Here is a 72089-nt window from a genome sequence, read left to right as displayed (position 1 = left end):
TCTGCAGGGCAGGCTACGAGTGTGTGCTGCTGTGTGGCTTTGAATGTAGCTATGAAATAATGGCAAGCCCAAGACACCCGCGTGACATTCCTTCAAAGGCCTCATCACAGCGTCTTGCTACAAAGGAGAATGCAGCTCAAGGCCTAAAGGGATTAGGTGGGACTCGGTCATTAGGCCTCACCCAAATAGCCCTGAGGAGAAGCTGCTGGATCCATAGCATGAAACACATACAACACCAGCACAGCCGTATGGTGGGTCCAGCTCATGAATATCATTACATAGTAATGGAGAGGAACTACTAGGGAATAAAGCACACTTATCCCACAATATGTTTGGCCATGCAGTCAAGGTGCAATTGAAGGCATGGAAAAAGTGTCTTCAATATTTCATTGAGCCAAATGCTCAAAGATGCCATACGGTATATGGGTCATTCCAGGATCAAACACATTTTGGCTTTAAAAGTCTTGAAAGATATGCCTTTACTTTTAAGAGATTCTCCTACATATTCTTTAATATTATGCAATAATGTAACAATGGCATACTGAGCTCATATTACAGATCAATGTTAATTTTTTTATTACAATTTGCGGCTGGGGGTCAAGTTTTTTGGCAAAGAAGCAGGACACGGGCTAGATGTGGTGCTACACATTATTTTGTGTAGCCCGTGAAAGCAAATCATGTTAACTTCATGTTTTCTCACAAAATTCAAATGAAGATTGTAAATGTAAGAGAACAAAATAAATACAAATTTTTCAATCCAAACAATATCATGTTGGATTTTTTTGTATGTTTTTTAGTCAACAAAGCATTTTTAAAATCCTGAAATATATATAAACATTATTGAATTGAATTTTATAATGAGATTTAAAGCTTCACCACAAAGTGCACAAATAACAACAACTTTCTGATTACCACTTTTATTTTTATAACGGGAATAAAAAATATACATGCCGTATTTTCACACCTATAAAACGCACCGTGTGATAGGGCGCAGTCTCATTTGCGGGTATATTTTCTGTTTTTTGTCAATACATTGGACTGCTCGTCCGATAAGGCGCTAACATGACACTAGACTAGCGTATGTTATGCTAGCCGCTAGCGTATGTTATGCTAGCCGCTAGCGTATGTTATGCTAGCCGCTAGCGTATGTTATGCTAGCCGCTAGCGTATGTTATGCTAGCCGCTAGCGTATGTTATGCTAGCCGCTAGCGTATGTTATGCTAGCCGCTAGCGTATGTTAGGCTTGGCACTAGCGTGTTCTTTTTAAAGACAGCACGATCAAAACTAAGTAAGCACTTCATTCCTTCATTCATTCACACTACTATACTATCCTTGTGAGGATAAGCGGTACAGGACATGAATGAATTAATAATAAATAATGAAATACAAAATTAATTTTCATGGGAAGAAAGTGTAAAGTGAGTGGAAATGTATACTGCTGTAACTGTGAGCACAGTAGTGTTACTAGCATTCCAGCTCGTGTCGCAAGATGACCAACATTACTTTCTTTCAATACTCCAATTCCTTCAAAAGGCTATGATGATGGGTACGGTGCAATGAAATCTGATCAGTTGTGAAAAAAAACATCGGTATATCACAGTGTTGACATTTGACTATGATGATGCCAATTATGCATCTATTTGTTTTCCATTGATGGAAAGCAGTCAGGATTGGCAGCAGTGATAACATAGTTCATAAGCGACAACACCATTATTGCATACATTTGACTTTTACCATTTAGAAAGGCTAATGATGCAAAAGAGCTGGGATTTATTTGAGTATTTTTCTTCATGAAAACATTCACCTATTTATTTCAACTATCACACTTCTGCCTCCAAATAGTGTAACTGATAGACTTTCACATTCAGTAAGTGATTTCTTGTGCCCATTATATAAGGACCTTATGAGTACGTAAAATGATTTTTGTCTTGGTTTGAAAAGTTTGTAGGAACACAACAGTTTTTCAGACTACTTCCTCACTCCCACTAGGACATGCCCTCATGTTCCCCTTTACAGTCAGTGATGAATTATTTAGATTGTATATGGATCTACAAGCTTTCAGGGTGATGCAGTTGCTGAGCCACAATGCCCATGGGTGGAGGAAGGAGTGGGTGAAGCTGTTGTGGGGGAGGCGGCGTTTTACAAAAAAGCAGGCAAGCGAAGCAAATAAGTAGCTCTCACCAAAGGTCACTGCAACCCAAAGGGTCTCTTGTGATATTTTCATTACTGGAGTAAAACACCCACTCGACTTCACTCAGTTTACTGGGTTTATGCACTATCTTTCAGGAAGATAAATATTTAAAGATAATGTAATGTCTTTTTTAATGATTTTCTTGTAAATAGTACATGAAATATGTTTAAAAATAGGTGCTAAAAACATGTGCACAAGTTAAGAACAAATGAATGAGTTATAGGCAGAGACTATTGGTCGTTTTTTTAAATTGTGTTGTTTCAGGTGAGGTTTAAAACACCAGCTGAAACCACTTGAAATGCAGTGTTGTCACTGCTTGCTGGCCCACCCCTAATAATATAAACAATTTCGCGGAAAATATAGACCAGACATGGCTGCAATAATTGATAAACCGCGAAGTAGGATCACTCCGATTATTACTACCATACTATATATTTTCACGCCTATATAAAAGACCAGAACACAAGTGCAATTATTAAGGACTGTATTTATTAAATGTAACAGTTATAGGCATATGAAAAGACTAATGTATATCAAAATATAGTAATCTATATAAAAAAAACAAAATGCAAATACTTTAAATACTATACTCACAGTGAAAATAGTTCCGATCTGCTAAATTTAAATTTAAAAAAAGGTATTGGGAGTTTTAGTCCGTTTCGTGAGGATCATCGATGGAATCTTTAGGAGGTGCCGTAGGGGGGCTTTTCAAGAGAATACAAATGTGCTTTTGTACAAAGACATGACAGTGTCAAGGCGATTGCCATATTCAATGGCTATGACCATGTTGTAATCAATCTCTGTGACACAGTTTCAAACTGTGAGCCATATTGAAAGTTTCTTGGCGATTTGTCAAAGTACTAAGACCACATTCTTCATCTTTATTGCCATCATTGTTTAGGGGGGAATTAAACTTCCACTTTGTTCCTTTGCGGTGTTCAGCCACCTTACCTGCCCAGAGAGCTCTGTTTTAGGATAAGAGCAACGGCGTCTGCCCGCTGCCTGGACTTAAACGGAAACTCAAATTCCACTTTACTCCTCCGTGGCGTCCAGCCATCTTAGCCGCCCAGAGAGCTCTATTATCAGATAAAGGGAATGCCGATCGCCATAATATTGCCCTTGAGCTTGCATTTTGAAACCTTTCTGGGAAATTCCACCATCAGCTCCGCTACCCCGAGACTTCCGGAAGTCCAGTCCGCTGAAATAGTTCTATGTTCAGATAAAGACAATGGCGTCCGCCGTAAGGTTGCCCAGGGCTCACATTTCTGAAAAAAATCCACCCTCACCAAGGCTCCCTGTCGTCCAGTTCATTGAGCCAGCTATATTTTTGGTTAAGGGCGACGGCGTCCACCATAAGGTCGCCAGGACTCGGATTTCTGAAAAAAATTCACGACCACCAAGGCTCCCGGCCGTCCAGTCTGCTCAGAAAGCTCTATTTCTTGATAAAGGAGATGGCCACCGCCCGCTGCTTGCCATTTTTCTTCTTCGGAGCTGAGTTGAGTGACAGTTTTGACATTTTTTCGGGGGGGGGGGATACTGAAAAAACGGGATGTACTGAAGCCGCTAATGTTGACGCTGCGAAGTTGTGAAGGATGACATCAAGTCAGTTGGTTTTGCATTTTAGCAAGGACCAAGACGACAATGTCTTTAATATGTGCATTTCATGGATCCCAGATTGCAGAAAACAAAATTGTGATGCCCCCGCACTCATTGGAATAGTTGGTGTGCTCCGTTAGCGGAAGAGAGACGCCGCCGTAATCCTCTACAACTGTCTAAACAACATAGTGTCCAAAGTCAGATGGAGACATGTTGGTAACTGCAAAAAAACGAACGTGACAAGGTTTTAATTTTCCCTCTTCTCAAATTTGGCAATGCTGCTGGATATCGACGGGTCCCATGAGTCTTTACTTTCACCCAACAATTTATTCATTTTTACTTTGGGTTCACGGCACAATTAAATATTGATGTGATTCATAAGAAGATAAGAAGAAAGACAAAGTAGAATGACTATTAGAAAGAAAAGGAGAACATCACATTTAAGCGCTGAAAAGATGACAATTTAAACAAAGAAGAGGAAGCACTAGTGACTTCATTACAGAGCTGTGACCTGGAAAAGGAATCAGATAGGCTCTGATTGTTTTTTTTCTTCGATACCCTTATCTCACTGATCTGGAGGCAGTGCTGTAATTGGATTCCTCCGGGAAAGATCAGGAAAAAAAGTTCTATTAGCTGCTGTCCTTTTGTCCCCAAAACAACAGGGTCATTATGGAATAATAGCGCAAAAAAAAAAAAAAAAACAAGCAGGATCTGATTTTAGTCAGTATTGTTGATCCAAACAAATAAATAATCCAAAATTTGTGTTTTCACTCCTATGTTAATGAAAAAAAAACACAATTGTCACAGAAATTACTTAAATAACAAACAAACAATCACACAACCACATGCCAGTCATTTCTCTCTCTCTCTCTTCATATATATCTCCTCTCATCTCATTTTATGAACCGCTTTATCCTCATTAGGGTTGCGGGGGGTGCTGGAGCCAATCCCAGCTGTCTCTGGGCCAGAGGCGGGGGACACCCTGAATCGGTGCCCAGCCGATCGTAGAGCACAAGGAGACGGACAACCATGCACACTCACCCATACCTAAGGACAATTTAGAGTGTCCAATCAGCCTACCATGCATGTTTTTTGGAAAGTGGGAGGAAACCCATGCAGGCATGCAAACTCCACACAGTTGGACGTGACCTGGATTTTAACCCAGGACCCCAGAGGTGTGAGGCCAACGTGCTAACCACTCACACACCTGGGCCGCCCTAGATATATATATGGAGAGTATAGCTCACGTAAGCATTGGAGTCCTCAGGCAGAACTAAGGATTCACCCGAAGCACTCCCCAGCACCCCTTCCAAGGACTCCAAAAACAGTGGGTACTCTGAACTGTTTGTTTCATACGCAAAAACAACAGTCAGGTCCTGTCCCCCCCACTCGAAGACGGAGGGATTCTAACCTCTCGTCTACCGGGGTAAACCCCAACAAAGCGCATTTCTTCTTGAATTTCTTTGGATCGTGGGATGATGCTCTGATGTTGCAGCCTACTTCACTTTGTCTTAGACATTCTATTAAAGCGTTTTCTTGATTCAACACGTGGTGGTAATCAGGTGTGGCTGTGGCCTGTGAAATTCAACACAGCTTTCCTACAATTGTGATTAGTCACAGCTATTTTGTGATTTAGTGAAGGGAGCAATTTCTTTTTCACAGGGGGGCAGACAAGTTTGTAATTTTTCTGCCTTGGTTAATAAAATCATCATTTCAAAACTGCCTTTTCTCTTTCCTTGGGTTGTCTCTTTGTCATACAAAAAATTACACAGAACTCAGGAAGGAGGCAAATACTTTTTCACGGCACTGTATAGTATGTATATAAGCTTTAATAAAATGCAACATTGCTGGCAACTGACAGACATTGTTGCATGCTTGAATATAAAATAGGAGGATTTTTCATAACTCTGAAGCAATTACTGTCATAGGAGGTGTGTGAAATTGTTGAAAATTAAAAAAACTAAAGCATGACTGCAAATTAATTCTCCCTTTGAAACGGCATTAAAAGAAAACTCTGAAATATATATCCTTAATTGCTTGCGTAAACTCTTTACACGCGTGGTAAGGAAGATATAAACTAGGCCGGAAAAACAATTTTGCTGGAACAATTTCTTTTGGATCATCCATCATCTGCTTTGGGGCAGAGAAGCAAATCAGTGAAATGAATTATGTCGCCTGCATAACTCTTTTTTTTTAGTAGTCTTGAATGTTTTTTTTTCTTTGCAACAAAAAGCTATGCTGGTTTCTTTCATGTTTTGATCCTTTTGAACTGGGCCCCTATCTCTCGCCAATTGGACCACAACCACAGTTTTTTCCACAACTCGCTCGCAAATTTCTACTTCTGTTAGACTCACATTTCACTGGCTGGTTCTTTGTTGGTTCGTTGGCGTTCACTTTTCTTCTTCCACAGGTATCAGGACAATAATGTGTCGTACATCTCTGTGCAGAATTGTGGAAGGGATTTTTGTAGGGGTTTTCTTTGCTTGATCAGATTTGGTAGTAGAGACGAGGTAGCTCGGGAAGGTCTTGATGTGTACATCTCTGACGATGCCTTTTTTGTCAGGGATGATAGTATTGACTCGTCCAAGTTTATACTGGCCCCTCAGAGCATTTTGGTCGGCCAGCCAGACGATATCTCCTGTGGCTACGTTTCTGTTTGTTGAGTGCCACTTGCTTCGGATGAACAAGTTGGGTCCCGCCAGCTGACTCCACTTCTTCCAGAATCGGTCAACTTCGGTCTGGGTGGAGTCTTTTGTATGGGTATCCTTGAAAGTCGAAGCTTCCTATATCTCTCTTGGGTCCTGTTCTTCCCGGCAGAAGAGAGTCTGGGCTGATGTAGTCTACACACTCCTCGCGACTTTGAGTTCTGGTGTCAATGGGTCTTTCGTTGGCCAGGTTAGCAGCCACGTAGAGGAAGGTTTGGAATTCACTCCATGTGAAGCATGTGTCTCGCCCCAGGTTGTGCAGGGCGCGTTTTACTGTGCGCACGGCAGCCTCGGCAGCCCCATCTCGGTGTGGGGAGTCAGCAGGGTGGAGTTTCTAGTTCCATTCTGTTCCATGTGTGGAGGCTTCACCCTCAACTTTGGATGCTTCCAGCTTCCTCAGGCATGCAGTTCTTTGAAGGCGGGCCTGGCACCCACAAAGTTTTTTCCTGGGTCTGACCATATCTTCCTCGGGTGTCCCCTCAACGCTGTGAATCTCTTGTAGGCCAACAGGAAGTCCTCAGATGACAGGTCATTTACAACATCTGTGTGTAGGGCTCGGGATGCCATGCAGCAGAAGACTAGTCCCCATACTTTGAGTCTTCATTTCTTCTTCACCTCATCCTCCACTTCATAAGGGCCAAACAGGTCCACTGTTGCGTATTGAAATGGCCTGGCTGGTGTTATTCGCTCGGATGGAAGTTCCCTTATGATTTGTTGGCATCTTTTGGCTTTGGTCTTTCTGCATGTTACATAATCATTTACGATCTTCTGAACCAATCTTCGGCCTTTTATATACCACGCATTCTTCCTCATGCGCAGGAGTGTACCTGCTGTTTCTTCATGGTTTGCGTTGTGGGCTTTTGTGCCAGAAGAGAGGATATCCATGCATCATAGGGTAAAATTGGTACGGCAATTTTGTCATTGTCGAAGATTTGAAATCTTCCTCCACAGACCTAGAGTTCAGTCTCCGCCTCTTTGTATACAGCCAACCTGTTGAGTGTGGTGTCACGAAAGGATGCACCCTCTTGGGCCGCGAGGAAGAGGTCTCTCTTTGAATCTTCATACTCACTCGGTGTAAGTACAGCTTGCTTGGCTCTGGACTTTATCTGATCTGAGGAAAGTCTCTTTCACTTTGGTTTACTGGTAGTAGTTGGTTTTTTTCCAATACTCTTTTCCATTTTGTTGCAGCTCTCCATACCCAAGCTATGACCCTGATCAACTTGGTTAGGCTGCTGAATTTCCTTACATCGATCAGTTCTTTCACAGCAGATCCAGCTGATCCAGCTGGAGGTCTTCGGGCTCGGGGCTCATCTCCGCTTGCAGCGTCTCGTGGGACATTCTGATCTCTGCTGTTTGTGGCATGGGTCGGGTTACTTGTTCCGGCAGATGGCGCATCGCTTGTACTTCTCTTCATCTGTGATCTTGTCTGTACTGATGTGAAGGATTTTCTTTGGAGTTTGTTAACTCCTTCCCTAGCTTAGGCAGTGACTTCTTCTTTGGCCGACTTCTTTGGCCACTCTTCTATGGGCAGCCTTAAGAATTGAGGTCCATCCTGCCACGCGGAGCCCTCTCTGAGGTCCTCCGGGGCGGCTCCTCTTGTTAGGATGTCCGCTACATTGATGTCTCCCTGGATCCACCACCGCCAACTCTGTTCGCGAAGAAAGTTTGATATCCGTAACTGTCTCTTTGGATTGCTCCTAAAACAGTTTGACTGTCTAGTAGGTGGAACCATTTTTCAATCTCCATTCGACTGCTTTTTGATGTATCTTCTGAGGCGAGCCGCATAGACACCGCCACATATTTCAAGCTTTTACTGGTTCTCCCTTCTGGTCAAGTGGTGTGAGTTTTGCCTTGGACTCGACGAGTCTGACTTCGATGCCTGTCGCGGTCTCCCATCTGAAGTACACCACGGCTCCATAACTCTGGTCACTTCCATCAGAGAATGTCACTCCCCACGGTTTTCGGGTCCAGTTCCGTGGTGTGAGGCACCTGTGGAAGGTAACTTGGCTGAGACGGACGTATTCTTGAAAAAAATGGATTGCTTCTTCCCTCAACTTTTCTGATAGTGGTTTGTCCCACGTGTCTTGGGTTCTGCTGGTTCCCGCTTCTTGGAAAGCTATCCTGACCAGAAAGGCACCCTTCTGTTTGGCGGGGGTGACAAGGCATATCGGATCATAGAGGCCAGCTACCTGGCTTAGAAATTGTCTCCTAGTCAGTGGTTTGGGAGTTTTTTCTCTCACCTCTTCGTGCAAGAGGTTTTGACCCACTCTCATTTTCTTTCTTCTCTTTGAGAAGTTAACTGAGGTCATTGGGTACAGTTTGTCACTTTCAACAAGGTAGCCGACTCCAACAGCCTTGTCATCTTCTCCTCTTCTTTGATTCGGTAGAATGAGTACGTTACTGGATGATACTCCTGATGTGAGTATCTCCCTCCCACTTTGACCTGACCGGAGCCAGGGTTTGAGGAAGAAACCGCCTGCTTTCAGGATCTCTTTGACTCTTCTGGTGCATTCATCCAGTTTCTCCAAGTCGTTATGGGAGGTAAGCACATCGTCAACATAAGAATCTTCCTCCAGGATTCTACACTCCTCTTTTAGGTGAGTAAACATGGGTAGCTTTGCAGTCTCTCTCATGGCCAGCTGTGCAATGCATCCTGCTGGACGATCGCTAATGTTGACTCAGGTGATGGCATACTCTTCAAGTTCACTGTCTTCGGTGTCTCTCCAAAGGAATCTGTGTAGGTGCATTTCTAGTTCTTCCAACTACACTGAGTTGTACATCTTCCTGATGTCTCCAACTGTTGCATACAGTCCTCTTCTGAATGTGAGTAGCACTGCTCGGATTGGGTTGAGGACATCTGATCCTTTCAGCAGGATATCGTTCATGCTAAGTCCCTTGAACTTCTGGCTGCTGTTCCAGACTAGACACACGGGTGTAGTGACGGAGTGGGGGTTTGGCGCTACCAAGTGCGTAACGTACCACACCAGTCCCCTCCAATTGGTTATCATTTCACCATTTCATGGACTTGGGATGTGTATGCCACTTTATACTTGGGTTCTTTCTTGAGTTGTTTTTCTATTCTCAGAAAGGTGGCTTCTACTCCGCTTCTGTTGTTGGGTAGGGAAATGGGGTCTTCAATCCATGGGTATTTTGTATCCCAGTGAGGTTCGTTGACGTGATCATCAGTGGTGACATAGGTGAGGCCTTTTCTGATTATTTCCAGCTCTCTCTTGCTCAGTGTCATCTCTTTGCCTCCTGGCTCGCAGTTGCCACATCTGCATCCTCCGCACTTTGGTTCGCAAGCTGCCCCAATACTGTCCCATTTCCACCAGTTGAGGAATTATTTGTCTGTGACAATGCTTCTGGTTTCAGCTTTGAATTCCTCTGATGCTCTGAGTTCTTGGTATTTCACAGCTGTGGCCCTCATGGACCGTGCAAAGTGCATTTTGGATGTGCGAGCTGCCACACTCTCCTCCTCTCTGGTCTTCTCTAAGTTCAACTGTTGCTGCTTATCCAATATCACATCTCTATCTTTCTCATCAATTGCTATTAATGCAATTTATCTCTTGTGCAAGTGCATAGAGTATATAGTATTCCTTCAGCAACTTTGATTTTACCAGGTTTCTAGCCTCTTTGCCTAGGTAAGTGGGTTGATTGGTGAAGGCTCTTTTTGCTGAGGCCCTCTCTTGCTTCAGCAGCTCAATTGTCTTACCAGTGGCTTCTTCCGCCATGGTTGCAGTTGTTCTTTTCGATGACTGCGTTAGCTTTGACTCAAGGCCTTTAATCCTTTGTCTTTGATGCCACTGTGGTTTTCAACTGTCAAGTTGTTGTGTAATTCCCTCAATTTTTGGCCCAACTTGAAAAAGGCCCCGGTCTTCTCAACGCATGAACAACTCAAATTCTTCCTCCATTTTTACAATTTTATTGAAGTTTATGGAGATAGGAAGTGATTAGCTTGAAAACCTTAAAGAAGGGGGAAAGAAGGAAGCATGTGACATCATTCAAGTTTCAAGTTACTATGTTGATCAAAGTGTTGCTCTTGAGTTTATTAGTCACATCTTGAATTTACTACAGAAATATAGAAGAGTGTTCAAATGATAGAGTGGAAGTGAAAGTGAATGGGTACATTAACTGATTGAGTAAATCAAACACGGATATTCACTTTACATAGATTGATAGTAAGAGTAATCCAAGTTAAAGGAAATCACAAATAATGCAACCTATACAACTTATGGTTGTGAGAAACAAACTGAGCATTAATCAGGTGGAGTCCAAGTAGTACTCAAATTTGATCCTACGAGTTGCGTATGATCGGGAACTGAAGGGTGTCTTTGGTTCCTTGGTTGCCTGTCTTGTCTTGTACTTTTCTGGGCTGGACTACTGAGCTTATATACTGGCTATGACCTCAAGGAGGAAGCGAGGAGAGTTTGGTCTGATTGGGTTTTTTTCTGCCTCCTGTTGGTCTGGAGGGGGGCAGACGTATCTTCTGCTTAGTTGACTTGACAATCACAAAACAAATATTTCCAGGTACTATTTGTAAACACTGCACAGGGTGCTCTCAGATTCCTTGTAACTTGACTGACATGTTTTGGTCCTCTTTTAAAATAAAGGCATGTTTCCTCAACAAGTTGTTGATCCTTCAATCGTTTATTAAATGAAGAGATCTGTATATCGCTCTAGAAAGGCTTTTTAGGGGAGAAATGGAAACAGTTTTTGAATCTCAGGCGGGGAAGAGAAGAATGTTGTGTAAGACTTATATTGAATGTTTATGGATGGTATTCCTTTTGACTCACCAAGATTTCAACAGCAGCAGCCAAGGTTATTTGGCTAATGCCACAATGCATAGTTGTTTGTGGGCATCTAATGGACTCAATAAGAGTATTTTGAATTGGTGTAAAATACAGCTAACAGAGTCTATCTTTCCCTTCACTTACTTTTTCAACTAAACTGGAAGCTCCAAATGGCACTAAATGCGATTTGCAACATTCATTCATTCATTCATTCATTCACGGGGGTGCTGGAGCCTATCCCAGCTGACTTCGGGCCAGAGGCGGGGGACACCCTAAATCGGTGGCCAGCCGATCGCAGGGCACGGGGAGACAGACAACCAGTCACACACACACTCATACCTAGGGACAATGTAGAGTGTCCAATCACCCTACCATGCATATTTTTGGGAATGTGGGAGGAAACCGGACTACCCGAAGAAAAAACACAGGCTTGGGGAGAACATGCAAACCCATCATGGTGGACTGACTTGGATTCGAACCCTTGACCCTAGAGCTGCGAGGCCCTAATCTCTAATCCCCGTGAAGATTGAATGTCAACTGTGTATGCCACGGGTGTCCAAATGAGTCCTCAAGGTCCGCAGTGGGTGCAGATTTTCATTCCAACTGGAGAAGAAGATACATTTTCACCAATCTGCTGTTTTAAAAGTACGATCGGTTGATTCCCATCAAGTGCTTCTAGTTTCAGAAGAAACCTCATTGGTTAAACTGTCTGTGCCTGATCAGTTGGAACAAAAACCTGCATCCACTGTAGCTCAAGTCACCATTCTAAAATTTAAAATAAAAGACCTGCAGGGATTTATAGAAATATGCCACATATATATATATAAATATGCCACATTTATATATATATATATATACTGTATTTTCACGACTATATGGCGCACCGCATTTAAAGGCGCAGTGTCAGTAACGAGTGCTATTTCTGTATTTGACACACAAGACGCACCGCATTTAAAGGCGCAGCCAGGCATGGCAAAACAAACACCAGCTTAAACATACATCAGCTTAAACATACATCAGCTTAAACATACACCAGCTTAAACATACGGACACATGCTAAAAACACGTTTTTAAAAAGGCAACGGAAGCAAAACTGAGTTTGGTTGTACTTTTTTAGCCATTTTACAATGTACTTTTTTGATCAATCATCACCCACAAATCCATCAAAGTCCTCATTTTCTGTGTCCAAATTGAACAATTGTCCAAATCATTCATCAAAAACGCCGGGTTCCCTCTCTTCGTTGTGGCTACACAGAAATGATGCCGGCTTTGGCAAAAGCTCAAACAACAGTGCAAGCAGACACGTTAGGCCAAGCGGCCACAATCCATTCAAAAATAGTGGCGTAACTAGCCCGGCGCTGCCTCCTACTCTTCGTAAAGCTGTGTCGGCTTTGGCAAAAGCTCAAACAACAGTGCAAGCAGACACGTTAGGCCAAGCGGCCACAATCCATTCAAAAATAGTGGCGTAACTAGCCCGGCGCTGCCTCCTACTCTTCGTAAAGCTGTGTCGGCTTTGGCAAAAGCTCGAACAACAGTGCAAGCAGACATGTTAGTCAAGCGGCCACAATCCATACAAAAATAGTGGCGTAACTAGCCCGGCGCTGCCTGCCACCCTTTGTAAAGCTGTGTTTGCCACCTATCATCCATTGTTCCCTTTATTTTTTTTATCATCCTAATCTAAATTAACCTAGCGACTTGTAAAGAAAATTTCTATATCCTTGGTTTTCGCCGGTACACGGTCGATTGGTCGCCAGTCTTTTGGTCGCCGATCTTTTGGTCGCCGGTCTTTTGGTCGCCCGGAAAGTGATTGATAATTACCATTTAAACCGTTGCTCAAATTCTCTAAATACAAACTGCGAATTACTATTTAGTCATACTTAATGTCCTATTAACTATTAGGCTAAAGAAAAGCTCCAAATTTCCCGGACTTGTATTGTTTTTTGTTGGAGAACTTGTTAAGACCCTGACTGACGTACCTTCCTAAGGGGGACAACTCATGTACATACAAACTCTTATACCCTCACACGTCGGCTCAGTGAAACTGCTCATGGCCATTGTTGGCTTTTATTGATGCATAGACCGTGTTGTTTTACCTTGTTTTGTCGTCAGTCTTTTGGTCTTCGGTCTTTTGGTCGCTGGTCTTTTGGTCGCCCGTTGTCGCGGTCTGGGCGACCAAAAGACCGCGACCAAAAGACCGCGACCAAAAGACCGCGACCAAAAGACCGCGACCGAAAGACCGGCGACCAAAAGACCGGCGACCAATCGATCACACACGGTTTTCGCCACCCCCATCCCAGACTTCCTGCAGTTAGTTCAGTATCACCGTCCCTCCAACGTATTTCATGGCTGGTCTTATAATGGCTTAATTTCCTGGACATCAAGGCTGAGTCTGAAGGCTGTGGGGGGATGACTTTGACACGACAAAAGATAGAAGAATTCTGACCGCCTTTCAAAGAAGTACCTACACACTATGAAAGGGAAATGAAAGACGGTTGAAAATGTTCAATTTAAATTGAATTAAATTTTTAACGCTGGGCAGGGAATTGTTTAAGCTATCAGAGAAGGCTTTGAAGTTCTTCGCACCAATGGGTCCCACTATCAGCCAGTCCTTGATAGATCTTCCTACCTCTACAATATGTATTTAGGAGTTTGTTAATGAGAACTGTTTGACCATTATTCCAGAAGCAATTTGGGAGGTTACACACTAATGTTGGATGAGAAGCCCTTCCAGGTTGAAATCTGAATTCTTCAAACTAGTTAAGTTCAATCACAGCGGAATATGTTTCCCATTTCTATATGGACATTGCTTGAAGCACTGGTGTCCAGTTATGTTGGAATAGCAACAGGTCATCCCCAAACTGTTGGGATTCTATTTCTCATGACCCTCCCACTGGAATATTTGCTTTCTCATATTAACCAACTGGGACATAAAATTGCTTGCTAAATTGGGGAACATTGCTATTTTGTGTAGGGATAGTTCATTTTGGTGCTCTGCGGCATAGTAATTGAATTTAAAAAATGATACCATACATATAATACAGAGATTCACTTTCCAAAGCCAGTACCCAGTTCTTTCACAAAAAGTGAAACACGATTATTGGGTGCCTGGGGCTAAAACCTCCCTTTAGTGCAGAGTGTACTTGTGTGCAATTTACAGTCTATGGGTAAAGACTCACAGCTTAGACATGGAAATGTCATGTATTTTAGTTAACAATAGATGAGTTATTTACTGTCATTCTGAACAAATTTAAATAAATAAAAAGGTGATGTCTCACTAAACTAGCTGCCCTAAGTGTACTATGTTACAATACTGAACGCTTAAAACTTTTACAGTAAATTGGAAAAATAATTAAATAAAAAATTCTAACGATTGTCGGCCCGGCGGCTTGAGTGGTTAGCATGTCGGACTCACAAGCCTGGGGTCCTGGTTTCAAATCCAGGTCGGTCCACCTGTGTGGAGTTTGCATGTTCTCCCCGGGCCTGCATGGGTTTTCTCCAGGTACTCCGGTTTCCTCCCACATTCCAAAGACAAGCATGGTAGGCTGATTGGACACTCTAAATTGCCCCTAGGTATGGGTGTGAGTGTGAATGGTTGTTTGTCTCCTTGTGCCCTGCGATTGGCTGGCCACCAATTCAGGGTGTTCCCCGCCTATGGCCTGAAGTCAGCTGCTATAGGCTCCAGCACCCCTGTGACCTTAGTGAGGATAAAACGGTTCAGAAAACGAATGAAAAAAATGATTGCTTGCCGTTATCACTAAGAAGGGGGTGTGCTAGTTTTGAATCCATGGCGCACTGCCTTTTCACCACATTCCTGTTTTTGTCTTGCATCTAACAACAAGCTCATTAGACTGCCTGAAAAGTGACATTTCAACCTGACTTCTCCCTCTCGCTCTTGTTTCTCATCATTAAGTAGCATCATTAAATTCAAAGGTAAGCAGGCTCACTCTTTGAGGGTGATTCTACGCCTGCCAGGCGAGTGTTTTGATGAGCCTGTCACTACTTCACCCCAAACATGCCTCATTAGTAGTTCATTCGAATCACCTACCTGCACCCCACCACCCTCCCACACCTCCATCACACACATTCAGGGTCTTTCTCATTATATTTGTCCCTCCCTCTTATCTCACATCTCCCGATCCCCCCACCTCCCTCTGTTTTCCAGCATTAATTAGCTGCCTTCTCCTTATTCTAGGCTTCTTCGGTCACATCTCTAAGGGGGATGGATATTATTTTTCCTTAACCCAAAGGCCAACTTAATCAGCTGAATTAATTTCATTAATTTTCCTTTATTACTAGTTAGGCTCCAGGCCATGCAATGTCTTTCTCTCTTGTGCCCACTGCTCCTCCCTTAGTCTCTCACCCATTCCTTCCTTTACCCCCTGCAGGAATTTCCAATCACAAACTAGACAGTGAATAGTATGCTTCCTTGCGGGTGGCAGGAAGATAGGAAGAAATATAATAACGGATCTGACATAGAGCTACAGGTATAGCCTAATTATTACTTTGACAATTAGTTCCAAGTGGTACATGGCTTGTGGGGGTGTTTCCTAAGAAAAGGTGATAATTGATTTTAATAATCATGAAGTCACACAATCTGGAGGTAATATTCTGAGTATATCTTTACAGTAGTAATTGAGCATCACTCAATCAGGTGGTTTTAAACAAAGTGCATATAAGTATCATCGACATCTAAAGTCAACTAGAGCGGAAGGTATTGTCAACTCAAATTATCAAGAGGTCAGTACATTCATTAAAATGCTTTATTTAAAAATCTGTGTTTGTAAAATAAGACAGCAAATTCTAACACAAGACCTTTTGTTGGTATGCAAAATTGTTGCCTCTGTCCATAAAGTGGCCTGAAGTGATTTATCGTTGATTTAGAGTGCAGAAGCTCGTTTAGACAGTGGTTGAAGATTGTTAGTTCTAGCTAAAGTCTCATGAGTTAAACATAACTTAATACTGTAATGATAAGGACCAGTAATTAGTCTTTTGTCAAAAATAATAATAATAATAATGAGGTATTCTAGCAACTTGGAGAAACCCGTTTCAAACTAGAATTTTATCACCCCAGGTTAAAAAAATTTATGGCAGATGTATAGGGGGAAAAAAGATAATTGTCAAGAATAAGTATGCCTGATTTTTTAAAGTGGAGTTTATATATAAGAAATCATTTGAGTCTGAATTGTTCAATGTGACTATTGTTTTTGTGTGAGTAGTTTTAATGTGAGTACAAATCCAAAAGGGGACAAAGTCTTGTGAACAGTGTGCTAATTTGATTGACTTCACATTTATGCCTTGGTGTTAATTGACTAAAATCCGAGTCAAAAAGACTTCTGCATGACTAGCCACTTATATTAAACCGTCAATACCTGAGTATGAGGAATATATTTTAATACGATTTTATTTTACTTGGGAGTATGAATAATATTATGAAATCAGAATATACCAGAGTACATAAGACCCAAGATGCAGAGTCTACACAGATGCCTCAGAGACAGTCATCACTTACGGGCAGGATGCATTATGCCACCTGGGTCAGTGCACTTGGAGAGGCACAACCAAGTGCATACCTGTCAACTTGTACGTTTTATACGTATTTTATACGTTTTTTACACCGACTTTTGTACGGGGAATTTATTTATTTATTTTTTAAATCGCCAATATTTATGAAAACCGATCTCAACAAGACCGTTTGGGCTAAAATCCAGATAGTCTCGTAGGCTGGTAGCCAACGACGCTACTGTCATCGATCGTTACTATTGTCACGGTATACCAGCAAAAATGATCCTCAATCGTATGTATTTTTTTAGCGGTGCGTACGGCAATATCGATAAAGGATGACATGCGCATGCGTATATATACATAGAGTAAATATCGTGGAAGCAAGCATGGAGGAGCCACCTAGTAAGAAACGAAGAACTCAAGGATCGGGTCGACACCAGAAAGAATGGGAGTTACTTCAAGGTGAATATGCTGGCTGGATTAAAGCATTGTTAAGAGGCACTCAATTCTCATTCTGTGTCCCTTACTCCCTGGTTACCGCATAAACATGCGTCGTACAGTGTTTGTAAGGTTTTTTTGGGGTTTGTAAGGGGAATCATAATCATTTATAAGGGCAGTTATCGGCAGAGGTTGACAGGTATGCAAGTGGCTGGAATAGTGTTTAGAACCATTTGTGGCCAGTATGAAATAGAAATACCCAAGGTCAAATATGGCGTACGACACAAGGTAATAGTAAAAAATAACCCTAAATTTCTGTGAGACTTCAGATTCTGACGAACAAACCAGTAATGGTCTTGCCAACCAGACATGAGCCAGAAGGCAGTGATTATAGATGTGGTGCCAGTGGTGTGCCGTCAGGGCCTTCAAGGCCTTCTCTGCTGGCCTGAGAAATATCTGAATCACAGACTGATGTTGATTATATTTTGTCCATGAATACTTATTAAATAATTCCAAATTGTCTGTCATCTTATTTTCATTGCTTTTCCCCCTGGTTGCACTGCTTCCAGATGTGTGTTTTCATATTGAAGCATTTAACCAATCACATTTCAGCTATTATTTGTTGACAGGGTCAGAAATCTGCCTTGAGGCCTTCACAATCAGTTCTGCAGGCTCTGCTGCATTAAACAAACGTCGATAAGACTGTTGCTTTAACCAATCAGATTTCGAGTTGGCAACACCACAATGCCTTCTCGCAGGCTTAGGGATACGTCATTGCCTTGTCACAGGCATAGGGATACGTCTGCCTCAAGGCCTTCACAATCAGTTCTGCAGGCTCTGCTGCATTAAACAAACATCGATAAGACTGTTGCTTTAACCAATCAGATTTCGAGTTGGCAACACCACAATGCCTTCTCGCAGGCGTAGGGATACGTCATTGCCTTGTCACAGGCGTAGGGATACGTCATCGCTTTCACCAACTATGATTGGCTAGTGATAGAGTGGACTAGCCATAGCTACCAAACTGTATCTGGAGTGAGCTGCACAAGCAAATATATTGTTGTGTTGATTTAAAGCCATTTTCAAGACGGACTTTTCCAGAAAAAAATGGACATCATTAAGAAAGGTCGGACAACTCCAAAGCAAGCAAGCCTGTCACAACCGGGAACGAACATTTTCAGCACTAAATAGAATACAAACGTATGCCAGAAATACGACAGGACAGGCTTGACTTTCAGCATTAGCTTTGATGGCGATAGAAAAGAAGGAAGAAAGAAAAGAGGATGCATATTGTGTACAGTTAAAAACAGCTAGAACAGATGATGAAGGTTAAAGCGCCCAGATGTTGTTCATTTTCTTTTCATATTGTCTTTCTGTCCTTTTTTTAGGTCTTTGTTGATGTCATGCCCATATTCCTGTCTCATCCTGCCCTATGATGTTCAACTCTTAAGTGAATTCAACCACTGTAGTTTTAGTTTGTGACCTCGTGTTTTGCATTTTTTTTTTGCACTTCAGTATTTTTGTAACATCCCTATTTTTGGGGGGAGTACACCCGTGGGCCAGCCTTACCTCTTTGTTTCTCTGCATTTGGATCCATAGAAAAGACTATACCACTTTGCATGGTGTATGTGCGTAAGCATTTTTTGTTATCCAAAAAATAAATGGTTTCTGACTACCCATAACAGGAGACAAAATAAAAATGTGATCGAACTCAGATTGTCAAGTCAACTCTGGAGAAGATATGTCTGCCCCTCCTCCAGGCCAGCAGAGGGCAGAAAAGAAAACCCAGGCCACCCACCCACCTCGCCTCATTTCCTGCCTAAGATCATAGGGCATGAGCCAGGATATAACCATTCAGATTCAAGCCTTGAAAGTAGACAGGCGAGAAAGGAGCAAGGAATACCAAGGAATACCCTTCAGACCCGATCACACGCAACTGGTAGGATAAAATAAGTACCACCTAAATGCCAGCTGATTGATGCTTAATTTGCTTCTCGCAACCTTAAGTTGCATTCTTTGTATTTTCCCTTAACTTGGATTACTCATATGACCTATCTCTGTAAAGTGAATATTTGTGTTTGATTTACTCAATCAGTTAATGTACCCATGCATTTCCACTCTATCATTTCAACACTCTCCTGCTTTTCTGTAGTAAATTCAAGATGCTAGTAGTAAACTCAAGAGCAACACTTTGATCACCATAGTAACGTGAAACTTGAATGACGTCACATGCTCCCTCCTTTCCCCTTTCTTTAAGGTTTTCAACCTAACCACTTCCTATCACCATAAACTTCAATAAAAGTGTAAACTGGAAGGATTTGAGTTGTTCCTGTGTTGATAAGATCGGGGCCCCTTTTCAAGTTTGGGGCAAAATTTGAAGAAAAGTAGAGATAACTTGACAGTTGAAAACCAGCGTGGCATCATAGACAAAGGATTAAAGGCCTTGAGTCAAAGCCAACGCAGTCGTCGGAAGGGCCTCAAGAGGAGCGAGGCCTCAAGCCATGGCGGAAGAAGCCACTGGGAAAAAAATTGAGCAGCTAAGGCTCGAAAGGGCCAAAGCAGAAAGAGCCTTCTTCAATCAAGCCAGGTACCTAAGCAAAGAGGCAAGAAAACTGGAGAAATCAAAGTTGCTGAGGGAATACAATAGGTTCTATGCACAAGCACGAGAGGTAGATAACACCAATAGCGATTACGAACTCGGCCTCCTTGCCGAACGGGGAGGTTCTGAGGAAGATATCGGAGGAATATTGGAGAAAATAAAGAAGACCCAAGAAGACTGTGATACCAAGCTGACAGAAGTAAGGGAGCTAGTACAATTAAGTCTCTGGGAGAGATGCGGCAGGACTGAGCTCACGTCTGCAATGGCGGAAGCAGAAAAATACTGCGGACACGCCCTTAGGACCCCAGTGACTGCGGCGTGTAATGATGCCTATGAACAGCAAGTAACCCATGCTAGAAGAAGCATACTTGAGCTCATGACAGCGTTCAAGGAATGGGAAGAATGGATCCCAAATGAAGAAAGACCCACCTGGGAGAAAAGACTACAAGACCTAAAAGAAAAGAGGGTCACCATCAATACAAGGAAGGCAGAACACCTACAAATGTCCAAGGAGGAGGGAGCAGAACAAGAAGGAACCCTCCGAACAAAGCCTGCAGAACAGGCACCCGGTCTCAAAATTAAGGCCACCAGTCTGCCCAAATTTGATGGCTCCAGAAGAGATTTCTACCCGTGGAAGAGGACCTGGGAAAGCCTTCAGAAACAAGGCGAGCCAACTGGTTCGAAGGAAGCCCGAAGGCTCCAACTCCTTGAAAGTGTGGACGGGAGGATCTGCAGAGACCTAAGCCTGTCCACCTGTCAGACCGCCGAAGACATGTTCAGGGTACTGGAAAACCGATTTGGAAACAAAGCAACAATAGCCGTGGAAATTCTTGAAGGCCTGGAAAGATTCCCGATCCTGACATCAGACCAACCCCGGAAAGTGATTGACATGATCCAGGCAATCGAAAAGGCCCTCAACGATCTAATAGAACTCGACCACGCTGGAGCCATCAAAAATCTGCTTGTAATCAGATCAATAGAGAGGAAATTACCAGAAAGAATAAAGATGAACTGGTTAGACTTCATGACCAACCAAGCTAATGGAGTCACCCCAGACAACCACTTTGACAGCCTCCTAAGGTACCTGAAGGGCCAAGAGGAGGTCTTGGAGAGGGCCGAGCAGCTTAATACACCTCTGAAGCCCGAGAGAAGATCAGGGGAACCGAGGCAAAGCGAACCCAGAAGGTACGCCTCAACCAAGTCCACGAGCAAAGGGGGATGTGTCGTCTGCGGGGAAGAGGGGCACGGAGAGAAGCTGTTCTTCTGCAAGGCGTTCAAAAACCTGAAACCGAAAGACAAGTTGAGTGCAGTTGAAAGGTTGGGAGCCTGCAAAAAGTGCCTAGGGTGTCACAAGGATGAAAGCGAATGCAGGGACACTTACTTGTGCAGGAAGCAGAGCTGCAAGAGAGACCATCACTTTTTCCTGTGTCAAAAAGGAAACGCAATACCAAGACCAAGTGCGGGGAGGCACGGATTGACAGAAGAACAACAGCGATTTGTGTCTAGAATGTCCCCCGAAGCGGCAGAAGAATTCAAGAGAGTCTTCACCAATGTTTCGGCAAGTTCGCTCTGCACCGACAAGTCTGCAGCCATGGGGCATAGTGAAGGGGAGGAACTCCCAGTGATGCTTATGCTCCTCGAAGTAACAACCAATGCAGGTCAGAAAATTGGAACACTGATTGACTTGGCGTCTGATACAAACTACATTACCCACAGCGCAGCCAAAAGGCTCAACCTCAGAAGTGAGAAGGTCACCCTACTGGTCCACGGTGTTGGGGGGATGGTTTTGAAAGTAAAAACAAAAAAGTATCAGCTCCGAGTGAGAGTTAAGACACCCACAGGGACGCAAAGACCCCATGAACTTACCTGTTATGGTTTGAAAGAAATAGCCAAGATAAGTAGGACTATCAAACCTGAAGAACTGAAAGGGTTCTTCCCAGAAGTGAGCTTAGAGGACCTGCACAGACCAGAGCAGGTCGAGCTCCTCATCGGTCACCGGGAAGGACGCCTCGCACCGCAGAGGGTGAAAGTGATCGGCGACCTCGTCTTATGGGACGGACCATTGGGGAAGACCGTTGGTGGAACGCACCCAGACCTCTTTGAGGAAGAGAGTGTGGCAGCTCGCACATCCAAAACACACTTTGCACGGTCCATGAGGGCCACGGCTGTGAAATACCAAGAACTCAGAGAATCAAAGGAATTCAAGGCTGAAACTAGAAGCACTGTCACAGACAAAGAATTCCTCAACTGGTGGAAATGGGACAGTATTGGGGCAGCCTGCGAACCAAAGTGTGGAGGATGCAGATGTGGAAACTGCCAGCCAGGAGGCAAGGAGATGACACTGAGCGAGGAGAGAGAGCTGGAAGTCATCAGAAGAGGCCTCACCTATGTCACCACCGATGATCACGTCGACCAACCTCACTGGGACACGAAATACCCATGGATCGAAGACCCCATGTCTCTACCCTACAACAGAAGTGGAGTAGAAGCAACCTTTCTGAGGACAGAAAAACAACTCAAGAAAGAACCCAAGTGGAAAGTGGCATACGCATCCCAAGTCCATGAAATGGTGGAAAGAAGAGCAGCAAAGAAACTCAGCAAAGAAATGATCACCAATTGGAGAGGACCGGTGTGGTACGTTAGCCACTTGGTAGCGCCAAACCCTCACTCCGTCACCACACCAGTGCGCCTAGTCTGGAACAGCAGCCAGAAGTTCAAGGGACTCAGCATGAACGATATCCTGTTGAAAGGACCAGACGTCCTCAACCCAATCCGAGCAGTTTTACTCAGATTCAGAAGAGGAGTGCATGCAGCCCTTGGAGACATCAAGAAGATGTACAACTCAGTGTGGTTGGAAGAACCAGAAATGCACCTACACAGATTTCTTTGGAGAGACACCGAAGAAAGTGAAATTGAGGAGTATGCCATCACCCGAGTCAACATTGGCGATCGTCCAGCAGGATGCATTGCACAGCTGGCGATGAGAGAGACTGCAAAGCTACCCATGTTTGCTCACCTAAAAGAGGAGTGCAGAATCCTGGAGGAAGACTCTTACGTTGACGATGTGCTGACCTCTCATAACGACTTGGAAAAACTGGATGGATACACCAAAAGGGTTGAGAAGATCCTGAAAGCAGGTGGCTTCATCCTCAAACCCTGGCTCCGGTCAGGCCAAAGTGGGAGGGAGATACTCACAGCAGGAGCATCTTCCAGCAATATACTCATTCTACCAAATCAAAGAAGAGGAGAAGACGACAAAGCCCTTGGAGTCGGCTACATTGTCGAAAGCGACAAACTGTACCCCATGACCTCAGTTAACTTCTCTAAGAGAAGAAAGAAAATGAGAGTGGGTCAAAACCTCCTGGGAGAGGAGGTGAGAGAAAACACTCCCAAACCACTGACTAGGAGACAATTACTAAGCCAGGTAGCTGGCCTCTATGATCCGATAGGCCTTGTCACCCCCGCCAAACAGAAGGGTGCCATTCTGGTCAGGAAAGCTTTCCAAGAAGCTGGAACCAGCAGAACCCAAGACACGTGGGACAAACCTCTATCTGAAAAGTTAAGGGAAGAAGCAATCCAGTTATTTGAAGAATACGTCCGTCTCAGCCAAGTTACCTTCCACAGGAGCCTCACGCCACGGAACTGGACCCGAAGACCGTGGGGAGTGACATTCTCTGACGGAAGTGACCAGAGTTACGGGGCCGTGGTGTACCTCAGATGGGAGACAGCGACGGGCATCGAAGTCAGACTCGTCGAGTCCAAGGCGAAACTATCACCACTTGACCAAAAGGGAGAACCAGTGAAAGCTGAGATATGTGGCGCTGTCTATGCAGCTCGCCTCAGGAGATACATCGAAAAGCACAGTCGAATGGAGATTGAAAAATGGCTCCACCTAGTGGACAGTCAAACTGTGTTAGGAGCAATCCAAAGAGACAGTTACGGATATCAAACCTTCTTCGCGAACAGAGTTGGAGAAATTCAGAAGACCACGTCCGTTGACGACTGGTGGTGGATCCAGGGAGAACTCAATGTAGCGGACATGCTAACAAGAGGAGTTGCCCCGGAGGACCTCAGAGAGGGCTCCGCGTGGCAAGACGGACCCGAATTCCTAAGGCTGCCCATAGAGGAGTGGCCAAAGAAGTCGGCCAAAGAAGTCGCTGCCCATGCAAGGGAAGGAATCAATAAACTCCAAAGGAAGTCCTTCACTGCCGTACAGACCAGGTCACAGACGAGAGGAAGGACGAGCGATGCACCATCTGCCGAAACAAGTAATCCGACCCATGCCACGAATGGGGGAGATCGGAGTATCCCACGAGGGGCTGCAAACGGAGATGATCCCCGAGCCCGAAGACCTCCAGCCGGATCTGCTGTGAAAGAACTGATCGATGTAAGGAGATTCAGCAGCCTAACCAAATTGATCAGGGTCATAGCCTGGGTATGGAGAGCTGCAACAAAATGGAAAAGTGTATTGGAACAAGACCCAACTTCAAGTAAACCAAAGAGCCAGAGACTTTCATCAGACCAGATAAAGTCCAGAGCCAAGCAAGCTGTACTTACACTGAGTGAGTACGAAGATTCAAAGAGAGACCTCTTCCAGGCAGCCCAAGAGGGCGCGTCCTTCCAAGACACCACCCTCAACAGGTTGGCGGTATACAAAGAAGCGGAGACCGAACTCTTGGTCTGCGGAGGAAGATTCCAAATCTTCGACAACGACAAAACAGCCGTACCAATTCTACCCCATGATGCATGGATATCTTCTCTTCTAGCACAAGAAGCCCACAATGCAAACCATGAAGAAACAGCAGGTACACTCCTGCGCATGAGAAAGAAAGCGTGGGTTATAAGAGGCCGAAGATTGGCTCAGAAGGTCGTAAATAATTGTGTAACCTGCAGAAAAAACAGAGCCAAAAGATGCCAACAAATCATGAGCGACCTCCCATCCGAGCGAACGACACCAGCCAGACCATTTCAATACGCAACTGTGGACCTGTTCGGCCCTTACGAAGTGAAGGATGAGGTGAAGAAAAGATCAGGACTCAAAGTATGGGGACTAGTTTTCTGCTGCATGGCATCCCGAGCCCTACACACAGACGTAGTAAATGACCTGTCATCTGAAGGCTTTCTGTTGGCCTACAAGAGATTTGCAGCATTACGGGGACACCCGAGAAAGATATGGTCAGACCCAGGAAAAAACTTTGTGGGCGCCAGGCCAGCCCTCAAAGAACTGCATGCCTTCCGGAGGAAGCTGGAAGCATCCAGAGTCGAGGATGAAGCCTCCACGCATGGAACCGAATGGAACTGGAAACTCCACCCTGCGGACTCCCCACACCGAAATGGAGCTGCCGAGGCCGCAGTACGCGCTGTAAAACGTGCCCTGCACAACCTGGCAGGAGACAGATGCTTCACGTGGAGTGAGTTCCAAACCTTCCTCTACATGGCTGCCAATCTGGCCAACGAAAGACCCATTGACGCCAGGACGCAAAGTCGTGAGGAATGTATAGACTACATCAGCCCAAACACTCTTCTGCTGGGAAGGACAGGACCTGAGGGAGATGTAGGAAGCTTCGACTTTCAAGGATACCCCTACAAGAGACAAAGAGCCATCCAGACCGAAGTCGACCGATTCTGGAAGAAGTGGAGCCAGCTGGCGGGACCCAACTTGTTCATCCGAAGTAAGTGGCACACAACGAACAGAAATGTAGCCACGGGAGATATCGTCTGGCTGGCCGACCAAAATGCTCTAAGGGGCCAGTACAAGCTTGGACGAGTTGATAGTGTCGTCCCCGACACAAGAGGCATCGTCAGAGATGTACACGTCAAGACCTTCCCAAGCTACCCCGTCTCTACTACCAAATCTGATCACGCGAAGAAACCCCCCACAAAAATCCCTTCAACGATTCTGCATAGAGATGTACGACGCATCATTGTCCTGATACCTGTGGAAGAACAGAAATAGACCAACAAAGAAACGAACGAGAGCAACCAGGAACTGTGTGACCTCTCTGGGTTCAAGAACCGAGATGCCAAGTGGGAGGTGTCAAGTCAACTCTGGAGAAGATATGTCTGCCCCTCCTCCAGGCCAGCAGAGGGCAGAAAAGAAAACCCAGGCCACCCACCCACCTCGCCTCATTTCCTGCCTAAGATCATAGGGCATGAGCCAGGATATAACCATTCAGATTCAAGCCTTGAAAGTAGACAGGCGAGAAAGGAGCAAGGAATACCAAGGAATACCCTTCAGACCCGATCACACGCAACTGGTAGGATAAAATAAGTACCACCTAAATGCCAGCTGATTGATGCTTAATTTGCTTCTCGCAACCTTAAGTTGCATTCTTTGTATTTTCCCTTAACTTGGATTACTCATATGACCTATCTCTGTAAAGTGAATATTTGTGTTTGATTTACTCAATCAGTTAATGTACCCATGCATTTCCACTCTATCATTTCAACACTCTCCTGCTTTTCTGTAGTAAATTCAAGATGCTAGTAGTAAACTCAAGAGCAACACTTTGATCACCATAGTAACGTGAAACTTGAATGACGTCACATGCTCCCTCCTTTCCCCTTTCTTTAAGGTTTTCAACCTAACCACTTCCTATCACCATAAACTTCAATAAAAGTGTAAACTGGAAGGATTTGAGTTGTTCCTGCGTTGATAAGATCGGGGCCCCTTTTCAAGTTTGGGGCAAAATTTGAAGAAAAGTAGAGATAACTTGACACAGATGTTTCCATGAAAGAATGTGTAGTTTTTACAGTGTTGCGGTAATCAGCAGAAGTCACTTGTCTGTTGTAAACGCGACAATGTAAATGTAGAGCAGACATTTTAGATGTAGTATATAGTATGAGTGTCACCACCTGATGCCTGACTTCGGTAGGGGCAGACGTGGGCTCGATTCCCACTGGTGGAGGTATGATTATGAGTGTGTATGGTTGTTTCTCTCTCTGTGTACCCAAACAGGAAATTTACATGACTGAAGTGGTTTGGAGATTTAGCATCACTCAGAGCATGTGTACCAAACTATACACATTATTTTGTTACCATGAAAATTAATTCCTAATGGTTAATAGAATTAAAGAACTTTTAAAATGTTGGGTGTCATATAAGCAAAAATATATTAGCATCAAAGTCTCTGGGAGTCTGCGACTAATGGCATTTGAATTAAACACTGCCACAACATGAACTTCATTTAAAAGTAAAAAAATACAATGAATACACTGCGCATGAGTTATAGCCTTATTGTAGTGGTGGGGTTTGTGTGTCCTAATCATCTTAGGCGCTATGCTGTCTGGGGCTTTGTGGCCCTTGTAGGGTCAACTTGTCCAAGGTGAGGGACCAGACAATGAATGACTCAAACGACCTCTTGTGACGAATAATTCAATTCAATGATGTTTTCCCTCAGCCGGACGTGGGTCTCCGGGGCCCCACTCTGAAGCTCACCAGGCGGTTTGGTGCGGCGTCTCCAGTGAAGCGTACTCTGCATCAGTCCGTTGTGGTGAAGAAACTGAGTCGAAAGGCAAAGGCCTCTATTTACCCTTCGATCTACGTTCCTAGCCTCATTTAAAGTTACGAGGTGTGGATCATGACCGAATATACCAGTGGCTACAACAATAGAAGCGGCTGAAATGAGTTTCCTCCAAAGAATGCTCAGTCATCCAGGAAAAGAGCTGATGCTACTCCGCATCGAGAGGATCCAGATGAGTTGGCTCGGGCATCTGATTAGGTTGCCTCTGAGACGCCTCCCTGGTGAGGTGCTTCAGGCACGTCCTACTGGGAGGAGCCCATGGGGGCGGATCCAGGACACACAGGGGAGACTATGTCTCCCAGCTGGCCCAGGAACGCCTTGGGATCTTCCCAGAAGACCTTGATGAAGTAGCTGGGGAAAGAGAAGTCTGGGTTTCCTTGCTGAAGCTGCTGTCCCCGCGACCCAACCTCAGATAAGCGGAAGATGCGATGAGATTATACTTCCTAGTGAAATTTGATTACTACTATAATTTGAAAAGAGGACAGTATCTTATTTGACGGCAAGTGGGTGGCAACAAATCACATTAGCAGTACTACATCCTTATATGGATTGAAAATTTGAGAGATTGCAGATGCTCATCTCAGATGACAATGGAGGCAGTGAATACCCAGAACTAGTCGGCAACTGACAAAATACTTTGGACTAAATTACAGTGGTTGCCTGTCTGTTCTTTCTATGGGTACTCCGATTCTGTTACGATCGTGGGCGGAGGACCCCGAATCAGCCAAATCCACACAAGCTGGAAGTGGACTTTTTTTATTTATTGAGAATGTTCCGGTGGCGGGCGAAGGTACAAAGGTTGGTAGCCGAGGGGTCCATAGAGAGGTCCAAAGCAAAGGTACAAGATGTGTGGTCGAAGTCGAGATTGTGATCGTGGTCTGTGATCCGTGGTCGTGAGCGTGAACGTGAGCGAGCGTGGTCAGTAAACTGATTAAGACGATCCAGCGACATGGTCATGCTCTGGTCGCCTTTAAATACTCCTTACTGATTGATGAGCCACACCAGGCACTGCTTCAGCCATGCCACACAGATATCCCTCCCACATCTAAAAAATGTCCATGGTAGGCTAAAAATTGGACCCTTCAAATTACCCATAGTGAAATGTTGTAGTATGTCTGTAAATGCCTTGTGATTGGCTGGCAACAACAATTCATGGTTCATCTTATTTTCTGAACCACTTTATCCTCATTAGGGTTGTGAGGGGTGCTGGAGCCTATCCCAGCTGACTCGGGGCCAGAGGCGGGGGACACCCTGAATTGGTGGCCACCCAATCACAGGGCACAAGGAGACGGACAACCATGCACACTCACACCCATACCTAAGGGCAATTTAGAGTGTCCAATCAGACTACCATGCGTGTTTTTTGGAATGTGGGAGGAAACCGGCGTACCTGGAGGAAACCCCGCAGGCCCGGGGAGAACATGCAAACTCCACACAGGTGGACGTGGCCTTGATTAGAACCCAGGACCCCATAACTGCGAGGCCGACGCGACCACTCACGCCACTGGACCACCTTAGCTGAAATAAGCTCCAGCGCTCTTGTGGGGAAAAGTGCAAGATTCATGGATGGACGGAGGAATGGACGGACGATTGGATGGGCGGATAAATTCATGACATTAGGATGTTCCACCATTCAATTTGAGAAATTGGAGCTTCTAAAGTTTTAACCTACTGTCCCAGGAAAATGGCATCATAACTAATGTGTATCAGAATTAAAGGTGGTTTTAATACAAAGTCATCTCACAGGAATGCAAATGCTGCATGCCAGTAGCGCTGTTGGAATGCAAGGTGTGAGTGATGCCTATGACAGGAATCTGCATTTCCTACACTTCCAATTTTAGCTGCTATCCCACAGGCCCCATTAGTCACTTACACCTCAGCACGGTTGATTTATACATGCTGAAAACAAACCTGCGGTCCCAGCATCAAACACTTCCGGAGATATATTTTCTTCCTTTGGAAGGTGTGTTCGTGACTAATTCAAGAGAAGTCGAATTATTAATTAGCTCTCTTTTTCTCTCTTCTCTGCTCCCAACTCATGCATGTGTTTAAACAACAATGTAGATTTGCACATTTGAAAATAGAAATGGGAAAATAGATGGCAACCCTGAAAGAACTGCTCATGAAAGTTTGATCTAGCTAGCTCCCCACCACAAACAAATGTACATATGTTGTAGAAGATGTTATTTTTGTGTGTGTGCTGCAATGAACAGCTAGGCCGGCGTCTCCTACTCGCAATTTTTTTAATTCTCTCAAGTGGACAGTAGAACGTACAAACTTGATTCCAAGACAATAAAACATAGTGAAAACAGAACATAGAACAAAAACACAAATTAAAATACACAAAGACAGAACATTTAGACCAGGAGTGGCCAAATCCGGTCCACAAGAGCCCCCATCCAATTTGTTTTCCACATCTCCCTCCTCTACCACACCTGAATCAAATGATCAACTCATCAGCAAGCTGTGCAGGAGCTTCAAACCGATTCCGGTTATCTGATTGAGGTGTGTTGGTGGAGGGAGACATGGAAAACAGACTAGATAGGGGCTCTAGAGGACCGGACTTGGCACCCCTGATTTAGACAATACAGACAAGTCCGGGCCCCCTCTTTGTCCACCCTTCAGTGGCTTCCGGGTTGGAGGGAGGCTTTTAAGACTATATGCAAATGAGTAAGTGGGCGTAACTCAAGTCATGTCCTGTCGCAAGGGGATGAGTTGAGAACAAAAAGTGTTATCTTCCCTTGCCCATCTCAACAGCCGGGAACAAAGCAACCATTCTGTCTCATTTTGGGGCCTACTGCATAGGTATCTGAATGACTTATGTAAAAGACTTGTTTCACCTACACAGGACTTGTTTTACCTACTTAAAGAATCGTAAATTCCACAGACGTAATGACTCCAAACTAAAAGATAGCTAAAAACCTACATATAGATACACATTATTTGAAAGCAATGAAAAAATACATGTGATTATAAGAAATATTTATCTTCAATGTGTGTATGGAATAAACAGAAAAAGGATGATAAAAGAATCATTTTATTAAATCTTTAAAAAGAATAAGAAATGAAAACACATTTTCCAATGCAGTGGAGTTCCGAGTGGCAGCTCAGTAAACATAGGCAAAGAAGTCAGTAACTTTGTCAGGTTTTTCCTATTTTTTTTCCCCCTAATTTTGGAACTCGAAGAACGGCTACTGTCCACCGTAGCTGACACCAACAACAACACAGCCAAAAAAACCGAAAGTATTACGTCCAACTCTTCTGCACGTATCACTCCGTCTCTTTCCCATACATGGAGTCAATTACAACTTCAACAAGGGAGGGCTAGGGTTGGAGGAAACGGGAATACCTGGAAAAAAAACCAAAAAGTCCTGACCTGGGATCGAACCATCCATCTCAGAACTGTGGGGGCGATGTGCTAACCATTTCCATATGTAAACCAGTAAATAAAGTTTTTGATTGAATGTCAGATTTGGTTTAAAACAAAACCACCCAATAGTAACTGCAAATTTGCGAATTTGTTTCTTTTATACTGAAGCGAGAACTTCAAGTTTATTCAACAAAAGTGTAGTTTAATAAATGTGCTAACCTTTTTGAGTAAATAACTTCCCACTTTTCTATTTGTTTTCAAGGTGAATGCATGCTAAAAAGATTTACCCTATTACAAATTTGCATGATTGGTTAGCTTTGACATGATTTATAACCAGTCATATCAAATTCAAATATCTATAACATTGACATTCATCTTCCTAACCGGTTTTCCTCACAAGGGTCATGGGTGATGTTGGAGCCTATCCCAGCCAGCCACGGGCAACAGCGGGGAATACTCTGAATTGGTGGCCAGCCAATCACAGGGTAAATGAAACAGACAATCACTCACGCTCTCAATCACAACACCACCGAGTGGGAGTCGAACCCAGACTGCCCCCATCGAAGTCAGGCGGAAGAACCAACATCAAGTGTCAACATTGATTTGCAACTTTTAAGTACTATGCATGAAAAAGAGAATACCGTAAAAAACAGTTTATGAAGTAAAGAATAATACACTTTTCAATTGAAGAGATGTGGAAGGTGGGAATAGCATAGGTAAACCAATTAGATACTGATCTATACAATAGAATTTTGGTGTATGCCATTCTCTGATGATTTGTCTAAGTGCGTACGTAGTTACATACAATACTCAGTGATTCTTAGTCCGCGAGTGCCATCTATTGGGCGGCAATATATTGCAGTTTTGCAAATGAGGACCGTGGGAGGGATAATGCACGTCAAGGCTGTTTTGCCCCACCCAAAAGAACTCTCGTACAATACCGTATGTATATGACAGTGGTGGACCGTCAGGGCCTGCAAGGCCTTCTCTGTTGGCCTAAAAAAATATCTGAATCACAGACTGATGTTAATTATGTTTTGTCCATGAATACTTATTAAATAATTCCAAATTGTCTGTCAGCTTCTTTTCATTGCTTTTCCCCTGGTTGCGCTGCTTCCAGGTGTGTCTTTTCATATTTAACCATGTAACCAATCACATTTCAGCTATTATTAGTTGCCAGGGTCAGAAATCTGCCTTGAGGCCTTCACAATCAGTTCTGCAGGCTCTGCTGCATACAACAAGCGTCAATAAAATGGGTTAGGGTTAGGGTTGATAAAACTGTTGCTTTAACCGATCAGATTTTGAGTTGGCGACACCAATGCTTTATCGCAGGCGTAGGGATACGTCGGTGCCTTCTCGCAGGCGTAGGGATACGTAATCGCTTTCACCAACTATGATTGGCTAGTGATAGAGTGGACTAGCCAGAGCTACCAAACTGTATCTGGAGCGAGCTGCGCAAGCAAATATATTGTTGTGTTGATTTAATCGCGGTTTTGTCAACCCATAATGGCTGGAGGAGAAGAAATTAATTTGTTTGCAGATTTACTGTCAAATCCATTTTCAAGACGGACCTTTCAAGAAAAAAAGCTGGACATCATTAAAAAAGGTCGGACAACTCCAAAGCAAGCAAGCCTGTCACAACCAGGAACGAACATTTTCAACACTAAATCGAATAAAAACGTATGCCAGAAATACGACAGGACAGGCTCGACTTTCAGCATTAGCTTCGATGGCGATAGAAAAGGAAGAAAGAAAGGAGGATGGATATTGTGTACAGTTAAAAAAGACTTTTGGTGAGTAAAATATGGCTATATTCCTAAATAATATTTCAATTTTATGAGGTTATTATTAATGCTTTTTTATGTGTCGCAGCTGTAGTTGAAGTAGAGGTTTTATAGCCATAAAATAGTTTTTGAGGGTTGGATAATTCAGACATAGCTGAAGGCGTTGGTAGGAAATTCACGGCCTACCACTGGTATATGACAAATGTTTCCATCAATAGCTCATTCTGCAGCATTTTGGATTTGCTGGCATGCATAATTTTGAACACAGTTTGCAAAAAGAAACCAACCAATCAAAATGCTCAGAATCTTTCACTTCAGGTCCAATACATTTCGGCATTTACATGCGCAGGTACTTTTGATCCACAGACCTAGAAAGACAGCTATATAATGATAATGTGTACAGTGCACTTAGTATATTTTATAACAAAACTGTAGTATAGCATTTGGTTCATTTTTTTTGCGAGCAAGAGAGACTGAGATATTTTTTTTCTAAAGTGGTTATGAATATTGTGTTTGTAGGCATATGTAATGTATTTTCTCGTATATAAGCCGTATTTGTAACTAAAAAATGATGACTGAATCAATGTACGGCTTATATCCGCACAAGACTTTCTATACTCTTTTTCACCAGTAGATGTCAGCATAGTAACATTTACTATTTGTTGGTTATTTTCTGTTTTGCACTAACAAAACAACCATTACTGGATGAATTAATTCTTTATGATATTGACCCTAATAATGTGCTATTTTTCTGTATCTCAGAAATACCACGTGGGATGATTTTTCTTTCAAACACATTTGTACTCCCTATTAAAACCTAGGATATGGAGGTGAAAATTATTAATCGGGGTGCGGCTTATACACGAGAAATTGTAAAACTCTACGATCTTAAGGCAATTTTTAAATACGGTAAGTAATGACTAACAATATTAAAACTTTTTATTTTATTTTTAGCGTCAATGTACTCAGCGCAGGACGTTATGCTTGCACCGCACTTCAATATCTTATCCACAGGTACATCATTCATTCATTTTGTCCCACAAAAAAAAAAGGTTCACAGGGGTGCAGTAACCCATATAGAATTATATTTAAATATTATTTATATTATTATTATGCTTTCAAGGTAGAATAGCATGATTTGATTAAGAATGTTGGGCATTTTACCTTACGTGACAACTGTCACTATCAAATAACAGTACCATCTAGTGCATTAGTTGTGTTACAAATAGACAAAAGGGAAAACTGTAATTTCCCCGTTTACTCAGTCGTCAAACCTTAAGAATTGATTTAAATAAAGTCCACCACCACCATCACCACCAGTGAGCATAAATCACACAACAAAAAAATCACTCTACATGCTGCACATTATTTTCCTCATTAAATCAATGACTGCATGGTAATCATCTGTCTAGTGTTCATTTTAAATTATAACAATGCAACAGGACATAAGTCTGTTTGTATTTAAGATGCAGTAGATGTTTTAATATACTAATAATTTTGCAACAAACCAAGAGCAATGTGTGTACATTTTCTTTGAACAAATATAATAAACTATAACAGATGGTATGTTTAATATGACATATACAAAGATTTCACACAAATTCATTGGACTTTAAAAGATTTATTTACAATAAAGGTATATATCTAAAACGTGCAAGTCTCATGGTCTTCAGTATAACAAAATAATTAAAAGCAGACATAAAAACCTGACCAGATGATGATAAAAAACACTAATGTACCTGTAATTTTGTTCCTCATAATACAGTATTGTATATCTAAAAATCCTGTCAGAGCACAGAGCGATATTTACAAGCAAACATGAACCAAACGGCACAAACATTCTCTGGATAAATAAAGACCCGAACACGAAGGGCCATCCTCACATGGTCACCACGGCAACACACTATCTCCTCACAGAATCGCGACCTGCACAGCAATATAAAGAACAGAAATGATTAGGAGGTAATAGTACAGATTAAAGACTAGACAGAAATGATTTTGACTAAATATTGTGATTCAATTGTGCAATTTTCACATTGTTAAAATAAAAAAAAAATGCTTGTGCCCTGCGATTGGCTGGCCACCAATTCAGGGTATTCCATGTCCCCCACCTGGTGACCATAGTTGGCTGGGATAGCCTTCAGCACCCCCCACGACCCTTGTGAGGATAAGCTGTATGGAAAATGAATGAATAAATTCTCCATTAAAGAGGTTAGCGCAGTGTTTCTCATTTATTTTATGTTGCAACAGGAAGAATTATAAGTTTTGCGCCTCCCACTCCCCCAAACTCTCTGCCACTAGAAATAGTACCTTTTTTAAAAATTAATTACAAGTAAACTTCTGCATAAGATTGGAACCTTGTTAAAATTAAAAACACTGACAGTGAGAGACACTGCCACCCACTGGGTGAATGTGCAATTACACTTTATTCTAGTAAAATCGTTTTTTCTTGTTTTTCTTTTTTAAGTCAGATCCTCCCAGGCATTGTTTCTGTTGGATTTGTTGTTGTTGTTCGCGTAGGCTACAGCGGACAGTAGCCGTGTTGTGTTTCGAATTCCAAATAAATGATTAAAAACTTGACAAAGCGGTCAACTTCATTGTTGATGTTACAATACCATTGTGCTGCAAACTGAGAGCAATGTTAGAGATTCTCATTTGCGTCTGTATCTTCTGGTTCAGAATCGAAGCAGTACAACCACCCTCCCCCCCTTTAAAAAAAAATCATTCACATTTGTCAGGGTTGTTAAAACAGTCTTTACTTTCGCCCAATGCGGCAATGTATTCATTATTACTGTGGCTTCACAGTACCCTTATGAATTAATCTATTCACTTTCCATATCACTTATCCCAAGTGGTTGTTAACCTGGGTTCGATCGAACCCTAGGGGTTCGGTGGGTCGGTCTTAGGGGCTCGGTAACATTCCCCACATGACCGTCACTGGCTGCAGATGATCACGTGACATTGCTTGGCCAATCAGTGCTCCAAGGAATTTATATACAATCATACCTCTACTTACGAATGCCTCTAGGTACAAAAGTTTCAGGTTACGAATTTTTTTACATGCAAATGAGTGACTCGAGAAACAAAAAAGAACCAAGTTACGAAATCACAAAAGGTAAATGCATTTCCTTCTCCGTTATTTTCTTTTTTAAATCCCCTTATCAAGCAATTAAAAACTACAAATGCAACGTGGCGCATATTTTCACACACACAAATTGGGCACACGGCCGCTGAAGGAACTATTTCAGCGGTGCAGGGCACATTTTCATACGCTTTATTTATTAGAGATGAATAAATCATTTCCTTATAATTATCTCTCATTTTTGTGTTTCCTCACATCTTTCATACAAAATTGGGACACTTTGACCAATTCTAAAGGGTTTAGTTCAGGGGTGGGCAAACTTTTTGATTCGCGGGCCACAATGGGTTCTAACATTTGACAAAGGGGCCGGACCAGGAGCAGATGGATGGATCTCTTAACCCCCTCACCTCAGTGGAGAAAAACAAATACACATCTTGACATATGTCATCCGTGTGCTTTAATTTCATATGAAAATGAAGAAAAGCATTAGAACAAAATATCTGACTTTGGAATGAGTCTTAAAACACTGAAAATCAAATGAATAAAATGTGCATTTTTTAAAATTACTAACCATTTATATTTTAAAGCACGGAAAGTTCTGTTATCCTTCAGGATATCACCATCCCTCTTCTCCTGCCTGTCTTTTTTTTCCAAAAACCATAGGAGATGCAGATGTACTTGTCCTGCTTCTTCTATTCAATTTGTGTCTCCGGTGCGAAAACACAACAACGACGAGTGCAAGGATGAAACAAGGGCACCAAATCACTCTGTGGAGTGGAATTATATTTGATCAGCGCACACTATTTAATTTATTTGGAGAACAACTTATCACAGAGACACTTTCAATTTTATTGGAAAGTGTTGTTGGTCTCCTTTTTTAGCCAGCGCATCAAAGTCTGGATTTAGTTTTGTTGTGGCGATTCTCAGAATGGATCTGAGGTGTTGTCTGTTAACTTGGATCTGTGGCTGACTTTGTTGATGTTCATGATGCTGAAGGTCTGTTCACACACGTAGGTCGAGCCGAACAACACCAGCACCGTTGAAAACGCTGCTTCATTGAGTGAAGCATAGAAGTCATTTACTTTCAGAGAGTTGAACTTCTCTTTTAAGACAGGGTCGGAGTGAAGGTCGATCAGTTCGAGCTGCAACTCCACTGGAGCAGTTTGGGGGTCTTGTGACAGAGGACAGGCCACCAAATGAAGTGACTTGTCAATTTTGTCGAAATCCGAGCTTCACATTTTTGATGACAGCAGACACCCGGTCAAACAATTCCTCTCCCCGTGTTTGTCCTTTCAGAGACTCCATTGTCAAAAACTCCTCCGTTATTTCAAGTGTCGATAATACCTCGGATAAAAATGAAGAGCTGAACAGTGTCTTAAGAGTACAATGTGAATGACTCTGTCTTTTTGTTTAAGATGCTCTCGATATCTTCATTTATTAGTTCCACACGCAGAGTCACTGTCCGCCGTGATAAACTGATAATCTCAAATTTGTCTTTGGTCTCCGGGCACAAAATACATGCTGTCTCTACCATACATTCTTTAAAAACTCACCGTCAGACAGTGTTTTGCTGGCCTTTGCTATTTTGAACGAAAGCATAAAACTGACCTTGGTACTTGACTGTTGAATCGCTGTTTGACTTTGTTGAGCCTTTAAATTAGCTGCCAACTTCGGAGAAGCACCTTTCTTTTGTTGGTAGCTTGCTAGCATAGTTAGCATGCTTTGTGGCAAAGTATTTGTGGCTGCTCCGAAGTTGGCAGCTAATTTAAAGGCTCACCAAAGTCAAACTGCCATTAAACAGTCAAGTACCAAGGTCAGTTTTATGCTAATATAATACTCTGTAAAAAACGCCAGTTTCTTGGCATATTAGGCAAACAGCAGATGATCGGTGTTCAGTGAAAAAATATTTAGTTGTTCACTCCGCATTGAACACTTGACATTTTATGTCCACTTTCCTTTTCTTATGTCGGCTCATCTTTAAAGAGGGGCTGATGGTCGAGAAGGGTCAAAGGGTAAAGTACGCCTCACCTAAAAAAAAGCCAATGTATCTACAGTGCCATCTAGTGGAAGACATTAGAATTGCAGGGGCAATAAAAAAATAACAAGATTAGTAATTAATTTAATATCATCAAGTTCGCCGGGCCGGATTAAAACGTTTAACAGGCCGCATGTGGCCCCCTGGCCGTAGTTTGCCCATGCCTGGTTTAGTTGGTAGTTGTGTGAGGACCGTGGAACGAATTAGAGAATTTACATATAAAGTACACCTCTACTTAGGAAATTTTTAAGTTACGAAAAAAGTCTTGGAACCAATTAATTTCGTGAGCAGAGGTACGACTGTATCTTGAATTTAAAAAAATATATTTTTACGCTTAAGTATGGTTTGGTGAATGCGCATATGAATCTGGTGTTGTTCGGTAGCTCGAACAAGCTTAAGAACCACAGACTTATCCTCACAAGGGTTGTGTGAGTGCTAGAACCTATCCTAGCCCACTCTGGGCAGATGACAATCCAATTTATATCCATATACTTCTGAAACCTCATTCAGCACTAAAGAGATGTAAAGGTTTTTTAGTTTTTATACATTTGCTACAATGTACATACGTACATGCTTTTGCCAGGTATGAAGAATGCTATTTGGAAGCATATCTTTTGTATAAGTGGATGACCTGCAAAGGAGTAAAAGCCGCATCGACCAAGGAGCCTGCATGGCTGGAAAGCCCCAGAAGCCAGAATTGTTTATGGAACTGAACGGATGACCAAGATATTGCGAAATGTTCTTTGATGACGGCCAAGCACAATTGTGCTTGTGGGAACTGGACTTGTTGTCGACATATCTGAACAGTGACTGTTCTGATCGAAACCAGCTCTATTGATGAAACCAAGTAATCGTGCGTGCTTTTTCTGCTGCATGTAATACACACACAGATGAACCACTACACCATCAGTGACTCAATACATTAAATATCATTTTCATATCATTTTCTGAACCGCTTTATCCTCATTAGGGTCGAGGGGGGTGCTGGAGCCAATCCCAGCTATCTCCGGGCCAAAGGCGGGGGACACCCTGAATCGGTGGCCAGCCGATCGCTGGGCACAAAGAGACGGACAACCATGCACACTCACACCCATACCTAGGGGTAATTTAGAGTGTACAATCAGCCACATAATTTTGGAATGTGGGAGGAAAACAGAGTACCCAGAGGAAACCCACGCAGGCCCGGGGAGAACATGCAAACTCCACACAGGTGGACGTGACCTGGATTTGAACCCAGGATCCCAGAGCTGTGAGGCCGACGCGCTAACCACTCGCACCACCGGGCCGCCCATACAGTAAATATATAATAACATTTATTCTAGAGCAGGGGTAGGGAACCTATGGCTCGGGAGCCACATGTGGCTCTTTTGATAGTTGCATATGGCTCTGAGCTAAAATATGGAAACCGGTGGTGAGAGAGCAGAGTCCCGAACGCACCAATAGGAACGTCACGGCGGCAGTGGCATTGACTTGTTTTTTTTTCATTAGTCTTCTGCATCTATTCTCTCATTGATACTCATTGATATTCATTGATTAGCAACAGCATAACAATGTTGTCAAAAGAATTCAAAGACTTTTTGTACTTTAAAAGTGGTAAAATGACTAAAAAATTGGCACATTTTCATGTATTTTGACTTTTAAATCTTGAGTATAGCTCTCAAGGAATAACATTTGAAAATAGGAATTGTTTATGGCTCTCTCTTTCAAAAAGGTTCCCGACCCCTGTTCTAGAGTGATAAATGAAGGCTGTCCTTAAAAGAGTTGTAAGCTTACTTGAGGCATGTGGTAAAAGCTCTCCGGGCATTGCGGTGCAGGAAGTGGATGGGGAAGCCTTTAAATGTATGACCGTCTGGCACAGCCCTTCTTACTGCATCTTGAAATTCCTCATTTCCACACGAGACCCCGGTGCAGCGCTCTATCTCATAAGCTGACAACGCAGAGGACAGCAGGTAGGACAAATGGTCATCCCAGAGTGTTGTGAAGTTCATGTCCTGCAGGGGAGATGAAATAGTAAACGTTACACATAGCGTTTGTGTTTGGTTAATATTAACTTGGATACATGAACGATGGTAAACATAGGCAGTGTGGGTGGTGCAGCTTTTAGGGAGATTTTAATTTGCACTTCAGTCCAGAAAACTGAAATTAAAAAAAAAAAAAAGTTCAGCTCTGTCCACTGCAGGTTTATGTCGTACCTTCCTGTGTTCTGAGATCAAGTGCTTCATCTCAAGCTCCAGCTGATTGCTGACTGCAACTGCATCAAGAGATGATGAGCTTAGAGGAGGGAGAGGGGGCAGAGAGCTTGCGGAACCAGAGACAGACACTGACATCAGAGCCTCTTCACTCATTGCTTTCCAACGAGATTGATTCTAAAAGGGGGATAATGATACATGTCTTCAACATTAAACAGCAGTTGTCTTCTGTTTTTTATTTTCCAACCTGATAATCAGTTTCATTAAAGGTCAAATGGTTTTTAAAAATTAACCTTCTCTTTTTACCTGTAGGTCAAAAACACACAGCTCCACAGCGTCAGAAGGCTGACAGTTTGCAAAGAAGCTCCGGTGGTTAAAGACACAGCCCACGGTGCGGTAAGGGTGGGAGGATTTGGGCTGGGGGATGAGAGGTGAAGCATCTGGGTCTACGGCTTGATGAATGTATCTGACCAAAGCAAAAAGCATGCTCACATACCTGTCAATTTATACGTTTTTCCCGTATTTAATACGTTTTTTATCATTTCAAATTGTGTAGGCCCTATAACAACTTTTGTACAGGATTTTAAGTACGTTTTTTTGTAAACCTGATCTCAATTTACCCATTTCGGCTCTAATCCCGATCGTCTCGATCGCCGATAACAGATGAAAACATCATCGTCGACTGCAAATAGTCATGCTTTGAGCATGATATGCGCACGCGCATTCCCCTTTCACATGTCCGACCTTTTCACCGTCAGAAAGCAATGTACCCAGATAGTCAAGCTATCAGCGTCATATAGCGACATCTACAGAATCTTGAATTTAGTGCATACTGATTGCGCAACCCGTCTACTTTGGAGAACATTTTAGACTGATAAGTGCGCCCTATGTGCCACGTTGCATTTGTACTTTTTTTTAATCGCTTAAGGGGGCTTAAGCCATTAATAAGGGGAGCAATTGGCCAAGGTTGACAGGTATGTGCTCAGTTTGGTTACAATGTAACAATGAAGCATTTTTGGAAACAAATTTGATGAGAAACATGGATCTCTTTCTCTGTATTTTTCACTTTTCCTTTGAATGAGTAGGATTTGTTCAACTAAGTTTTTCCTCTCATAAATTAGGGGCACAAGAAATGATCACTACACTAAAGCCACCTTAAGGTGGGGGCGCAGGAATATGATGTGGGACCAAGAGGCATTCTGCTAGTATGCAGGAGAAACAAACCTGTGCGCAGTCTGGCTCTCCCAGAAAGTGATACTTCCATCAGTTCCTCGAGTCATAACCCAGGTGTGAGGTATCCCCTTTGCTTTGGTGCCCACACACACATATGCGTCAAGCCCGAAGCCCAAAAGAAGGCTGCACAACAGGGTCGAGTGATCTTCACAGTCCCCCTGTGGATGAGGTTAAAATTATAAATGATAAAATCATACTAACATTTATTCCGTTATTGCAGTACCAACAATATATGTATTTTTTTTCAGGCGGGCAGGTTAACCAGTTAACACACATTTTCTCAGCGGATGTTAATATCAGATCCACCCTACAAAAAATTAAGTAATTTATCTACTTCATTTGTGTGTGCCTCATTATATAATCAGAGCAGATTCATGCAAAATCAATATAAAATGTAAAAGAAAATAACGTAGGACAACTTAAATCAAACTGTTATTATCTTGTTTTGACATTAATTGAAATATTGTGTTTTTGCAAATTATTGAAAAAGTTCAGCATAATGAAAATAAGTATAAAAAGTGAACAAAGTATAATTTGTTGATCATTTATTGGGAAATTCAAATTTTCACAAGTTTTTCAGCTGGTCTCTTAACCGCACCTGCATGTTGTGCAATGTGCAAATGTCTGTCCTTTTGGAGACAGGTTCAACATGGGATATTTCGCAGAATACGAACCAATAAACTTCTGCAAGTGTCTGGGTTTCTTATTAGAAGTTTCCTCCAAATTGCCATCCATTTTGTGCTTATCCCGAGCACGCATGCAAGTAGACTTAACAGTACTCGGACTTTTCGTCTAAAGACGTTTGGTCGACCGAACGTTTGGTCGACCGGACGTTTGGTCGACCGGACATTTGGTAGAACGGACGTTTGGTAGAACGGACGTTTGATAGAACGGACATTTGGTAGAACGTTTGGTCGCCGGGTTGTTACTGTTGAAACCAGCTCTCAAAATTATAATCATGAGAGAGAGAGTTTAATATCTAAATATCTAATATCAACAGTAAACTCTGTCATAATTTGACAGCGAGCGAACCCGGCGACCAAACGTCCGGGGACCAAACGTCTTTCGAGGAAACGTCCGGTCACAAGACTTAACAGCACTGTGTAGTACTCCTACTTCCTTTAGAACAACCCCGGAAATGATAGGATTTGTTTCAAAACAAAAGACTGGTGGTTTAGTTGGCCTTAATAGTACTTCCCTTATGGAAAAAACAAAACAAAAACGGAAATGTTAAAGCGATAGAGGCTACCTATGCAATTGATTCCGAATCGACTGCCATGCTGAAGTCGCGCAAGACGAATCATTTGTCAGTACCTGTAACTCGGATGATTCACAATGCACTTGTGTTACTGAATTCTTCTGGTTTACAGTGCAGTTGAATCACATGCGGAAGTAAGATGCAGAAGCCATAGTGATGGTGTAAATTTCGAGGCATGGAAAATTGGTAAATTTGGTACTTTTCCGAAATGGTTGCTTCAAAAAATATTTAAGTGACAATTTTGGGGGATTTCTGGAGTTTAGGGAGGTTGTCAGGAGTCGCAGACTTTGCGTTGCTTGTCCGGGTAAACTCCGGAAATTCCGGAGAAGTTGGCGGCTCTGTATATAAAATTACAGTTGTACCTTTACTTACGAAATTAATTGGTTCCAGAACCTTTTCTGTAACTTGAACATTTCACAAGTAGGTGTATAAATTAACTAATTCGCTCCACGGTCCTCACAACAACTACCAACTAAACCCTTTAAAATTGGCCAAAGTGTCCCAATTTTGTATGAAAGATGTGAGGAAACACACAAAAATGAGTGAATGGGAGACATAATACCCGTGTTTGTCCGCCAGATGGCGACAAGAGCCCGTTCTACCAGGGCCGAAAGCCGTCCACTTTGTACTACATTTTAGACTTTTACCTGTGCCCTAAGTGTGCGTGTGAAAATATGTGCCGAGTTGCATTTGTGCGGTTTTTAATCGCTTAATAAGGGGAGTTGCAATCATCATCATTTAGTCGGTGGACAGGTATGTAAGAGAGAATCTTGAAACATGGATAGTGGTTGTTGTGAGATAGCCAATTGAATTGAATTGAATGCTTTTATTGTCATTATATGAGATAGGAGAGCGATGAAATGAGAACCCAGTAGAGGGTAGCAATGTACTAAAATAAGAATCAATGCATCTGCGACAATATTTTCAAAATAAAATAACAGCTAAGGAAATGCATTTATTTTTTGAGAGATTTCATAACTTGGATCTTTTTCGTATCTCGAGTCACTCATTTGCATGTAAAAAAAATTGTAACCTGAAAATTTTTTACCTAGAGGCATTCGTAAGTAGATGTTGGACTGTATTGGATATACTACTAACTATGCTAGCTACACGGATATATTAGATATTACTTGGCTGAACCGGTGTGTAAGTGGTTTCTGCATAGGCCTCATAGTTCTGAGATTGAGGGTTCAGTCCCAAGCGGGTTCCAATGTTCCTCTGTGGAGTTTGCATGTTCTCCCCAGGCACGCGCAAGTTTTCTCCACAAACTCCAATTTCCTTGGGCATTTTTTTATGACAGGTGATTTGGCATATATAGATGGTGATATTGCACGCCTCACTTTTCAGGTATTTATTTGTTTAAAAAGTTTTTTTAATCCAATAAATTTCGTCGCTTGACAAAAAAAATTATATCTTTGTTTGTCTGTAATGTGGTGAAAGGTTGAAAAGTTCAAGGGGGCCAAATACTTTCACAAGGCACTGTTTGTCGGCTTCACATTTCTTTTCCACTGTTAGTTTTAAATATGTGCCTGCTGCATTTTAGTGTGATTAATATACTATGTGACAAACCCAACAAGAAACTCTCTTAATCCTGTAACATTCTTTCCAGTAAAGGTGTCTAGATTTGACTGCAACTTTCATTTGGTGGCTTGAGCTGAGGACAACTCAGAATGATTGATGTTCCCCAGTAGTGATAATATGGACAGAAACATCTGAACAGGCTGGGGACAGACGGGGCTAAATTAATTTTCCTTGGAATAAAACTCATAAATCACTGCTGACAAGGACCACTTTGTGCGAGCTGTGTTGCGTCTGCCTTGCCATGTACAAACAGCAGAGTAGTGGGGAACAGTTATCCTGTGGTGATTTGGGAAATGCAAGATGCATAACTGCACAAAATTGTCTCCAAAATTCTATCAAATGTTGCTTGTAGTTACCTAAATCCTCTCAAATATTTTTACATTTCTGTTGTCTTCCCTGGAAACACACTGAACAGTTACAAACATGTAATTATTCAAAGTAGAGTAATCCCTTGATTATCGCGGTTAATATAGACCAGATATGGCCGCGATAAATGAAAAACCGCGAAGTAGGGTCGCCCCTATTTAAAAAAAATATATATATATTTTTACTTCAGTGCTGAGTCCTAGTAGCAAGCAGAGGAAAGGGGAATGGCTTCCACTTGCGAATTTCAGCGTGGATTTTCACATTTTTATGAACTTTAAAAAAATATTTTTACTTCAGTGCTAAGTCCTAGTAGCAAGCGGAGGAAAGGGGAGTGGCTTCCACTTGCGAATTTCAGCGTGGATTTTCACATTTTTTGAACTTTAAAAATAATAATATTTTTACTTCAGTGCTGAGTTCTAGTAGCAAGTGGAGGACAGGGGAGTGGCTTCCGCTTGGGAGTTTCAGCGTGGATTTTTTTTTTTAGGAATTTACAAAAAAATTCCCCAGATTACTGTAACATATTCACAAATAGTGGTACCTCTACATACCAATGCCGCTAAATACAAAATTGCCAGGTTACAAAAGACGTTGATATGCAAATGACAGTCCCAAAATATGGAAACAAGATCGGGTTACGAAATCCGCCAAAAGGTAAATACATTTCCTGTATCCGTTATTTTATTTTATAATTTCCCTGCGTCTTGCTTGACACTCCTATTGGCTTCCTATTGGGTCCCCACAACAACAACTGTCTTTTGAAGGCCATTTGTCATCACAGGGTTCTTTATTTAAAATAATAGGTGCCAATGAAATGAAAAAGTGGGCCCTGTTCTTCATCAAGGAAAAACAGAAGACAAGAAAGTGGCGTGCGTGTAACCCACCAACTACCATCGCTGCGATATTGAAGCAGAAGCAAGCATCAAAGCGACGACTACTTGGCCTTTTCTCTATGTACTAAAAGACGAGATGCAGAGACTTTGGTGTTTTAATTAATGCTAAGCTGTTTTGAATTCATAATTTGAAATCATCTAAGTATGAAGTAGATGTGTTTTGATGCACATGTTTTTTGTGCTAACGTTAGCTGCCTCCACTGTACTCCTGCCAAATAGAAAATGATTTTGCTGCGATGAATTGGCAAAATGTCACTATGCCCCGCCCATAAAGAGTTGACCTCTCGGTGGACCCTCATCTCCAGTGGCCCAGAATAGACCTTCCCGGGGAGGCTGAGGAGTGGGATTCCCCAATAACTGGAACACACCGTTTGTTCCTACTTTTTAAGAAGGGGAACCACCAACCCAATCTGCCAAACCAGAGGCACTGTCCCCGATGTCCAGGCAATGTTGGAAAAGCATGTCAACCAAGACAACCCCACATCATCCAGAGCCTTGAAAAACTCCGGGCGGATCTCATCCACTCCCGGGGCCTTACCACAGAGGAGCTTTATTAACCACCTCAGTGACTTCAACCCCGGAATCCCCCGACTGTTTCATCATAGGAAGCCGTGTTGGTGGAGTTGAGGTCTTCAAAGTATTCGGCCCACCGATTCACAACATCCCGAGTTGAGGTCAGCTCCACCCCATCTCCACTATAGCCACCTGGAGGTTGTTCTCAATGGCCTCACCGAACTCCTCCCATGTCCAGGTTTTTGCCTTGCAGACCACCAGAGCCGTGTGCCGCTTGGCTACCTGGTACCTGTCAGCTGCTTCCGGAGTACCGTGGGCCAAAAAGGCCCAATGGGACTCCTTCTTCAGCCTGATGGCATCCCTTAGCAGCGGTGTCCACAAGTGGGATCTGAGGTTGCCGCCACAACTGACACTGACCACCTTGCGGCCGAAGCTCCAGTATTCCACCTCAGCATAAGAGGCGCGGAACATGGTCCACTCGGACTCAATGTGCCCAGCCACTTCCCGGACATAAGAGAAGGTCTGTCGGAGTTGGGAATTTAAACTCCTTCTGACAGGAGACTCTGCCAGGCGTTCCCAGCAGGCCTAGGATGTCCTGGTGCCAAGTACATATATAGACACCGCTATGCTTGAGCATGGTGTTCATTATTGTCAATCCATGGCGAGCGCAGAGCTCCATCAATAGAACACCACTCGGGTTCCAATCAGAGGAGACGATCTTCCCAATCACACCCCTCCAGGTCTCCCTGTCATTGCCCACGTGAGCATTGAAGTTCCCCAGCAGAACGAGGGAGTCCCCTGAAGGAGCACTCTCCAGAACTCCTTCCAAGGACTCCAAAAAGGGTGGATACTCTGAACTGCCATTTGGTGAATACACATAAGCGACAGTCAGGTCCCATCCCCTGACCTGAAGGCGGAGGGATGCTACCCTCTTGTCTACTGGAGCGAACACCAACATACAGGCACCAAGCCAGAGGTCAATAAGTATGCCCACACCTGCTTGCCGCCTCTCACTGTGAAGTGACTCCAGAGTGGAAGTGTCCATCCCCCCTTGAGAGGAGTGGTACCAGAACCCAAGCTGTGCGTAGAGGTGAGCCTGACTACATCGAGCCAGAATTTCTCAACCTCACGCACTAGCTCAGGCACTTTTCCAACCAGACAGGTGACATTCCACGTCTCAAGAGCCACTTTCTGCAGCAGGGGATTGGACCGCCAAAGATCCCTCCTTTGGCAGCCACCCTACTGTTGTTGCACCCGACCTTTTTGGCCTCTCAGAAAGGTGGTGAAGCCATAGGAAGTGGAACCCACGTAGTCTCTTCGAGCAGTGCCTGGGCGGGCCCTATGGCCTGGCCACCAGGCGCTCGCCATCGTGCTCCTCCTCCAGACCTGGCTCCAGAGTGGGGCCCCGGTGACCCATGATGGGCAAGGGAAAATGCCATTCAATGATATTTCTCATCATAAGAGGTCTTCTGAGCCATTCTTTGTCTGGTCCCTAACCTCAGACCAGTTTGCCATGGGTGACTCTACCAAGTGCACAAGATCGTAGAATGGATGAGGGACAGCACTTAAACTTCCTGTAACTAAAGCTACACTTCTCAGGGCAGGGTAATATTAGCCAAGATCTTTTAGTTTTGTTGTGTTGATTTAATAGTGTTTTTGTCAACCCACAATGGCAGAAGGAAAAGAAATGGGTTTGGTTGCAGGTTTACTGTCAAAGCCATTTTCAAGACGGACTTGAGTGTCACAACCGGTAAAAGAATTTCTCCTCCACTTTCAGGCCACTAACTACGGAGCGCTCCCCCTGGTTCACAGGCTCCGAGGAAGAGAGCAAATTCTATTGCTGGGGTGTGCTTGCTATTTGCCAAAGATTGAAAACTAATTTACTTGTGCCTGCCATTGCTCGCTCAGGGTGCCACCATCTTACATTTTACCAGTAGTTAAACGTGCTGACTGGCCAGACGCGAGTAGCCTTGATACATGTGTTCGTAGTGTTTACCATTTAAGCATATCCCAATAGTTGTTAGGGCTGATCGGAGGTCTTGCCAACGATCATTAAAATATCAGCCTTGATGGTACTCGGACGTTTGGTCGCCGGTCGTTTGGTCGCCGGACGTTTGACAACATGACAGAGAGTTTACTGTTGAAACCAGCTCTCAAAATTATATTCATGAGAGAGAGAGTTTAATATCTAAATATCTACTGTTGAAACCAGCTCTCAAAATTATATTCACCCGGGCGACCAAACGTCCGGGCGACCAAACGTCCGGGCGACCAAACGTCCGGGCGACCAAACATCCGGGCGACCAAACGTCCGGGCGACCAAACGTCCGGGCGACCAAACGTCCGGGCAACCAAACTTCCAGGCGACCAAACGTCCGGTCACGGCCTTGATAAAATTGTCTGGGTGACCCCAAAGTTTTGATAGGTAGTGTAGTACATAGATTCATGATATTGTTCAAACCTGTAGTTTTTTTTTTTGTTTCAACCCACATTATTACCCAATGTAATATAACTATACAATGTTTTAGTAAACTAATACATCCTTTATTTATCTGTTAAAATATGCATCTTTTATTCTTGAATAATCTTGTTGTAATACAGGAGTGCTCAATACATCGATCGCCACGGTACTATTAGTTGATATCATGATAGTAAGATTCCAGTTCACATTGTAAGACTTAAAAAAAAGAAGGGGGAAATCTTATTAACTTGATTATTTCTTTAGTAGCTCACACGCTGAAAATGCACGAGCACTCCTAAACAAAAATAACTGATGAGCTTTGTCGGTGGCCCTCAAAAATAGGTAGATTGTAAGAGGTTGGCTACTTGAAAAGTAGATTTTGAACAAAGATAGTTTGAGCATTCCTGTTGTAAAAGAAACACTTATGGTTTTTTCAAACCTTTTGCATTAAATATCACCAGGTTGTGCATATTGAATGAATATTAAGGTTAATGTGTTGTAATTCACTTTTAATGAAGGAGATACCAACATTACCTTTCCTCTACACAGGAAAGCCAACAATGTACACCACTGCTCATGTTTCTCTCCTCCTCCAACTACCGGAGCCGTCTCATGTGCCAGAAGGCTGACAAAGCGGGCTGCCCACCGGGGACTCTCTAGGAGTCGGCCGGCACGGAGGATATGCACATAGGAACACACCGGCCTGTTTATGCCATTTTCATCCTGCGGATTAGACAAATACCTAGCAAAGCAGTGAAATAGAATCTCCCAACAAATGTTACAATAAATCCTTATTCAAAAGTGAGCATGTTGCAAACCTGTGCAAATATCTTGACCATTTTGGACTGGTTCGATGGCCGGATTTCAAGAAACTCCCTCCACCACTGCTTGGCATAAACCAAAAAGATTCGCTCCCTCTCTGCTGCCCTTTGTCTTTCTAGAGATTGCTGAATAACAAATATAAAAATGCAGCTAGATGCTTAGGCATACTGGTTCTAACAATATCAGCAAGAGTATCTAAATGGGTACCGGTATATTTTACCTGTGTACTGATAATGTCAGAGTTTAGCTTCTCTGTAAGTGGGGGATAGAGCTCAAGGCTGATCGTCAAAACACCAGCAGACATCTTGCATTCACTTCCTGGTAAAACAACTATAATAAGTAAGTTCATTGGAGTCCAGAAGGTTGCAGTGGGGCAAATAAGTATTTAGTCAACCACCAATTGTGCAAGGGGCTGTCGTTGGGCAACACGGACTTTCAACTCCCTCCACAGATTTTCTATGGGGTTGAGATCTGGAGACTGGCTAGGCCACTCCAGGACCTTGAAATGCTTCTTACGAAGCCACTCCTTTGTTGCCCTGGCTGTGTTTGGGATCATTGTCATGCTGAAAGACCCAGCCACGTCTTATCTTCAACGTCCTTGCTGATGGAAGGAGATTTTCACTCAAAATCTCTCGACATGTGGCCCCATTCATTCTTTCCTTTACACCAGGGGTCCCCAAACTTTTTCCTGTGAGGGCCACATAACTTTTCCCTTCTCTGATGGGGGGCCGGTGTCAGTTTGTAACAGAAAAAGTGTGACGATCGTAGGGGAGCAAAATGTGCCGGCGGGCCGCATCCCCCCCCCCCCAAAAAAAAACGATAGCGTCTCTGGTATTGTTCAGAGGGCCGGTCCAAATGTGCCGGCGGGCCGTAGTTTGGTGACCCCTGCTTTACACAGATCCGTCATCCTGGTGTCTTTGCAGAAAAACAGCCCCAAAGCATGTTTCCACCCCCATGCTTCACAGTGGGTATGGTGTTCTTCGGATACAATTCAGTATTCTTTCTCCTCCAAACACGAGAACCTGTGTTTCTACCAAGAAGTTCTATTTTGGTTTCATCTGACCATAACACATTCTCCCAGTCCTCTTCTGGATCATCCAAATGCTCTCTATCAAACCGCAGACGGGCCTGGATGCATACTGGCTTCAGCAGGAGGACACCCCTGGCAGTGCAGGATTTGACTCCCTGGTGGTGCATTGTGTTACTGATAGTAGCCTTTGTTACTGTGGCCCTGGCTCTCTGTAGGTCATTCATCAGGTCCCCCCGTGTGGTTCTGGGACTTTTGCTCACCGTTCTAGTTATCATTTTGACGCCACGGGGTGAGATCTAGCATGGAGCCCCAGATCGAGGGAGATTGTCAGTGGTCTTGTATGTCTTCCATTTTCTAATAATTGCTCCCACAGTTGATTTCTTTACACCAAGCGTTTTACCTATTGAACATTCAGTCTTCCCATTCTTTAAAAATCAAACAATGTGATTTTCTGATTTTTTTTCCACATTCTGTCTCTCATTGTTGAGGTTTACTCATGTTGACAATTACAGGCCTCTCTAATCTTTTCAAGTGGGAGAACTTGCACAATTGGTGGTTGACTAAATACTTATTTGCCCCATTGTATACATTTGCACATCTAACCCCTGGCATAAATTATTGAATCACCAGTCCCAGGGTGAAAAAAAGAAATGACACAAAACTTTAGTCATTTCAAATGGCAACTTCGAGGCTGTAAAATAAATAAAAGAGAAACAACATTGACAGTAATGTTTATTTTTTCCCCCCAAGTTTTTTCCCAGTCTCTGAGGCATGGACTTTGATTACACAAACAGCCCACTTCATCAATGTGTCTCCACCTCCAGAACATCTTTACATGTTGAAGCTGTAACAACAGCCATTACCCTACTGCATATTCTGGACATGCAGTCCTATATCATCAATCACAGAGGAAATTTGCACAGGTCCTTAAGCCAGTGAAATTTGCAAATGCATGCATGCAGAAAAACATGCAAGACACGCCCCTGCACGCTTGCACGCACATTGCGAGAATTTGAATGTCAAATGCTGGGAGTGTGTACAGTGCACGCACATGCCAGCATCCGTAATCCGCGTAATCGCAAAATTGCTAATTATTAGTCAGGACACTGAAGACTAGTTGATTGGCTCATGCATTTCCCCAACCACGTGACTCTCCGTGTTATTGGCTGACTGGTGACCAGTCTAGGGTGTAGTCTGCCTTTCGCCCTAAGTCAGCTGGGTTAGGCTCCAGCAACCCACGCAATCTTGTTGAGGATGAATAATGTAATTTTCTTCTTGATTTGGGATGGGAACTTTGGGACAACAACCCTGACTGCTTGGACTCGGAATTTGAATCATTTAATGGTTAGTGGGCAGACTATGGCTATCAGATTCTGATGTTGATTTTTTGAAATTTTTACGGATTGTAAATGAGGCAAAAGCGCCAAACATGCAGTTTATCTCAAAAAGAAGACTTTTTGGGAAAAGTTAAACACTGATTTTCTTTTATAAACCAGCAAAAGATTTAATAGCGGGATTTGAAATATATTGCAATAATTTTTAATTATTCCTTTAACGGCTAAAATTAAAACTAATTTACTTTTTTTTCCAGGCCCTGATAGCACCGCTTGAAGGAGGCAGTTTGGTCCCTATAAAAACTGGTGTCAGTTTGGTTAGTTGGAGTTTTATCCGGGAATGATTGGATTATTTTTCAGTGAGGGTTGGAGTTTGCCAAGGCTGCCTTTTTTAACCGATAAGCAAAAAAAAGTGGAATATTCTCAACTCAAATCAACAATGGTGAAGGGGTCCTTCACCTAGAGTTTAAGTAGCTTGGGGTCATGAGTTGAGGAAGAATGGAACGGGAGAAGGACAGGCGAACCGATGCGATTTTGTTGGCCCTATTAAAAGCGCATAACCGAAAGGTCTGTGCTTTCCAGTCAATTTTCATTACTACACTCACCTATAATCACACACTGTTGGTTGCGACGAAAGAATTAGAACCTGGAGACAATCAGCCAAATTAAGTTTCCTCTGCAAGGTGTTTGGACTCTAACTTAGAGATAGGGTGAGAAGCTCAGTCATTCAGGAACGGCTCAGAGTGTAGCTGCTGTTCCTCCACATTGAGAGGAGGCAGATGAGCTGGGTTGAGTATCAAATTAGGATGCCCCATGTTCTTGGCACGTCCCACTGGGAGGAGGCCCTAACCCTAACCCCAGGACACCCTGGGGAGACAATTTTTCATGGCTCTGGATGGCCATGGCGGAGGTGGGCCAAGAAATCTAGGTTTCCTTTCTCACGCTGAGGCCCCTGGATCCTGACTGATAAAGCTAGTATTTAGTAATTCCACATTTTCCCTTATTACCTACTTGGTCTGAAAAGGTAACAATAAATTATTATTTTTTTTCCATAGATTTGTTTTAGTTATTCCAAAGACCGAAAAGTTGCAATTTTAAATTACTTTAGTTAGGGATTATGTCAGTGGATATGCTTTTTTTCCCTCATAAATAATTAAACAACCGAGCGAAAATCCTGGGAGACTGGTGATGCCATAATTTTTGCTAGGAATCTTTACATATTTTTAAAAGCAGAAAAAATACAGTAAGTGTTCACTCACCCACTCCCATAAGTTCTACAGCCAAGCATGTCTGTCCATTGGGTGAACTAAGGACTGTCCTCCAGTCTAGGAACTGGGATGAGACCAAAGTCGTCTCACTGGAGGTGTCAATTTTGATCAACACTAGGTGAATTGGCTCACAAATTGATAGCATAGTGGTGGCATCAATTATTTTACTTCCCTCCCCTGCAGGACCAAAAAAAAATGTGGTGACATTTACAGCATTGATTGTATAATGCATAAAGCTGTACATTAGAACAGAGAAGACTTAGACATGGACAATTTCTATCATTATTTCCTTTTACCTGTGCAATCTGTATGGATCTCAAAGAGGAAACCCTCCTGCAGTTCAGGTTCACAGGCACAAGGCACCGGTTTCGAATGAAACCTCTGATTACGGAAGTGCAGAAATAACTTAAACGTGGAGCAAACCTGACCAGGTAAAGGTGCTGGCTCGTGAAGGTGCTCCAAGAAGGCCTTACCGCCAAGCACTTGTAAATGCAGGTGACGTCTGTATGGATCAATATAAGCTGCAATGTAAAAAAAAACTCAAAAAGTGTGTAATAACATTCAATGGTTCATTAAACTGATTTTATAATCTTTTATACGTTTGGTCAGTTGAACGTTTTCTTCAATGAAATGAGGGGCTGATTTTGGAGGCGATTCTGTTTCCATATATGTAGGCTTAACCTAGAAAAGCAAAATGTGAAAAAGGGCCATGAGAAAATAGTTAAATGTTTTTTTTGATGGACAACCTAGCATCAAATTCCAATTTTTCCCACTCCATATGCTACAAAGAAAGAAATTGTGACACTATACAACAGGGCCTGTGGTTTACAATGGCATTAAGGAAAACCTTGTACCTTAGGTGCTTTAAGTAATCTACCTTCTTTACATCTAGTCAGGAGCTAAGGTATCGTAAAAGTTCTTGGCTTTGCTACTAATCATGTTGGTATCCAGAATAATCATCTTCTCCCGACAGGGCATTCTCCATCTTAACGAGGATTTTATTCTTCCTTCCGAAATGAAATCCGAAGAAAAGGCACACTGCCTGTCTCGTTTGTTTTATTTGGCACACCATTTTTCTTCTGGGTACGCACCCAGCCATTTCAGCGCCGAAGAAGAAAGTGATGCCATGACTTCCGCCATTTTTCATCTCCTGTCTTCCGCTTGCGAGTTTCAGCGTGAATTTTGACATTACGTGACTTTTAAGAGGCATTTTCAACGCTGATTCAAAATCCATACAAAGCTGGAAGAGGCTCGACTGTCGTTTTTTCTGTGCGCGATGCGAAATGTATGTAATGTAATCCAAAGAAAAGGCATAATGCTGTTTGTATTATCAATGCGTAATTCTTCTTGTAGTGATATTTCACTTCTCTTCTTCTTCTGCACTGAGTGCCACCCATTTCAGCGCCAAAGAAACAGCGCCTTGACTTCTGCCATTTTTCACCGCCATTTTCATCTGCAGTCTTCCGCTTGCCAGTTTCAGCGTGGATTTTGACATATATATGAACTTTTTTTATACTTAAAATAAAAAAAACACAATGTACTGAAGACGCAAAAGTTGACGCCACAAAGTGGTGAAGGATCACAGTACAGGCTGTCCTCAAATGAGAGTGGGTTAAAATGGATTAAGGAAATTTTCAACAAGGCTCCCTTCCGTGTCTTTTGCTGTGGGATCGCTCTGGCGACCCCACAGCAAAACCATAGAATTGTGCAAAATGACCTATTTCATTATTGCAAAATAAAATAACTGAAAATGTGGAAAAAAACCTGAGAAAAGTGTAAGTCCTTCATCACGTCGTCGATGATGCCTCTGCGTTGCAATGCATGGAGGAAGTCAGCCTCAGATAACACTTGACGTGCTTCACCTTGATCATCCCGCAAAGTATCAGACAACACCTCCCGGATTTTCCCCCGAATATCCATCTAATGCAGAGATGGTGGAAAAAATGGAATAGAATATTATCTCAGTCTAGTCAATATAGAATTAAAAAAATAAGTCTAATTCCAAATTCATTCATTCATTTTCTGTACCGATTATTCTTACAGGGGTCGTGGGGGTCCCGCAGCCTAATCCAATTGACCTTGGGCACCAGGCGGGGGACATTGATGGCCAGCCAATTACAGGGTATAAAAAGACGGACAACCATTCACGCCCAAATTCATACCTAGGGGTAATTTGGAGTGTTCAATTACACTTTGAAAACAGCTACTGTATATTCTCGCATTTACGCTGTATTTGTCGCTATAAAAATGACAGAATCGAGGGTCCGGCTTATATGTGCACAAATTAGACTGGACATGCACGAAACTGCAAAGTGACAAAGATGAAACGTAGTGTTTACCATGTCAGCACATCCCGATAGTTGTTAAGGTTGATCGCAGGCCTTGCGGTCGATCATTAAAATATCAGCCCTGATACCTGCATAATGTGTATCTCATGCTGTTATTGCACCCAGAGACTTGGTGAAAAGTAGACAGCTATGGACACACTTCCTGGTTGTACTGCTCACGTGACTTCCTTTTAGAATTTGTCTACATGCAGGCAACACACTTTCGGAATATGCAATCCAGCAGATGATCCTTTCTATTTATACAGTATCTCAGAAATACCACATGTGACGTCTTATAACGAGAGAAATGGTAAAATTCAACAATTTTAAAGCAATTTTAAGGGTGTGCCTTATACGAGGAAGCGTCTAATATGCTTAATATTCCTGTCTGACTTCATCTTTCAGACCACCCATCATCATGACAAACTGAGTTATAGAGAAGTTCAGAACCACTTCATCTAAGTCACACCAGAACTTCTCCTCACATTCTACCTGTGGAGCATGGTACACGGTCGATTGGTTGCCGGTGTTTTGGTCGCCGATCTTTTGGTCGCCCGGAAGGTTATTGATAATTACCATTTAAATCGTTGCTCAAATTCCCTAAATACAGTGGTACCTCGACATACGAGCGTAATCTGTTCCGAGACTGAGATCGTATGACAAGATTCTCGTAACTCGAGCGGACGTTTCCCATTGAAATGAATGGAAAGCAAATTAATTAGTTCCAACCCGCTGAAAAAACACCAAAAACAGGATATTGGATTGGAAAAAATGTTTTATTTCTTCTAATTCGCCATGTATTGACAAAGTAATAAATAACGAGTGGATTAATAGTAATAAAATGTGTTTAATAGAAGTAAAATTAGACGCATTTCGCGGCGGGGAAGGGAACAACATACACACTGAGGCGGGGGGAGGTGTTGGGGGGACTTTATCCACGGCAACGCCGCACTCGTGTAAAACATGTTTTATTTCTTCTAATTCGCCATGTATTGACAAAGTAATAAATAACGAGTGGTTTAATAGTAATAAAATGTGTTTAATAGAAGTAAAATTAGACGCATTTCGCGGAGGGGAAGGGAACGACAAACACACGGAGGCGGGGGAGGTGTTGGGGGGACTTTATCCACGGCACTCGTAAACGAACAAACAAATTTAAATTAACTTGGATTAATATATACAAACACTCAACGTTTAATGTAACTTCACACAAAACTGAATTCTAATTTAGTTTTAATCTTTTTAACCTTTGTAACGGGTTGGCCCCACCCCGACGTTCCGCCGGAGCCTTCAAAACGAACGCATCAAGAGTTGTTTGGAACTTGCCGCTTCCCCGTGTCTGATTACCGAGTGTATATTCCAGTTACTTTCTTTGCAAAACTCTGCCGATCCATTGTTGTTTACCTGGTATGTAAATGTGGACCAAAGTGGGGGGGGGAAACGGGTATGGAAATGCAAAGTCCGCCCAGTGCTCGTAGAAAGATTTTATACACGAAAGAGATGCAAAAAAAGACAGTGCCATGGCCACCTGGCTTGGTCGCATCACGAAATTTTGACCGCATCACAGGCGAATTATTCGATCGAAATTTCCGTCGTAAAACGAGAATATTGTATGACGAGGGGTCGTATGACGAGGTACCACTGTAAAACTGTGAATTACTATTTAGTCATACTTAATGCCCTATTAATTATTAGGCTAAAGAAAAGCTCCAAATTTCCCGGACTTTTATTGTTTTTTGTTGGAGAACTTGTTAAGACCCTGACTGATGTACCTTCCTAAGGGGAGAACTCATGTACATACAAACTCTTATACACTCACACGTTGGCTCAGTGAAACTGCTCATGGCCATTGTTGGCTTTTATTGACGCATAGACCGTGTTGTTTTACCTTGTTTTGTCGTCGATCTTTTGGTCGTCGATCTTTTGGTCGCCGGTCTTTTGGTCGCCCGTTGTCGCGGTCCGGCCGACCAAAAGACGGCGACCAAAAGACGGCGACCAAAAGACCGGCGACCAAAAGACCGGCGACCAAAAGACCGGCGACCAAAAGACCGGCGGCCAAAAGACCGGCGACCGTGTTGTTTTACCTTGTTTTGTCGCAGGTCTTTTGGTCGTCGGTCTTTTGGTCGCCCGCTGTCGCGGTCCGGCCGACCAAAAGACGGCGACCAAAAGACGGCGACCAAAAGACCGGGGACCAAAAGACCGGCGACCAAAAGACCGGCGACCAAAAGACCGGCGACCAAAAGACCGGCGACCAATCGACCGCACACGGTGGAGCATACTCAGTAGCAATGTTCACCATGACAGCCTAAATCATTGTTTCCCAACCAGTGTAAGAAATTACAAGAAATCATACATCGTAATAATCCAAGAGTGTTAGAATTGGGTTCATATTGTTATTTAAGTTTCCTCCATGTCTGCTGATGTTTGTTTCCCTACTCTTGTTTGTCCCTCCTGTCTTGCCGTTCCTCTCGCGCAGCTGCGCGTCAGGAACGGCAAGACAGGAGGGACAAACAAGAGTAGGGAAACAAACATCAGCAGACACGGAGGAAATTTAAATAACAATGTGAACCCAATTCTAACAGAGAGAAATCTCAATATTAAGAGATTAAAATCGAACTATTACAAGGTTAAAATTGAAATATGAAATCATAGATTGTACTATGACAAGATTCAAATCGTAATATTATGAGTTTGAAGTCATTTTGTTGTTGTTTATGTTAAGTAAACCGGAAGCTCTTTGGTTTTCCAGAATTCCACTTTTGTCGACGTTAAGTCTGTGTGAGCACAAAACGGCTCTTCTCGTAATGTTAGGTGGTTGAAGTAATATTGGGAGGAAAAAAAGTCGTAATATTACGAGATTTAAGTCGTTTCCCTGTTTTTACGGTACGTGAACCGAAAGTTGTTTGGTTTCAGGGGCATCAACTTTTGCCGACGTAAAGTCTCTGAGCACATGACTTTTGCGTAACATTGGGAGAAAAAATCAAAAATTAAAATACGGTTTAAAAACGTTGCATTAATTATTTTAACACCAGTCGGACTGAAAGCTGTTCGGAGTCTGAGGACATCAACTTTGATGATGTTAGATCGGTGTGAAAAAATTTTGATTATGTAATAATTTGGGTGGGATTATTTAATTCCTGATAGTAAAACTTTTAATGAGAACGACTTTAAAATGTTAATATAGGTGACATAGTTTTAAATTAATATAAATAATAAATAATAATAAACCATAAAAAACAATACACATTTAAAAATCATAAAAAATATAAATAATAAATAAAAATAATAATTTAAAAAATAATAATAATATGAAGAAGATTTTCAGATAGTGGTGTGGCTTGAGATTTTTTTTAATGCAAAAAGTGTGCCGAAGCTCAAAAAAGGTTGGGAAACACTGCCCTAAATCTCCAGCTTCAAATTTATCACTCTATCTGACTCTATTCACCACTAGAATACTCTTTACAAACTCATTTTTTTATACATTATTCTTATGATCTTAATGAAATATTTCAGATTAAGACGAGATGAGAATCACTGGCTTTTAATGACTGCCACATTATAAATACATTTACTTTTTAAATCTATTCATTTAAACTTATTTCTGCCCCCGTTGAAGAAAAATACACGTTCAACACTCATTGCATGCATCCATTATCGATTTAAGTTTTAGAATCTTCACCTTAATCAGATGGTTGTGAATTTTTTGCTTTAGCTCGAAAGCCTCCTCTGGATGAAGAGCCATTACGGCAAGCGTTGATAGCGGTCCACTGTTTTATGGGTTTTTCAGCTTGACCACATTTGGGATAAACGAGAACAACACTCACAACAATCCTTCTGACTTGAGCGGTAAGCAAGCGGGAAAGTGTCTTTCCATATGCCTGAAGACACCGCATGATATATTGATATTGAAATTCATAACTTCAAATTCAATAATAAACGACAGAATATGCAAATATTAATAAATCTGGGATAAACTCAAGAGTACTCTTCACAAATTTTTAATATATTGTAAAAACCAATAGGCAAATGGGCACGTTGCCCAACACGTCATAGCCTGCGACGCAAATTAAAAAAGACCAACTCTACGTAGAGTTGGAGGCCATTTTGAGGGTATAATTTCACGTCGATGTCATCGACATTTTGAATGTGGTAGAGCTGCACATTGGAGGAAGGTGATCAATTTATTCACGGGTAATTTATACTTTGTTTATTTTGTTACATTTCTACTGTAAGGCAATAATTATTTTTTACTCTATTATTATTATGATTTTTTTTAAATGTATTTAATTATTGTGAGAAGCACACTTGATTAACATCTTGGAAGTTTTATTCCTTCAATAAATACCACGTAAGTGGCAAAGTGTCCTCATTTTTTGGTGGTTTTGATTTGGGACACTAAACCCTCTCATTAGTCCAGCTAAAGTAGTCTCACAATATGTTGGTCAAGAGAAATTTGGGTCAGACAGCTCTGGACTGACAAATTGAATGCCAACTCAGTGATGCCGATTGTAACTGACCAGAAGATGGTGGTAATGCCTCAAAATTATGCTTGCCACAGCGTCAAGGTGATTTAGAAGAAGAATCACACTGACGGCGAAGAAGAAATTCGTTTTTGTTGACGGATGTATAATCGTGTCTTTTCTAATCTAGTGTAATATTCTTTTTCATCATTTTATAATCAGATTTATTGATATGTTTACGGACGAAGCCCAAGTGCCAGTGAATATCCAGTCGTCCTGGAGAAAATCTCAACAGTCGGTGCAGGAGTCGGTACGTTTGAGCGACGATGTTTAAGTTGAATACATAATGCAGTTTCATTCGGACGTAAAAGCATAAATAATTGGAAAACGAAATCGTGTAAGTGCATCTCCTTAGTCTGCACTTTGAATCAGAAAGCATGAAAGCGAACACCGCTTTCCCTGCATCCTCTGCTCTTCAGCTATTTGCTTGTCTTTCCTCATCTCATCCATGTTCCACTCACGCCTCCGTTCCATTTCTGAAGTATGTCTACTGATATATTCACCGATCTGTCCATGAACAAGCCATCTCAATGTAGTTGGACTCCCAAGCCTTCCAGTCTCTGCTGTCCCTTTTTTGAGCACACCACTACATCTCATCTCATCTCATTTTCTGAAACGTTTCATCCTCATTAGGTTCGCGGGGGGTGCTGTAGCCTAACCTAGCTCTTTCCGGACCAGAAGCAGGGGACATCCTGAATCGGTGGCCAACCGATCGCAGGGCACGAGGAGAAGGACAACCATGCCCACTCACACACATACGAGTGGGAAATTTAGTGTCCAATCAGCCTACCAAGCATGTTTTTGGAATGTGGGAGGAAACCGGAGTACCCGGAGGAAATCCACGCAGGCCCGGGGAGAACATGCAAACTCTACACAGTTGGACTGACCTGGATTTGAACCCAGGACCCCAGAGCTGTGAGGCCGACACGATAACGCCCCAATGCATACATATACAAGAATAATTCATCATTTATGGACTGTATTAGTTATGCAATTGCCACTCTCCTCCACAAGCACCACAGTTTATTTATTTATTTATAACACATGTTTCAATTAATTTCGTTGTCGCGGCTCATTGGACGAGTGGTTAGCGCGTCGGCCTCACATCTCTGGGGTCGGGGTTTCGATCCCAGCTGTGGGTTTTCTCCATGTATACTCTGGTTTCCTCCCATATCCCCAAAACATGCATAAGTTGGCTGGTGAACACTTTAAATTGTCCCTAGGTATGAGTGTGAGTGTAAATGTTGGTCTGTTTCCTTGTGCCCTGCTATTGGTTTCCAACCAATTCAGGGTGTCCCCCGCCTGGTGCCCATAGTTGGCTGGTGTAGGCTCCAGCACCACCCGTGACCCTTTTGAGGATAAGCAGTTTGGAAAACTAATGAATGAATTCCATTGTCAATTTAAATTTGCCATTTTGACACCATTATGCCTCGTCAAATAAGTAATGCGTGTGGATTGAAGCTAATGCTCGATGGTTCTGTTTCAATTTAAGTTCAAAGAAATAGAAAATGTCAGAGCTTTGAAAGATCATTGTCTTTGTGTTCCTGTTAAAAGGCTTGAATATAATTTAAAAATAGCACAACGTTGCTACCGCGCAATTTCAAAAAGGTCCCTCAAACAGCTAACCAGACCACATCTAAAGAAATATTCATTCATTCATTCATTTTCTGAACCGCCTCATCCTCACTAGGGTCGCGGGGGGTGCTGGAACCTATCCCAGCTGACTTCGGTCCAGAGGCGGGGTCAGGCCAATCGCAGGGCACAAGGAGACGGACAACCATTCGCACTCACACCCATACCTAGAGGCAATTTTAGGGGGTCCTTGCATGTCTTCGGAATGTGGGAGGAAACCGGAGTACCCGGAGAAAACTCACGCAGGCCCGGGGAGAACATGCAAACTCCACACAGGTGGACCGACCTGGATTTTGAACCCAGGACCCCAGAGCTACCCCCCATCCAATTGTAAAAGTACAATTGTGTATTGCTTTTGGTAATGAATATATTCCAGAAAATCTGAGAAAATAAATAAAATACTTATTTGTCCTCGCAAATATTTTTTATCTAATTAATCGGTTTCATTTCTTAAGATCTTCTAATTGTTAAATGTTTATACTGCAGCTAAGCAGCAAATTACATAAACAAACATTTGTTCAACTGGCTTTAGGCGACGCAAAAATTTAAATCAACCAACTGCTTGTTGCTGTGTGTGTACGTATTTATTTCTGTGCTCCAAACCGTGACACATCAAACTGAAATTTCTTGATTGTGATTGTGTGCTTACTGTAATGAAGGTGGGAAGGAGATGTTATTGTTCAGAATAGTCTCCTATTCCCTTTTGTCCAACCCCTATAAACTAAACATGTTGTTCTCCGATGCTCTTGTTTCAAAAGTCAAATTGGTAAAAAAAAGCCCTTTGACACTCATTAGATGTCAACCAACAAGACACTTATAAGTCAGTATTAATGCATAAGCAAAAGGATGCTTGTTGAATATCATTATGCATAAAATACTTTTCATATTTGCACCCGGAAGGGCATCCAGCGTAAATCTTGAGCCTAGTCTGTTACGAGTGGATAAGATGAAAGTCAGTCACATTTCCTTGTGTGTTTACTTATACATCTTTCAGAGAGGCTGCCAAACGAGATCCATACAAAGTGCTGAAGCAGGAGTACAGGTTCATCATAGTGTCATCAGCAGTACACAGACAGAGCCCCAGGATCATGTAACAACAGAATACCTCCATGACCCCCAAAATGCAGAAAATCTTCCCAGCTTGAAGGAGTTCCTACGTAAGGTTGAAGTCCCAGTCATCCGAGAGTTGGTCAAAAACTCCAAAAGTCATGCTTTTGATGGCTTTCAGGTGAACTGGGAAGAACAAAATCAGAAGGTAAGTGTATATGTACTCTATCAATCATAACATATTAGCAACGTCAGTATTATAACACCTGTTCATTTCCATCTCTACTTTTTTGATAGGTTTTGTGCCTTCATCAACTTCAACATCCCAGGGCCCTGGAACGAGATCTTCATGTAACAAGTGTGTCTTGGAGTTGTACTGGTGCTGTAATAGCCTGTGCTTATGGACGGTATAAATTATTTCACTACCTTTCTGAAAACACCAACCTTTTTAAAAAGCTTTCCTGTATTGAACACCTTTCAAGGCTTGATGTTTTATTGTGCTAGGAAAGCAATTTTGCCTGTGTGGTTGGCAGGATGGCAGAAGGTGATTGGAGCAATGACAAATCATACGTTTGCACGTGGAACCTTGACCATAGTGGTCTGAAGCCAAAGCAAGCTGATATAGTCCTCGATGTTCCTACTGCGGTGACATCTCTATGTTGTCACCCCAAGCACCCCGCTATCATGGCAGGTATGATGGGATGTTAGGCTATCATACGGTAAGTTGGCCGATGTGTGACCAATGGGATTCTGTGGCCGCAGGGGGTTTGTTCACTGGTGAAGTGGTGATCTGGGACACCAGACAATCTACAGATCCAGTACTGGCGCAAACGGGCATGTCTGCAGACAGCCACAGAGAACCTGTATGTCAGGTGAGAGTGAAAGAGAAATGAACAACAATGTGACCTTTTCTAGTGTAAGGCTATAAAAGGTGCATTCAAAATCATTTAAATCATACATTCTTGAACATTGCCAATTTATTAATATATACACAAACCTAGCTCCACAATTCATCAAGAGACATCAACATAAAGCAAGGATAAACGTGAGGTACAATCTGAATCCAAAAAAAGCATCTCTATTTTTTTTTATTCATTTTTGGCTGTTGCATTTTTTTCCATCTTTTTTTCTTCTGGTTTACATTACAGTGGTAACTCGAGATACGAGCTTTATGCGTTCCTGGACTGAGCTCGTATGTCGATTTACTCGTATCTCAAATGAACGTTTCCCATAGAAATGAACTAAAAACAAATTCATTTGTTCCAATCCTCTAAAAAAAAAAAAAAAACAGGATCTTGGATTGGAAAAACATTTTTATTTGTTCTAATTTGCCATCTATTAACAGAGTAACAAATAACTAGTGGTTATGATGTTTAATAGTACTAAAATTAGACAGATTTCGCGGCGGGACAGAGAGAGTTAGAGAGACTTTTTGCACAGCAACACGCTCGTAACATAACATAAACAAACTTAAATGACCTTGAATTACGATACTCAAAAATAAGTGTAATCTAACCTTACACTAAACTTAGTGCTAATTATGTTTTCCGTTTTTATACCTTTCTTCTCCCGGATTGGGTCTATTTGACCCGCCTCCACCCTGACTTTCAGCTGCCACTAAAAGGAACCTATTGAGGGTTGTTTGCTTTTGTCTTCTCTTCAAAATATTCAGAAAATGATGCACACAAATGTCCTCACAATAGGATAATGCACGACCACTTGCCAACGATAAGTACGTAGTATGCTCCTCTCGTATTAGCGATCAAGCTCCGCCATTCTGCACTGACTAAGGGGGGGAAAACACTGAAAAAATGCAACGCTCTGCCCAGTGACATGACACGAGGGAGTTGCGGGGAGAAAGACAGTGCCAATGATGTTCTTATGATTATGTTTTCTTTCTCACGGATGAATTTCCAGGTAGCATTTTGTTAAAAGCTTTATATAGAATTAAACAAACAGATCGTGAGATATAGTTCACTTTATTCAAAATTGAAATTTTGCTTTTAATATGTCCCGTGGGGTTTCTATGACACTTTGTGGTCAATTATTCATTCATTCATATTTCGTACAGCCTACAGGTCACAGGGGCTGCTGGAGACAATCCCAGCCAACAACAGGCACCAGGCTTGGGAATTGGTGGCCAGCCAAACACGGGGCACAAGGAGACGGAGAACCATTCCTAGGGGCAATTTAGAGGGTTCAACCAGCCTAACGAGCACGAGTACCCGGAGAAAACATGCAAGCCCGGGGATAACATGCAAACTCCACACAGGAAGGTCTGACCCCTGGAATTGAACCAGGACTTGGAAAACAATTATTTCATCTCATCTCTCATCTCATTTTGTGAACCGGTTTCTCCTCACTAGGGTCGCGGGGGGTGCTGGAGCCTATGCCAGGTAACTTTGGGTCAGAGGCAGGGGACACCCTGAATTGGTGGCTAGCCAATCGCAGGGCACAAGGAGACAAACAATCATTCATGCTCATACTCATACCTCGGGGCAATATAAAGTGTCCAATCAGCCTACCATGCATGTCTTTGGAATGTGGGAGGAAACCAGAGTAGCCGGAGAAAACCCACACAGGCCCGGAGAGAACATGCAGACTCCACACAGGTGGACCGACCCGGATTTGAAGCCAAGTCCCCCAATGTGGGTCTGACGTGCTAAGCACTCAGCCGCCGGGAAAACAATTATTGATAGAAAATTAATTGCAATTAATTGATGAAAAATCATGTATTTATTACTTTCATAATATCAATTAATTTAGCAGTTCACATGAAAAATTATCAATTATTGCTCGCCAAAACCAAAAATAATTGCTACACTTGGTTTCGCCCTTTCTTTAGCCATTCCCAGTATTGGGTGAGAAATTTGCGAAGGCATGCGCGCAGCCAAGCACGCAGACACATTGCACGCTTGCACGCACATGGCGAGTATTTCATGCACGTGCATTCATGCATTTGAGGTCAAATACTGTGAGTGGGCGCAGTGCCCATGCATTACGTACTGCACGTGCACGTGTGATCTGCGTGATAGCTGATTATTGGTCGGGACACTACAGGCTTGTTGATTGGCTCATGAATTTCAAACCGTGTCGGGTATTTTCTTACTAAAAGTTTTTCAAAAGTGCCAGTTGCTTTAAAGTATATAACTCAAAAAATAGATTCATAAATTCTAGCGTTTTTCTGTAAAAGATTGCTATTTTTTCAAAACTAATAATGCAAAATAACTTGACTTGCAGAATGAAAGTTGGACTGGCCAAAAAAAACGGATTAAAAGAAATGGATCAAAATCCCTAAATATTCATTTTTTTATAGATCTAAAACAATGTTAATTAGAGCTTTTTTTCTTATTAAGGGAAAACGTCTTTTAATCATTTGTATTTCATTTGAAAAGGAAACCAAATATTTTATTTATTATGTCCAATATTAAAGTGGAAAACAGAAAATACTTTATATTTATTTCAAGATTTTACAAAATGCTTTTGAACTAAAAACGCAAAAAGAAGACAATGGATTAAAAAATTGCACTAATCGAATTAAAAAGGGGAAAATCAGGAAATATAAATTGCATCTATAATCTTCATTTGAATTTGATCCTTAAACAGAAAGTCGGCACTCATGATTTACTTTCTCGGGCCGCACAAAATGATTTGGCGGGCCAGATTTGGCCCACAGGCCGCCACTTTGAATATTTTGGTGTCATCCCTGAACAGAATTAGAATGTTTTTACTGGATGAATGATGATTATTGTTTGTGTGGAAATAGGTTACCTGGGTACCCCTGCAGAATAAAGGAGAGTATGATGTTCTCAGTGCATGCTCAGGGGGAAGGATTCAGCTGTGGACTGTGAGCCTAGAACAGGGAAAAATTTCCCTGAAAGCTGCCTTTGCAGTCCTGCAACAGCAACTTCTTTCCAGCAGCACCAATTTCAAGGTAAGGCTCAGACTGCCAGGACCCAGGATTGTATATCTTTAACCCTAGAATGGTAACCCTTTATTTCAGGGGTTACCTTTCACGCTTCTGAAATAGTGGGTTACCATGGTTACCGGGGGGAAAAATGGGTCCTAAGCAAGACGGTGCAATGAAGGGTACCCATTTTTCCCCCCGGTAACCATGCTAACCCTCTATTTCAGAAGCGTGAAAGGTAACATCTGAAATAGAGGGTTACCATTCTAGGGTTAAAGGGGAACTGAGCACATTTTCACATGGAAAAACAATCATACTTTGTGCATTAAAAGGTTGAAGAGAAGCTGGCTGTTTGGAAAGGCAAGCAAAAAGGTCGAATTAAAATAGCTATAAAACGGATAATCTGGACATTTGAAATGCTAATTGTCTTGAAAACCAGATCAAATGACTCGATAGGTTTCGTAAATGAATGCCAAAAAATACTAGTACATATGAACTTTTCAACAAATGGAATTTTGTTTTAGGGTGAAGGCAGCAACATTGTGGGTGTCACCTCTTTGGATTTGTCTCCATGGGACCCAGATACCTTTTTAGTTGGCTCTGAAGGCGGTCTGCTGCTTAGATGCTCCCTTTCCTCACATACACCAGCTGCAGTCCCATCTGAATGTCTGAGTGTGCCACTTCGAGCTCCAGCCGTCTTTGCTTTCAGGCCTGGCGGTGGCCCGGTCCACTCTATACACTGCTCACCTTTTCACAGGTAAACATTCAATGTCATATCAGTGGATAAATATAACTCTAAATATAACTGGTGACTTGTAAAAGGGGACTTAAAATTATGTGTTGTTATTATTAGGAACCTGTTTTTGAGTGCGGGAACCGATGGCTTGGCTCACCTCCATTCTCTGCTGCAGACCAACCCACTGCGCTCACTTAGAGTGTCAGACACTTATGTTTTTAAGGTGCAGTGGTCTCCAACCAGGCCGTTGCTTTTTGCTACAGCGACAGGACAAGGTACCAATTAAGACCAACCGTATGTATACATGTACATCAATGTGTATGTACATGTATGTATATATGTATGTATGTATATATGTATGTATGTATGTATGTATGTATGTATGTATGTATGTATGTATGTATGTATGTATGTATGTATGTATGTGTGTGTATATCTTTCAGCAACATGCTTATTTATTTATATATATTTATTTGTTTGTTCATTTATTTATTACCTATTTATTTATGTCTAAAATGTATTTTCCTGTGTCTGTATTCTCACCCTCTTGCTACTGTGACAGTGAAATTTCTCAAATACGGGCTGAATAAAGTTTGCTAATCTAATTGGAGAAAAATCTTGCTCCCCATATGAAAAATGTTTTTAAAGAGAGATGAGAGATAATTATAGGAAGCAGACTGCACCTGCACCACGATCCTTCTTACTAAAAATTGTATACTTTAGTACTAAACTAGAAAATGTCATTTCTAGAGAAACTGCAATAGTAGCTTTGCTGTGACAGTTGTACATCAGGTCTTTTCCTGTTGAGGTTTGTGGCATTTGCATTTTGTGGTCTTTTTCTGGTAATATCGCATCCCTTCCTGTGGATTTTGGGGAATTTCAGGGTCACTTCATGTTCATATTGGGTCACTTCCTGTTGTTACAGGGGTATTTTGGGGTCTCTTTCGGTTGATTTGGCTGCCTTTCTGGTTCACTTGTTGATATGGGGTCACTTCCTTTCAATGCCATTGACGTGGATGGGTTTAGATTTTGTGGGTCCTATTTGCTGTCAATGCGGCCAAATCAACACTTGGGTTGAAGTTCTACAGGGTGTCTCAAAAAAATGTACTCACTTTTAGAATGACGAGAAAAACTTTATTTATGAACATAGAGTGAAGTGAAATAGCATCGAATACATGAGACAAATGTAATTGAAGAATCATGTTCGCAAATGTTCAAAATGATGACCATTATTGTCCAGACAACGCTGATAACGCGCACCAACGGATTCGCAAACGTCGCGAAACATGTCATTAGGAATATCACGACATTGTCTTTCGTTTATTGTTGGTATTCTGTACGGTTCCATCTGCTTCAAATTTGTCTCTGATGCGCGCAATGGTCCGGCGCGTGGGTGGCGGTTTTGCGAATTCACTTGTGAACCGGCGTTGCACTTCAGTGGCGTTTTCGGTCTTCCAATAGCATTTCAGGACAAACTTTCTCTCTTCTAAACTAAGTTGATTTCCTGCCATGGCTTCAGTAATTCAGGATATGTGTAACACAAAAAAAGTGTGAGTACATTTATAATGATCATCAATTTGAACATTTGTCTCATGTATTCGATGCTATTTCACTTCGCTCTATGTTCATAAATATAGGTTTTCTCGTCATTCTAAAAGTGAGTACATTTTTTGGGGACACCCTGTATATGAATGGAAGCTAGTGGGGAGGTTTTTGTGGCTCCAAAAAACAGTAAAATCATCGAATCAGGGCGGGCTGGTGGTGCAAGTGGTTAGATAAGATTAGAATTTTATTTCATCCCGTATTCGGGAAATTTCCTTGGTAGGCGGGTCAGCCTCACAGCTCTGGGGTCCTGGGTTCAAATCCAGATCACGTCCACCTGTGTGGAGTTTGCATGTTTTCCCTGGGCCTGCGTGGGTTTCCTCTGGGTACTCTGGTTTCCTCCCACATTCCAAAAATATGCATAGTAGGCTGATTGGACACTCAAGGTATGGGTGTGCATGGTTGTCCCTCTCCTTGTGCCCTGCAATCGGCTGGCCACCGATTCAGGGTGTCCCTCGCCTTTGGCCCGGAGTCAGCTGGGATAGGCCCCAGCACCCCCCGCGAAATTAACGAGGATAAAGCGGCTCAGAAAATGAGATGAGATGAGATCATCGAATCAAAATATTTTGTGGTCCAATGCAATTTTGGTAAAGAATTAGGTCTTCAGAGTAAAAGTGTTCCGCATAAAATTCATCTCTCATCTCATTTTATGAACCGCTTTATCTTCATTAGGGTCGTGGGGGAACCCCACACAGGCCCAGGGGAGAACATGTAAACTCAACACAGATGGACGTGACCTGGATTTGAACCCAGAGCTGTGAGTTGGATGCGCTAACCATTGGCACCACCGGGCTGCCATCGCATAAAATTCAACACCCAAAATGACGGGTGGTCTGTTGCAAACCTTGAGTTTCCTTTTAAAATAAAAAATATTCATCCCATACTCCAAACTATTGCAATTAACATTAGTTAACGTCATTCATGCAAATAATTTGAAGTCATTAGATTTTGCAAAAATACCCAGCAATGAGCAAAAGCAAAATTTTGCCTGTGGTGAGGTTAATCACCCTCAATATTCTGATCTTCCATCACCTAATATTAGCCATTACAAATGTACTCTTCTTCCACCAGGTGAGGTGCAAATATTTGATCTGAGTCGCAGGTCCCCGAGACCAGCAGCAACTATCGACCCTGGAGGGATTGGCCAGGCTGCAACCTGTTTGTCCTTCAACTGTAAAAACCCTGGCCTCCTTGCAGTGGGAAAAACAGATGGGAAAGTTGGTATTTGGAAGCTGAGTACCGACTTGACAGAGCAGATTCCTACAGAGAGCCAACTCCTGGATCAGATAACTAATCAGGTTACAGAATGATACGAAAGGATGGACGAAGACTGCCGCAATGAACCTCGGCTTACTTTCAATTCGCTCATTTGAACTCGATCTCTGAGATTTTTTTGGTCTCCCAATGGAGACAGAATAAGGATGGCAATTTTTCCACAGGGCGCCTGGCGACTGAGTGGTTAGCGCGTCAGCCTCAAAGTGGGGGACCTGGGTTCAAATCCAGGTCAGTCCACCTGTGTGGAGTTTGCATGTTCTCCCCGGGCTTGCATGGGTTTTCTCCGGGTACTCTGGTTTCCTCCCACATTCCAAAGACATGCATGGTAGGCTAATTGGACACTCTTAAATTTTTAGGTATGAGTGTGAGTGTGAATGGTTGTTTGTCCCCTTGTGCCTTGGGAATGGTTGGCCACCAATTCAGGGTGTCCCCGCCTCTGGCCCTAAGTCAGCTGGGATAGGCTCCAGGACCCCCTCACCTCCCTAGTGAGGATAAAGCGGTTCAGCAAATGAGATGAGATGAGATTTTTCCACATTTCTGTGCTTGGTTTTGAAATCTTGACTTATCACAGGTTTGTGACATTTGGATTTTGCGCCATTATGTTCAAAAATTGAAACAAAAACTCTGTTCTTTCAAAATAAAGAGCCACTGAACTTTTCTTGCATTTTCCTGTATGTAAGATGCACATCCTTTACACATTCTTCACTATCTATCATCTATCCACCCATTCAATCTATTGATATATGGATACAATTTTACTTTGCTTACAATTTTCTGATACAATGAAAGTAGCGATGCTTATACTTAGTGACTCTTGATTACACAGGAATGCATAAAAACTGTTTCTACTTGACAGTTTGTTTTTTATATAGAGACACTTAGAAAAAAAATCTTTGTCATTTTTGTTTAGTTGTTTCAGCCTATTACTTAGAACGTGGGTCATTTCAGGTTCAACATCAGTCCATGATTATGTTTACATTGTGCATGTTGTACTGTAAAAAGACAGTTTTTCAACGTCCTCACATGCTGGAGATCCATAATCAATGCTTGGAGATTGGTCAGAATTTGTGGGTTTCTGATTGTCCGCCCACCTATTGAGGATTAACCACATATTCCCCAATGGGATCAAGGTCTGGGGAGTTTCCTGGGCAAGGGCCCAAAATCTTAATGTTTTGTCCCCTAAGCCATTTCGTTAAATTGCCCCAACACATGTAATTCTCAATAAAAGCTTTTGATACTTGTGAAATGCTTCTAATTGTATGTCATCATAGTATAGAAACATCTGGCAAACAGCTAAAACTTCTGAAGCAACAGACTTTGTAAAATTTTTATATTTGTGTCATTCTTAAAACCTTTTGCTCTTTGTCGCTTTGTTTAACAGGGTTATAAAAATAAAAACATGCACCATCTGTTTTCAGTATTTACTTGTTACATACTATATTTTTTGGATTATTTGGAATCCCAGTTGAATTAGTCTATCATCAAAACTGTTACGTCTTTTAAATTAGAGATTTGTCGACTACTAGTATCATTTCGGATCTTGGCCAATCGTTGCTGTCTTATTATAAAATGATACTATTGGCAGCAATAGACATCAAATATATTTTCACTGTGAGGGCTGGCAGATAATTACTCTTGCCAGCATCTCAGTTAAAATCGATTTAACATCTACCATGCCACCAAGGCAGTAAATGAGTAAACCACACCTATTTAATGGAAGATACACCAACCACGTTAAATTTAGCGTTGATGCTATTAGCCAAAGTCAATTATGTTTTAGCTGAAGTCACGCTGTCAACTACAAAGTATTTCAGGTCATAGGTCAAAATGGTTTATTTAATATTCCAAAAAGCATAAATAAGCCAAGTGCTGTCAGTAAACTAAACCGTTTTTTTCAATTAAATTGTTTATATTTATTGCCTGTGAATTTATTTTTTCTTTTGATGTGGCATTATACATGGCTTATTAATTTGTGTGCAAAAACTGATACAATACTACAATAAGGACTTAATTGTCCACTTTCTTTAGCCCTTTTCCCCAATACAATGTGTATAACTGCTCTCATTGAAGTCATCTATGAAATAGGAATTAGTACATTTTTTCTTCCTCGAACAGAAGTACTACTAAGAAAAATCATCAGACGAGAGCAAATTAAATTACTATGATACTCAATATGAGTCAGGACTTCTTTCGAAATATTGAATCAGTTCCTGGAATCCATGGGGAGAGGACTGCCTTTACGCCAAAATTGATTAGACTCATGCTCTGACTGAAATTATGGCATGAAAACAGCAAAAGCTGAGCTCAAAAGTTGAAAAGTTGTGAACACTGTAAAGTAGGGCTGTCCCAATCACATATTTTTTGCGTCAGGGTTTGAATAAACTGATTTTGAAGATATGCACATACATATACTTTGGCAATTTACTAATTAACTTGCAATTTTTTAATTTAACTTTAACCTTCAACCCCTTTTGGGGCAGGGG

At 42.3% G+C, this 72089-nt stretch overlaps 2 protein-coding genes across 2 annotated transcripts; one reads left to right on the top strand and one right to left on the bottom strand.

Moving 5' to 3' along the window:
- Positions 1–34103: 34103 nt before the first annotated feature.
- cep76 (centrosomal protein 76) lies at positions 34104–58930 on the bottom strand. The gene is made up of 13 exons (XM_077599703.1): positions 58567–58930; positions 54325–54480; positions 53160–53241; positions 52857–53081; positions 52552–52737; positions 49149–49246; positions 48925–49053; positions 48641–48829; positions 41029–41195; positions 40111–40270; positions 39808–39981; positions 39389–39606; positions 34104–34424 (listed from the first exon to the last, which is right to left on the bottom strand). The coding sequence occupies exons 1-13, from the start codon at positions 58627–58629 to the stop codon at positions 34286–34288; spliced, it is 1986 nt and encodes a 661-aa protein (XP_077455829.1). The 5' UTR covers positions 58630–58930; the 3' UTR covers positions 34104–34285.
- A 539-nt stretch (positions 58931–59469) lies between these two features.
- dync2i2 (dynein 2 intermediate chain 2) lies at positions 59470–71026 on the top strand. Its single transcript, XM_077599485.1, has 9 exons — positions 59470–59657; positions 62034–62294; positions 62384–62493; positions 62620–62777; positions 62849–62958; positions 65853–66020; positions 66518–66750; positions 66847–67004; positions 69403–71026. The coding sequence occupies exons 1-9, from the start codon at positions 59580–59582 to the stop codon at positions 69639–69641; spliced, it is 1515 nt and encodes a 504-aa protein (XP_077455611.1). The 5' UTR covers positions 59470–59579; the 3' UTR covers positions 69642–71026.
- Positions 71027–72089: the final 1063 nt, after the last annotated feature.

This window comes from Stigmatopora argus, chromosome 4 (assembly GCF_051989625.1).
Source record: "Stigmatopora argus isolate UIUO_Sarg chromosome 4, RoL_Sarg_1.0, whole genome shotgun sequence".
Lineage (NCBI taxonomy): Eukaryota > Metazoa > Chordata > Actinopteri > Syngnathiformes > Syngnathidae > Stigmatopora > Stigmatopora argus.
Note: the sequence above shows the minus strand (reverse complement) of the source record. Positions and strands in the feature narration are given on the sequence as shown.

What these genes read in the sequence shown, in the direction of transcription:
- cep76 (XM_077599703.1), bottom strand. Translation starts at nt 58,629, where the DNA reads ATGGCTCTTCATCCAGAGGAGGCTTTCGAGCTAAAGCAAAAAATTCAC. An exon ending in CTGACATTATCAGTACACAG is followed by an intron (nt 49,054 to 49,148) that starts GTAAAATATACC and finishes TTTGTTATTCAG; the next exon opens with CAATCTCTAGAAAGACAAAG. An exon ending in TGTGTGTTTTTGACCTACAG is followed by an intron (nt 39,982 to 40,110) that starts GTAAAAAGAGAA and finishes TCCCCCTTTTAG; the next exon opens with AATCAATCTCGTTGGAAAGC.
- dync2i2 (XM_077599485.1), top strand. Translation starts at nt 59,580, where the DNA reads ATGTTTACGGACGAAGCCCAAGTGCCAGTGAATATCCAGTCGTCCTGG. An exon ending in GGGAAGAACAAAATCAGAAG is followed by an intron (nt 62,295 to 62,383) that starts GTAAGTGTATAT and finishes CTTTTTTGATAG; the next exon opens with GTTTTGTGCCTTCATCAACT. An exon ending in GCACCCCGCTATCATGGCAG is followed by an intron (nt 62,778 to 62,848) that starts GTATGATGGGAT and finishes CTGTGGCCGCAG; the next exon opens with GGGGTTTGTTCACTGGTGAA.